Source organism: Galleria mellonella, unplaced genomic scaffold (assembly GCF_026898425.1).
Source record: "Galleria mellonella isolate WM207_F2 unplaced genomic scaffold, CSIRO_AGI_GalMel_v1 utg270, whole genome shotgun sequence".
In the NCBI taxonomy this organism is placed as follows: Eukaryota; Metazoa; Arthropoda; class Insecta; order Lepidoptera; family Pyralidae; genus Galleria; species Galleria mellonella.
This window is the reverse complement of record NW_026442062.1, coordinates 575,044-647,132: the sequence shown is the minus strand read 5'-3', so window position 1 is coordinate 647,132 and position 72,089 is coordinate 575,044. Positions and strand designations below refer to the sequence as shown.

At 35.9% G+C, this 72,089-nt stretch overlaps 2 protein-coding genes across 2 annotated transcripts in view; one reads left to right on the top strand and one right to left on the bottom strand.

The window, feature by feature from the left end:
- Positions 1-11,405, top strand: part of LOC113523390 (tumor suppressor candidate 3) — a 558,159-nt gene extending 546,754 nt beyond the window's left edge. Inside the window, exon 7 of the mRNA XM_052895319.1 lies at positions 11,273-11,405. The gene's annotated coding sequence lies outside the window, so the exon portion shown is untranslated. The remainder of the gene's footprint in view (positions 1-11,272) is intronic.
- Positions 11,406-41,945: 30,540 nt separating this feature from the next.
- On the bottom strand, positions 41,946-56,312 carry LOC113517929 (organic cation transporter protein-like). The gene is made up of 7 exons (XM_031907676.2): positions 55,855-56,312; positions 53,694-53,796; positions 52,215-52,315; positions 46,570-46,721; positions 44,621-45,229; positions 43,865-44,046; positions 41,946-42,203 (listed from the first exon to the last, which is right to left on the bottom strand). Exons 1-7 carry the CDS (start codon positions 56,016-56,018, stop codon positions 42,021-42,023), a joined length of 1,494 nt encoding a protein of 497 aa, XP_031763536.1. The 5' UTR covers positions 56,019-56,312; the 3' UTR covers positions 41,946-42,020.
- Positions 56,313-72,089: the final 15,777 nt, after the last annotated feature.

Genomic DNA, 72,089 nt, shown 5'->3' with positions numbered 1-72,089 from the left:
TAAAATGGCGCCATTCCGATGCCGGTAGCGGTACACTAGCGACCTCTATCCTATAACTGAATATTAAAATACCACGTGACATCCAATATTCACTGCAGCACTACTGCGGGGCGCATAACGTTCATATAAAACTATTGGAAGTAATACTACCGCTATCAGAATGTGTTTATATTCAGGTAGTAATTGTAAATTAAGTTTTTTTTTTTACGTTATTATTTTTATATTTTAATTTTAATATATAGTTTACAGTCTTTATAGTGTCACATTAAGGATTAAACCAAGTTTTAATGTAAGTATTTATAAATAATTTTCACTAACAGAAAGCGTAGGTCAATAGGACCGCAAATGGATCTTTAAAGAAATAGTTTAAATATCCAAATAAATCTACGGCGTAGCTAATTTAAACTATTTTCACTAATATTGTAAACTTTTGGCGTCTCGCGGCTCCGCTCACGTGAAACTGTAGGTCTATAAAATATCCTAAGTACTAATATAAAGTGCTATAATAAAATATTAAAAAAAAAATGCGTAAATCTAAGTTTACTTCAATAAAAATATTTTTATCTTTCTGTCGGTATTACATAAATTTTATAAACTTACTATATTTTGTTTTGTGCATTACAGGTTTTTGTATATTATGCAGCGAAAAATTATTAATTCACTCTTGCGCCACCTGCCCATTTCAATTTGTTCTCCTTTAACCAAAGGTTGTCTGTAAGAGATTGCCCTAGCGATAAGACCGCCTTTTGTACCTTTATGTGTATATTTCAATCTGTATTTATGTTACTGTATTTCAATTTAATTATTCACTTGTCATTGTATATTTTTATTTATGGTGCAATAAAGAGTTAAATACATAAATATATTTGTTGTTTCCAACAATTGTTTCGACATCATCCAAAAGTCTTCTTCAGGTAGCGTTCGACACTTTGGGTCACAGCTTCTCGTCTCGTCTCAATCACAAGAAACATAGTTCATAAAACTCCCGTTATATTTTTATATATTATTTTTTTATTATATTATATTTTACTGTCCACTGCTAAACATTCCTTATACATACAGACAGACAGACGCGACGGGCGACTTTGTTTTTTTTTTCTTTTTATAATACAAAGGACAAACAAGCAAGCGGCTCACCATAATATGAAATGAGTATAATTATTATAAGCATTATTTTTTTAATTTTCGTGTTTAATTACGTATCGTTGGGTTGTGACATTAATTATTTAATAATAATTTAATATAAAGTATTCATTTCACTTGACATGTCAACTAGATCGCTAACGCCCGACAAGCCGTATAAATAATGACACAGACTAGTGATGTCACTCACGGGTTTACCACAAAAAGTTATTCACATTTTAAATTGCCACAATATATTCATGTCACGTGTACAATCCCCTTTAGCTTAAACGTTCGCTAAGTAATTACACGTTAGCCGGTAATTAAAAGAGCACTTGCTTAGCAAAAGCTTAATCGCCCCCTACTAATGGGCGACGGAATGCAACCGTGGAATGTAAACACAACTGAAATTATATTTAACTTACGTAATAACCGACTTAGTTTAATAAGCCAGTGCCTCTCAAAGTTACGGCTTTGATGGTATAGTGTTTAATGCCTTTAAAGGTTGCGGGTTCAATTCTTATACAATATTTGCATTTGTGGATATATTTATAACTTTGTCTGTTTGCATTTTATCTTAGATCTGCCTAATTTCTTATTCTCATAATCATCTATTTATATCAACAACGCCCATGCCTTCTGCTTCCACTGTCACCCTACAATTTGCCAACACATACCAAATGGGGGGGGGGGGCGCCGCGATACTACGGTTGGGGGGAAGGGATTATCAGTAATGGACACTAAGAGCCCCATTGCTAGCAATATGCCCAACCAGGTCGGCCTGGTCCCCCTTGGCATGGGCTAACTGATCTGCTTTCATCCTCACCTATCATCTCACACTGGTGCTCCGCCGGCGTATACTGATAGTGCGGACGTGGTTACCATTCCATTGTCATCCATTAAAAAACAAACACTGCGCTTTCTTACACGGGTTTACCACTCGAAAACCCATTTTTTCCAATCAGTAATGGGTTACTTGATTTTATAGCAAAAATTTCACTGCCCACGCTACTTACACAATGAAAATTTCCTCTTTTTTCAAGTCGGTTAAAGCAATTATCCCCGTATATAAGTAGCCAATGGCGAAATAGACTAACTAATCGTATTAATCTAATTGTGATTCTAAGAAATGGGACATTATTTACGAGTATATCGTAAACTAAGGCGTGGCTTATCTCGGATATGTATCATTATTATTTTTTAAATTTTACAAAATTCTCATCTCCCCTCTTAAGGAGAGAAGATGGCAACTAAGCCCCGGCAGAAGCACAGTCGGCCGGGGTTCAGGGCCCCAGGGAGAGAAACCGGCGTACAATGCGGGCAGAATCTAAGAGCACCGCTTTCTGCATCTTTCCCGGGAGTGAGCCGCCTCGGAATCCCAACCGTCTGAGATGTTGTTCCAGACTGGTTGGGATAAGACCGTTCACCGATTACTATTATTATTGAACTCTTTATTTCACCAAAAAACATAAAAATAAACAATGCCATATATAAACAATTCAACTAAAATACAGTTGCATTAAGTACATATTAAAATATACATATAAAGGTACGAAAGGCGGTCTTATCGCTAGAACAATCTCTTACAGACAACCTTTGCTTAAAGGAACTATCTATGGGCAGGAGCGCCATAGTACCAACTCCTTCCGTTAGACCGCATTCTAAGTCGGGCGGCTCGAATTATTGATAGTCAACGCCTTACTGTCCGACTTGACCCACTGAAACTGCGCAGAGATGTTGCATCTCTGTGCATCTTCTACCAAATTTATCATGGGGAGTGTTCTGAGGAATTTTTCGGATTGATACCTGCTGCTGATTTTCACCACCGTACAACCCGCCACAAACTAAAGTTTCATCCCAATCATCTGGACGAGTGGCGGTCTTCCACCGTGCGTTTTTCAAGGCACTTTCTTCCACACACAACCATTCTTAGGAATCAACTTCCAGCAGCAGTATTTCCGAACCGATACGACAACATAACCTTCAAGAAAAGAGTATATTCCTTTTTAAAAGGCTGGTAACACACCTGCAATGCTGCTGGTGTTGTGGGTGATCATGGGCGGCGGTAGTCACTTACCATCAGGTGAGCCGCATGCTCGTTTGCCCCCTGTGTTGTAAAAAATATATAGAAGTGGGTAGGTGGCGCAAGAGTGAATTAATACATGTCAAATTATTAATGTATGCCAAAGGTCGAACAGCGTATCCCGTAGCCAGCCGGTGTACGCAATGATTCGATTACACAGATGATCGATATCTCGAATATGACGCGGCGTTAATGCACACGACAGGTAATTTTCTACGCGGCTGCTCGCTTTAAATGAATGAAATACAAAATAATGTTTTACATAGCAAGTAAATGAGGCTGCGAAAAGAAAAACGGCAACTTCTGTAGTCGTGGCAGAATTTATATTGACTGATACGCGTCTTTACATGGGGGCGGAAGAGCCCTGCCCTAAATGTTCTAATGCCCACCCAAAGATGGAAACAAAGCTTCACACAGATATGTCTAGGAGTACATATTAAGCCTAGAAATACTTTTTTAAGTGGCTAGCCCCTCCTCCCGTCCTTCTGGAAAATAATTTTAAATATTTCAATGATCACTATTATATTTTTGTTTTAAATATATGTTGTTATTGGAAGGAAAAGGAATTGTTAGCTACCAGGTCGACCTCCACGCGGTTCCTCTGGAAACTATGGTTAATGTTGAAGTTATCACGATGGGCTAACTGACCTGTTTCATCCCTCACAAGTGCTCCTACAGTGTACGCTCATGTCATGTCTATATTTCATTTTCACCCATTTAAAAAAACATATACCTATTGATCCATAAAAAATAATTCCGATTGCAATGGTAGTAAAACCAGTTATTTTTATTTAAAAACTAAAAAGATACTACTATACCATACCGACTTTGATAAAATATCCTATCAAATAAAAAAAAAAAGAATATAAACAGCAAAAGGAATTGTCAAAATTGCTTCAGAATTAGCAATATATATATATATATATATATATATATATATATATATATATATATATATATATATATATATATATATATATATATATATATATATATATATATATATATATATATATATATATTCTATATATATATTCTATATATCTTATAATATCTAGCATATTCCTTTTTAAAAGGCCGGCAGCACACCTGCAATGCCGTAGGTGTTGTGGGTGACCATGAGCGGCGGTAGTCACTTACCATCAGGTGAACCGCATGCTCGTTTGCCGCCTGTGTTGTAAAAAAAAAATCTAGAATTGAGAACGTCTTCCGATAGGAAGTCATTTAAAAACTCGAAAAACACTACGGTCAACATGCTAAGAGACAATTATTGTACGAATAATTAATATACTATATTATAATTGCCTTCTTTTATAGGAGTCATCTATGCCCAACAGTGGGACGTTATTATTACAATAATAAGTTAATATAGCCATGTGGTCCTGACATAGAATAAGCCACGCCTTCGGTGGCCTATTCTGTGCCGAGGTGTCGTAAGAGCCAACTGAGGGAGGGCGAGGGATGGGCAGCTGCGTCCCTCTTTAAACATTACCAAAGCTTAACTGCAGTTGCCAAGCGTGGCACTTACTGGCAAACCCCTCCCCCCAAGGAGAAGACTTATGTCCAGTAGTGGACAGTCAAAGACTGTTATGATAATGATAAACCTAATATTATAATTTTATAAACAAAAGATACAATAAAATACATGCGATTTAAAGGAAAATACACATAACGCACTTATTTTTTCTTAAACAACATGATAGTAACAGTTACTCATCGTGTATAAGAATTTACAATAAATTACCAAATTCACTTACTGATCTGTATTTAAAAAGGTTTAAAGTCATTTTATGTAAATGGTTAATAACAAAATGTTTTTATACACTGAAAGATTATTTTGCAAGTAAAATGGACGACATTATATAATTGAATCTAGAATGTAGAATATTGTATGCAACACATATTTGTAAATGTATGACGGACGTAACCTACTGAAAAATAATGACATGCATGTATAATTTTGCAATAATAATTTGAACTTCAATGTGGCTTTAGTAATATGACTTCTAATTAATAGTTGATTATTAATAATACATATAAAATGTTGCACGCCAAGCTGGCTGAATGTCATGGTTACACAAAATGTATAATGTTATCTAAACTTACCACATTCATCGCAATAAATTTCATTTCATTTCATTTCATTTCATTTCATTTCATTTCATTTCATTTCATTTCATTTCATTAAAATATTATAAGTTTTTGTTAAAAAATCAACATAATTTTATTATGGCACATACACGCCAACGAGAAGTATATTAAAAATATTTGAGAGTTAATTTTTATATGCACATTTTGGTAATGGTAAAATTTATAAGCTTACAGCGAGTGGCAAATTGATAGTTAAATAAAATTATATCAATAATTTTACTCTCTTAGATAATTATAAATAGTAAAGAAAGATTTATGTGAATTTATAATATTAATATGAAAATTGAATTATATAAACTAAATTATATAAAAGCGAGATAAAAAGAAAACAATTGGCGGCGTTATCGTTAAATACTCGTAGCAATCTCTTCCAGGCGATCTTAGGATGGAGAAGAATAATTTAAATTGCGTCTGGTTAAGGCGTAACAGAAAAATAATAAGAATAAAAAAAAAGGGAGATAAAAGGACTAAAGATAATTTTTGAACACAAAGTATTTTAATCACTAATTACATATTAGTGACATTGACATGAAATTCAAATACATTAGTGATTTTATATGGAAACTCAGTGAAATTAGTAAAAACTCAATGTAATTTGTGATATTAATACAAAAACTCAGATCACTTAGGGTGCAGACTAACAGACTACCAACTGTGCGATAGCTGACACGAGACTCGAATAGGTGCCATTCATGGCGATTGATGGCATAACAAATATAATAATCTTACTAAGTACTGTACAAAAGTCGATTGCTTGGATACCTCTATCCCATTCGTATTTCAACCGTGAAGCAGCTGTGTTTGCATGGCTGTGTTTCGGTTTGAAGGGTGGGATATGGCGTGAATTTACTGGGTACAAAGAAATAACACCTAAGTACTCAGGAATGGCAACACATGGGCGAAACAGTATACTTTGTTATGTCCATGGTACTGCTCATGTCTATAGGCGACGGTTACCACTTTTCATCAGGTGGGCCCTCAGCTTGTTTGCCATTCTAAATTGTATAAAAAAAAATTGTAATACTTTTGTAAAAACTGAACGAAATTACAATGAAATTAGTAATATTAACATGGAAACTCAGTGTAATAAGTAATATTTAATACAAAAACTCAGTCCACTCGTGGTGCAGACCACCGGCTATGCGACAGCTGACACGAGACTCCCGGAGGCGCCGTTCACCACGATCGACGACATTTATAGCCGAGCCGCGTCCAGCGTCCCATATATTATTTATTTACTTTGCGCATAGTTATTTAAAAATATAAAAATGATATACGAGTATGGAATAATATATAGGACGATACTCATCTAATTTGATTACACTTATTCTATATTTCAAACAATCTTTAGCTTATAAAATTCCCATTATACATTTTTTTTGCAATTTAGAATGGCAAACAAGCTAACGGTCCACCTGACGGAAAGTGGTAACAGTTGCCTATAAACATAAATAGTACCATGGACATAACAGAGTATACTGTTTTCGCCAATGATACCCCCCATGCCTCAGGTGTTATTCCTCTGTACCCTGTAAATTCAAACACAACTGCTTCACGGTAGAAACACAAATCTGACAGAAGTAGCCAAGCAAACGACTTTTGTACGAAGTCTCCCTCTGGTATATATAATAATTATATATATATATATATATATATATATATATATATATATATATATATATATATATATATATATATATATATATATATATATAAAGTATAACTCGATTATCCATCGTACGAATTTTCCATTTGCTATTATAAATTTACTTACTTAATGTTATTTTAGTTTTGAGTTCAAAACGTTTAAGTATGTTACAATACAAAACCAAATAAAGTTGCAAAGTCCATTACCAGTTCTCATGGTTGAGGAAATGGAGGAAATGAATTTTGTCGCTTAGTGTGGATTTCACCACGTTTTTAGGGTTCCGCCATTCGAATGGCTGGACGGGTTTTGTTGTCTTTGTTCTTATTTTATTTTCGATAGCCTAGTTTGCCCGCTACTTCATCATCATCATCATCATATCAACCTTTAACTGTCCACTGCTGAACATAAAAGGGTTTTTTCCAGTAGTTGCCATGCTTGGCAGGCGGATTGGCAACTGCAGTTAAGACTTTGGAGTTGTTTTAAGAGAAACGCTACTGCCCATCCTTCGCTCTCCTTAGTCGCCTTTTACGACACACACGGGAAAGGAAGGGGTGGCCTATTCTATGCCGGGACCGACACAAAAAAAAATACTGCGCAAACTGATATAAATCAGTAAGATAGGATTATGGATTATAAACTATATTTATTTATTTGCTTTTTTTTATACAACTTAGAATGGCAAACAAGCTGACGGCCCACCTGATGGAAAGTGGTAACCGTCGCCTATAGACATGAACAGTACCATGGACATTTATTTGTTTATTCATTAAAATAATTGTTAAATTTTTCACATGGTACATTCTGTTATGTCCATGCTGCTATCATATCTATAGGCTGCTATATAACGTATACTGTTTCGCCCATGATACCCCCCATGCGTTGCCATTCCTGAGGACTCGGGTGTTATTCCTCTGTACCCTGTAAATTCACTTCGAATTTCATAATTAAGATTTCGGAATCTTAGCTCTGGATCCTATCCCATGTCAATAAAAATTATAATAAATTGCCAAATAATACAAAAACAGAAAATAAAAAGTATAACAAAATCAGGATGTTGAAACAGCTTCTAATTAATAAAACCTATTATTCCATTGACTAATATCTAAAGGATATATTAATAAAATGTCTGCCTCTCTCCGCAGGTTGCTTTACCTAACGAGCTACATGTTGTGTCGTATTTTTGTAATGTTTGTAAAATATTTTATCATAATATGCAATGCAACTATATTAATAAATAAATAAAGGATTCCAAAGAACACTGAGCATTCAGTTCGCCTTTCTTTATCATAACAGAGAGCCCCGTAAGTCATGGATCAAACGGATTCTAGCAATAGGAAATGGGAAGGGAGAGGGGGTCACGCCTTATCGAAAGAATAAATAAAAATTAATTAAACCGATAGTTAAAAAATAGTGGGGAATTTATATTTGTCTAAAAATATTTCTACTGGTATGACCACGGTAGGAAAATTCTAAACATTTTCACCGGAAAGCCGCATTATGTATTTTCCCTTTTACATATAAAAAATTATGTGGAATGTACAATTTTATTGAATATTTATAAAATATATATCTACGCAGAGCATCAAGTAAGGATATTTTTAAAAGAAGACTTTTTAATTATTTGTTGAGTCAACAAAACCAGCTCTAGTTACAGGTTACTCTATAGTTATTATATCTCATAATGCTTATCGTTATTTTTATGCATGTATATGTAAGTATATGTATATTTGTGTATATGTATGTATGTATATATGTATGTGTATGTATATGTGTATGTATGTATGTACATATTTCATATGTATTAGTTTATCCATATATATTAAAAGTCATTTTTATGTATTATATGTGCATTTCTTATGTGTACATTATATTTATATTGTGTATTGCTTTGTATGTGCTACTATAATTGTCACATATTTTTCACCACATCTGCCCTTCATACGCTTTCTGTTTTTACCCAATGGTTAGCTGGTAGAAAATGCCATATGGCATTAAGCTCGCCATTTGTACAAAGTTTTATTGTGCAATAAAGAATAAAATAAATAAATTTTACAAACTTAGAAGTAGAAATAGTTTTAGAAAAATAAGAAATCCCCACTATTTTGTAATATATTATATGTGTATAAAAAACTGCCAGATATTCTCTTTGCAGATCTAACAAATCTGTGTTAAAAAATAGTTTCAGGCATATCTAGATTAAAACTGCGTGTGGTCCCGGCATAGAATATGCCACCACTTCCTTTCCCATGAACGTCGTAAGCTACTAATAGAACGGGAGGGATAGGCAACAGCGTCACTCTTAAAACCTCTCTAAAGTCTAATTACCGTTGCCAATCCGCTTGCCAAGCGTGACTATTCCTGTCAAAACCCCCCAAGAGGGAGTCTTGCATTCAGCAGTGGGCAGCTAAAGGCGTTTTTGTATTGAACGTAACAATTATAAATCACTAACAAAATTGCGTGATTACAATTGCGTCCCTGAACGTTTGCATAATCCAATAAAACGTTCAAAATGTATTATAATATGAATAATCAGAAGATTGCCCGTTTGATTGATTAAGCATTGGGAATTTAATTTAATCGATTAACTTACTCGATTGCTAAATTTCATTCATGATATTCAAAACTTTATGAAGTTGATGTCGGGCTCTTTGGAAGAATTTCAATAAACGTCATCACTCTGATTGCGAAGATTGTTCGGGCGTGAGCTCTAATTGTGAGCGGAGTTAGGATGACGTTTTGTTTTCATAACCAGCACTTACATGTACATTGTACACCTTGTAATGATTAAGCCCTGTCAGTTTGTTAACAGATGATTAAACTACAACAGTCAGTTAATTAACTGACGATTAGGTACCATGGTAAATAATCATCGATGACACCATCCGATCAATATTTAAAAACGATTTACGAAAAGAAATTTTCAATTAAGTTAGTTTCTTCAAGCGATTTCATAATATAGAAGGTTGTATTTATTTGATATTTGTTACCTCATTATTTGGTCAAATGTAAATTAAAGTGAAAAATTAATATTTTTTTGTCTAAAAGGATACACTTACAAAGTAGCCTCATAGAAATTTTGAACACAACATTTGTTGCTTTACAGTCGTCTGGTGGCATCGTCAAAAACCGAGAAACGCTAGCTTTGATTTTATATTGTCTTAAAACGATGCTAATTATTAAAGTACAAACCTTTTAGATTTTTTAAATTCTATCTTTTTATCAATACAAAGTTTATCAAATGCAATAGTCAAATTATCCATTCATATTTTAATTGTTGCAAACTTTTATTTGAAAAAAAGCAAAACAGCCTTGTTACTTATCCGTTCTTGTCAGCTGAAATTGCATTCCGAACTGGGCGATAGATTGACAACAAAAAATACTACTAAAAAATGCTTATTCAGTTTATTTGAATAAAAACTCTTTATTATTATTATTATTTATTATCACTTTATGTGATGGTGAATCTAAAACGGGGATAACCGCAAAAAAAAAAACAAAACAACCAAAATATACCAAAGGATATGCAAGCTGATGTGCCAATAGGGTGGTCACATAGCTCGAAGAACCGACAACCGATGGGGAAGATAGGTTCTTGAGTGGCGACCGCATACGGGAGACTTTGTACAAAAGTTGATTGCTTGGGTACCTTTGTCCCATTCGTGTTTCAACCGTGAAGAAGTTGTGAAACAGTATACTCTGTTATGTCCATAGTACTGCTCATGTCTATAGGCGACGGTTGCCACTTTCCATCAGGTGGGCCGTCAGCTTGTTTGCCATTCTAAGTTGTATAAAAAAAATTCGGGTAAACAATGTGTAGAACGATCACCCCACTAGATGGAGTGACGACCTGAAATGCATTGCAGGGAGTCAGTGGATGCAGGTGGCTCAGGACCGTTCTTTATGGCAGTCTATGAGGGAGGCTTATGTCCAGCAGTGGACGGTTAATGGCTGAAATGACGATGATGATTTTTTTGTATGCAACTTAGAATGGCAAACAAGCTGACGGTCCACCTGATGGAAAGTGGTAACCGTCGCCTATAGACATGAGCAATACCATGGCCATAACAGTATACTGTTTCGCCCATGATACCCCCCATGCGTTGCCATACCTGAAGACTCAGATATTATTCCTTTGTACCCTGTAAATTCACTGCCATATCCCACCCTTCAAACCGAAACACAGCCATGCAAACACAACTGCTTTACGGTTGAAACACGAATGGGACATATTATTATTATTATGTAAACTTATAAGCCAATTTGACATACGAGGTTTGTCCGGAAAGTACGTATAAAAGTTTTTTAAAAATTTTATTTTACAATTATTCAGGTAAATCAATTTTATCCCCTTCAAAGTACTCCCCCTGTGACATAATGCACTTGTGCCAACGCCGTTTCCACTGTGAGAAGGCTCCTTGAAAGTCCTCTGGTTGTAGGTTTCTCAGCTGCCCCGTCGTAGCTTTTTTTATCTCATTTATGTCCCCCAAATGCCGCCCCCGAAGTACCAATTTGGTTTTTGGGAACAAGAAGAAGTCACACGGGGCCAAATCCGGCGAATAGGGGGGTGTTCGGTCACCGTAATGGAATTTTTACTCAAAAACTCACGGACAACAAGAGAGGTGTGGGCAGGGGCATTGTCGTGGTGAAGAATCCAACGCCCCTCTCGCGCCAATTCTGGACGAACTCGTGCCACACGAGCTTTGAGGCGTCTGAGCACATCGACGTAGAATTTTCCATCAACTGTCTGGCCTGGAGGGACGAATTCTTGATGGACAATCCCCCGAACATCGAAAAAAACAATCAACATTGTCTTGACATTTGAGCGGGATTTTCTTGATTTTTTTGTTCGTGGTTCCCCGGATGTCTTCCACTATTTGCTTTGGGATTTTAATTCGACATCAAATTCGTAGAACCAAGACTCATCTCCAGTGATGACTCGGTTCAAAAAGTCACCATTCTCTTCGGCTTCCAACCAGTCCTCACAGCAAGCAACTCTTCGTGATTTTTGATCCGGGGACAAAAGCTTGGGAACGATCTTGGCGCAAATTTTTTTCATTTGAAGTTCGTTTCTTAGAATTTCGTGGACCACGGTTTTGCCCAAATTAAGCTCTTCAGCCACCTGTCTGACCGTTAAACGACGGTCCCCATTAACACAAGTTCGAATTCTTTCCACGTTTTCGTCGGAATGTGAAGTGGAAGGACGTCCTGAACGTGGGTCATCTTGAACGCTTTCTCGGCCCTCTCTGAATCTTTTTAGCCACTTGTGGACGGTTGGTTCCTTCACAGCATCATCCCCATAAACTGTTCTGAGATCGGCAAAAATTTCACGGCCATTCTTGCCGAGTTTCGAGAGAAACTTGATTACGACGCGCTGCTCTTCAACGGAAGCGGGCTCCATGCCGACGGGGTTTCGTTAAGAGGTAACTTCACAGATGGCGTGACAAGCCAGTTCGCACCGCACGGCGGTCAGACCAGAACTGAAGCATTGTTAGGGACATAAGGAAGGGGTCCTGCGCTTACCTGGCCTCCCCACTCCTCTTTCTCGCATTCCAGAACACTTTTATACGAACTTTCCGGACAGACCTCGTATATTCACGCCTCTATAAGACATTATAGGCACCTACTGTAGTTAACAAAAGCAATTCTGGTAATCAGAACGCGGCACGGCGGATTGCGTCGAACACAATTTGCATGACTAATGAATTGCGTTACTTTGAACACGTTTTTCACAAGTTAGCACATTTGTTAAGCTCTATACAAGTTGACGGCTAAGTTACTGGATAACTTGCTTGTTAAGTTATTAACTTTACGTATTTTGGCTGTTTTACAGCGAGTGTGTAATTAGTAATTTATAATTATTATTTTACAGTTTTTGTTCTTTTTTTAATTTATTTTCTACCTCTGAGGCGCCAAAAAAGCATACGGCCCACCTGATCGTAAAGCCTATGAACGCCTACAATACCAGGGAAATTGCAGGCAAAAATATTTTCATACCTGTTACTCGAGTACACTTAAACAACTGGACTGATCTTAATGAAGTTTTTTACACGTTTTTTATACTATGTCCTAGATGAACACACAATTCTTTTATTCTAATTTACACAGGCAAAGACGCGAATTACAACTAGCATTTTTAATATACTTAATAACCTTAACAAGGAGGACTTGGAATCCAACCATCATGTTGGATTCCAAGTGTATTCATCACGATGGGTCAACAGACCTGCATTTTCTTCTTAATTTTTTTTCATTCGATCTATCACCCCTCATTGGTGCCCTGCCAGCGTGTACCATTAGCGTAGGCGGAGTTACCATTCCATTATCATGCATTAAAAAAAATCTGTAACTATTATATGTTTATAACTAACAGAATTATTGAGTAATAAACATAAAATAAATACAAACGAATCGAAAACTTTCCTATTTTTGAAGTCGATGAAAAAATAACGTGTCAACGTAAAATCTCTTTATACAGGAATAATCTCTTTTAACAAGAATATAAACAGTGACCTTAATTGTTATTATATAACTACATACAACATTTTATAGCAAAGTCCGAGTATACGTTTCTTATCTACATACCTATATTATAGCTCCAAATTCCGCCAATTAATTTATTCTCAACCCCTTCTTATAGTTAGCAGGAGTTATTGTAAAATCGCATAAGAATGGATGTACTGCGCCCCTGTCTCGGATAGTTTACATGAATAATGAACCACTCCGCTTCTAAGATGTTTTTCACAGCGACGCAAGATTAAGCCGAGTGCACAAAGAGGCATTTAGATTTTAGACTATTTAAAAAAAGTTCTTAATTTGTCTGATTTTTTAAAATTTTTATATCATCATCATCATCATCATTTCAGCCATTATCCGTCCACTGCTGGACATAAGCCTCCCCCGCAGACTGGCATAAAGAACGGTCCTGAGCCACCTGCATCCACTGACACCCTGCAATGCATTTCAGGTCGTCACTCCATTTAATTGGGGGGTCGTTCTACACTGCGTTTTCCCGTACGTGATCGCCACTCAAGAACCTTTCTTCCCCATCGGTTGTCGCTTCTTCGAGCTATGTGACCAGCCCGTTGCCACTTCAGCTTGCTTAACCTTCGGGCTATGGCGATTACTTGGGTTCTTTTGCGGATATCTTCGTTTCGGATTCTATCACGTAAAGAGACTCCAAGCATAGCCCTCTCCATAGCCAACTGAGTAATTTGACACTTATTAATGTTTGTTACCTCAAAACTCCATCAGTTAGAAATCATGTGAAATTAGAAACTGTATGTACTATATAATTTTTTTTTTCTTAGTCACAGTAATGAAATATTTAATTTTAGTCCATAAAAAGCTATGCTAATCGTTACTATATATATTATTTATACTAGATATATTAGTTAACCAAACAAGTCTAAAACCTCTATCCGAAATTACTAAGCATATAAAGAGAAAGGGATTGTTAATAATGGGATCTAACTATCCCATTGCTAATAATAATAACATACTAATATATATATATATATATATATATGTGGAGCTCTTGCCACTCACTACGATTTTCACCTAGTCCCTTCACCTCTTGATACGACACGACACCAACACCTTCCTTGATCTGCCTGATGTAATTATATAGTATGTTTCGTTATATATATATATATATATATATATATATATATATATATATATATATATATATATGTGGAGCTCTTGAAGAATATGGCAGTGAATTTACTGGGTACAGAAGAATAACACCCGAGTCCTCAGGAATAACAACGCATGGGGGTATCATGGGTGAAACAGTATACTCTGTAATGTCATAGTTTTGTGTACTATGGTTAACAATGGTGAATTGTAAAAAACACATTGAAAACTGTTTATTGGAAAAACAGAGGTGCATTATTCATGCAGATAGTTTGAGACGTCAGTAGACTGTTGCAATCTTAGCAACTGAGTGTATCTAGGAAGAGTATTTAATCTGAAGCATACTGTAGTGCAGGGGTTCCCAAACTTATTTTGTCTACTGCCCACTTTGAGAATAAATTATTTTTAGCGCCCCCATTTTTTCACCTACTTAAAAACCACTATTACTTCAAGATCAACAAATCACCCCCCAAGCCTCTACACAACGCCCTCATTTTTTTTCTGTTTCTCCTACCGCCCTTTAGGCCTGCAGCGCCCACAAGGGGGCGTCATCGCCCACTTTGGGAAAGGCTGCTGTAGTGTAACAACATGGTAAACTGTATTCCTATGTCAATTTTCAAAAAATTGTATTATAATTAAAAATTAATATTATAAATGCAAAAGTTGAAAGTAACAGTGGATGGATGGGTGATAGATAGATAGATAAACTTTTTTTTTTTGCACCGAGAGATTTTTTTTTATACAAATTAGAATGACAAATAAGCTGACGGCCCACCTGATGGAAAGTGGTAACAGTCGCCTATAGACATGAGCAGTACCGTGGACGTAACAGAGTATACTGTTTCGCCCATGATACCCCACACGCGTTGCCATTCCTGAGGGCTCAGATGTTATTCCTCTGTACCCTGTAAATTCACGCCATATCCCATCCTTCCAACCGAAACACAGCCATGCAAACACAACTGCTTCACGGTTGAAACACGAATGGGATAGAGGTAGCCAAGCAATCGACTTTTGTACAAAGCCTCCCTCTGGTAATAAATAGACAAATAAGACAATACAAGACTTGGTACGAGAGTAACAGAAAAGATAAAGTGTTAAACATACACCATTTATATATATATATATATATATATATATATATATATATATATATATATATATATATATATATATATATATATATATATATATATATATATAATTATATATACCAGAGGGAGACTTCGTACAAAAGTCGTTTGCTTGGCTACCTCTATCCCATTCGTGTTTCATTATGTTATATATATAACATAATGTGTAAAAATATAATATGTATACGACAGTGATGCAAAAAGGCAATATCTCAGGGAGTTCTAAAAACACTCATTTTCAGTTACTGCCTGAAAAAGTGCATAGATGTTTGTTACTCTTTTACGCAAAAACTACTAACCGGATTTGAGTAAAATTTGTTACACAGGTAGGTTATATCTTAATTTAGTACATAGGGTACATTATATGTTAGTTACATGGATAAATCCATGGGATACAGCTAGATTTCAATATTATCGAATTAATATATAAAAAGTGCTGTGATAACAATATAAAATTAGTATATCCATATATATTAAGACTAATATTTATGTATTATATGTGTGTATTTCTTATGTATTATGTATTAAATATTTTAGTATGTTGCTATAATTATGTCACATATTTTTCATCATATCTGCCCTTCATATGCTTTCTGTTTTTACCCAATGGTCAGCTGGTAGAGAATGCCATATGGCATTAAGCTCGCCACTAATAGTGCTTTGTTTTATTATTTTATTGTGCAATAAAGGATAAATATAGATATAAATAAATATAGATATAAATATGGACTATGGAACTACATATTCGTGAAAGTCAATCACTAAATTAAAAATAAATATCAAGAGCAGATTAAAAGAGCGTCTACTGACCTCATAAACTTACTATGTCTATGTATATATATGTACATATTTTATATGTGAAGAGATATTTTATGTTTATGAAGATGAATATATATATGTCAACATATTTATTATTTCTTAATAGAAACAACTATACTGTTTCGTTCTGTTATTGTACGCACATTGCCCGCTGGTAATTAATGCTCCTTTCCACTCAAGGTTTGCTGGAAGAGAACTCTTACAGAGTTAAGCTCGCCTGTTGTACATCTTTATTTAATATAAATTATATGTTTGTAATTTTTTGTGTACAATAAAGTATAAATAAATAAAAAAAAATAAGAATTTTTAATATAACGATGTACCAATAAAAATCGAACCGTGTACACCAACCTTTCATTCAGCCCTGGTATTCCGCACTTAATCAAGTACAGTACTAACCAACGCCTGTCTAAGACACGGCAATTATCCCAAATTAGTAATTCAAATTGTTTGCTAAATACTTTTTGATTTACAACTGGGCGGCGAGGCGAGGCGAGGCGAGGCGAGGCGAGGCGCGGCGACACTGCCAGAATCCGTAACTGTTTGCTGTGCCGCTGACGCAACACGGCCTCTTTTTCAAAAGTTCACTCTAACGGATAATTTTGTTTGCATTATTGTTTTGTTTTTAAAGCGCATTAGTTGAATTTTGATTACTACTTGATTTTTCAACAAAAAGAAGGTAAAAAGAAGGAAGTACTCAATTCGATTGGTTTATGTTTGTCACCTCATGACTCTGTCAGTCGTAAATCGATTTGTAAAATTCTTTTTTTTTTTTATCTGAAAGGATATACTTATACTTTTTTTTTCATTTTTTTTTACAACACAGGGGCACACGAGCAGCAGTGACCACCGCCGCCCATGGTCACCCACAACACCTACGGCATTGCAGGTGTGCTCCCGGCCTTAAAATTAATAGTTTAATCGGTTTAATGGTTTTTTTTTTTTTGTTTAATTAAATTAACAAATTTTGCCACAATTGTTTTTTTTTTGTAGGAGGTAATCTTAACCATGTGTTATGATTAATTATTTTTATCATTAAAAGCGCAAAAATTAAATGACGATTCTAACTAGGTATGTATGAGAAACAATTGATCTGATTGGTTACTTGAAAATTTTTAGATATAATATTTTAGTGTTGACAAGCGCTTTTAAAATTAATCTATAAAATAATTCCATTAAAAACATTAAAATTTTTAATTTTTCTCATTAATCAGTGCAATAATCATCGTCATCATATCATATCGTCATACAGAATGGGCTGCGCCTTCCTTTCCCATGAGTGTCGTAGGAGGCGACTAAGGGAACTCTTTAAACATCATCAAAACCTAACTATAGTTGTCAACCTACCTGCCAAGTATGGCAACTACTGATAAACCCCCCAAAGGACTACGTTCAGCATTGGACAGTCAACGATATGATGATGATGATTCAGACTAGAATTTCCTATTTACAAACCAGAAAACCTAAACCCGAACACATTTAGAAAAGTTACAACTTACCATAAGAAGTAAACTTGAACAAATTACACTGATTCATCAAAATTCCATAAGAAACAGTATCCATTTTATAAACAACGCGCTGGCCTGTCCGCAGGCGGATGCTCAACCCATAACTCGACAACTCGGGAACCGAAAACAATGTCTATCAAAAGCAACGTCTGTCGGTCTGTTCAATCAACAAACTCGAGCTGAAGAGGCATCTTATGATTAGCAACTCCAAGATTCGCGCCACGTGTTGATAATCAAGAAAGTTGGCCTGCGAGGCTGCGACGTCAGGCAGACGTGATGCCCATTCCGCCAATATGGCACGTGACGACCGCCAAATACTTAATACAAACAGACAGGAAGGGTATACTTTAATGCCTAATATGAAATATACATTTTTGAATGTATATTTTTACGATAAATATATTGTGCCAATGTTATAGATAGATTACATTGCCAGAATATTGTTTTTAGAGATTTTGATTTATTATGAAGTACAAATATACGCCTTGTAGTCTAAAGCATGCAAATTCAAGGAATAACGACTTAGTCCTCACAAATGGCAACGCATGGGAGAGTATCATGGACGAAATAGTATACTCTATTATGTCCATGGTATTACTCATGTCTATAGACGACGGTTACCACTTTCCATCAGGTGGGCCGTCAGCTTGTTTGTCATTTTAAATTGTATAAAAAATTCATTGATAAGTAGGTAAAAGTTATAATACTTAGTTATTTCAATATTATATTAATTAATCATTAATTTAACAATAATAAATTCATAGTAGTATGTAAAAAAAAACAATGTTTTATTAAACTATTAGCTGACACAGCAAAAGTTGTTTTGCACTATACCGCCATCTACCTAGTCGATTTTTTATCGTGATATAGACTATTCTCTCAAGTTGGAGCAAAAAATACAAATTTACGAAATTTCATTAAAATCATTCGAGTGATTTTGGAGATTAACAAGAATGAACATCGTGACATAGATTTTTTTTATATATTTTAGCTGTATCTCATGCTTTTGCCCAAGTTAATATCATATCTTATCTTACTATCTTACTAATATAATCAAATTGTAACTAGACGATGTCAGTGGGAGATATTTAAGAAGAATTAATATGAGGAGTCTTAATAAAACCAATAAATGACAAAATAATATTTTTTAGACATTTTGTTTGTCTGTCTATCTGTCTCTCAGTCTGTATGTTTCTTACGATATCACACTAAAATTACTACACCAAATTAGATCCGGTTATAACAGCTGTGTTTCTGATCGTCTAACTCAAAAGTCGATTTATTTTCATCTTAATACGCCATCTGAATGTGGTTTATGTCATTTGTGTTCTTACTTTTGAGGTCCACATGTAAAAATTGTCGATTAAAAACTTAATCTGTATTATAAATTTATATATTATACCTATATTGTAAATTTAACAGGTAAAAATAAAATAAAAAAAATTTAAACCCTTCTTCTTTTAGTAATCGTCTAAAATCGCTGGGTTAGTAATATTAATGCGTAAGCATTAATATTATATCGAGTCCTTTTCCCCGTACACTATCTTATCTACCTTGTAATTTTGATTGAATTACAAAACACATGCATATTTTAAAAAAAAAATGAAATTTCTACGTAGGTACCTGTCAAATTTTTTTATAAGCCTACAATTGTTCATTTTCCTACTATATGTGACACCTCTGTTCTTTTGTGTCATTTATCTTTGACAGTCCCGAATTAATGGGAAGGTATTCGCTGCATTATAACCGAGAATTAACGCGTATGTATGTATGATGAATAAGGAAATTACCATGATTCGAAGTTATCTCATCGCTACCATACGTAACTATGCCGGATCCGTTAATCATGTCCAATCTATATGTATAAGTTATTATTATGTATTACCCATTTTACTTTCCGATGTTTCTGTGCCCAATATTGGGTAATCGGGTCAGATTTATTCGAGTGTTAACGTTGATTTCCGTCAAGGACCAATTTAGTTTTTTTTTTCCTCTCCGGGCAAAAATTATTAATCGTTTACCCCAAGTCCAAATACCTTGCCTGGAGAGGAAAAAAAAATTCCAGCATTACCATATCAACCATTGCCTGTCCACTGCTAAATATGGGCTTCTCCCCCATAAAAGAAAGTTTTTTCCAATAGTTGCCATGCTTGGTTCCTTGGTTAGTTGCTTTAAGAGGGACGCTGCTGCCTTACTGCTGCTTAATATGTCGTACATTTTATGGATAATTTTGACAATAAATTATATTTAAAACAAGTACAAAATTAAAATATTAAATATAATAAATTGTATACAAGATAGCTGAAACATAAATGTTTACATACATTTTATTATTTTAAAAAGTTATTTTGTTGAATAAAAATTACTTTTTCTTTTTATTCAACTTAGAATGGCAAACAGGCTGACGGCCCACCTGATGGAAAGTAGTAACCGTCGCCTATAGATTTGAGCAGTACCATGGACGTAATAGAGTATACTGTTTCGCCCATAATACCCCCCATGCGTTGCCATTCCTGAGGACTCAGGTGTTATTCCTCTGTACCCAGTAAATTCACGCCATATCCCACCCTTCAAACCGAAACACAGTCATGCAATCACAGCTGCTTCATGAATTCATGAAACACGAATGGGACAGAGGTACCCAAGCAATCGACTTTTATACAAAGTCTCCCTCTGGTCCCTCTCTCCCTACTTTCCAACAACCATTTTTTTAACTGTAGTTTAAAGTAAATTAATAGCAGTTCTTTTGTTGATTTTGGTATTCTGCTACATACTCTAATCATCATCATCATCTAGGGGAAAGGCATTGTTAGGAATAGGGAGGTTAGTTACCATTGCTATCAATCATCAGGTCGATCTCCACGCGGTTCCCCCTGGAAATCATCGTAACTAATTTATCATTGAATTTGTTACGTTTGGCTAACTGACCTGCCTTTTCATCCTCACCTATCGTCCCTCATTGGTGCCTCGCCAGTGTATACCGATAGTGCAGATGGGGTTACCATTCCATTGTCATCAATAAAAAAAATATCATTATATCATAATTTTATTGATACAGTGTGGTTCTGCAGATAGGCAATTGCATTTTTTTGGGATCTCTTGATGTGAATTTATGCATACTGGAAAGTTTTGTAAAAAGTTCTGAGTTTTTTTGACAAATATTTCTAGTTGGTCACAACAGAATATCAGTGTTTTGCTCTTTTGAGGGCAAAGCAATAAACTGAGTTGTGACCATTATGTGTTACTATGGTACACGAATGAAAAAAGGAAATCGTTGTTTTGTATATTTTGCTTTTTTTTTCGTTACTTTTTGTTTTTCATTCTTTTCTCTTTTACTGTGTATTATGTGTATGTTTGCATTGTAATTTGTGTGCTGTAAGTAATGCAAATAAATTATCTATCTATCTATCGTAAATATACATTGACACAAGAGTTAGTATTTTTAATTTTTTAAATAGTAGTCTACATGTTTCAAATGAGTTTACATCACAAATAGTTCTAACGCATTTTTTCCGTACTATAAAAACATTTATCGAATTTACAGACTTTCCCCAAGCTATAAAAAAATCGATCTATATTTAAGTTCCTTCGAAAAAGACGATTCTCTATTGTACTCCTATATTTACTGGTTTCATCAGTTCTGTGCTGTTTTAATGTTTTTTTTTTTTTTTTCTTTTTACGAGTGTAAATTCTACTGAGTAGTAGAATTTACAGCTGTATTTATTTTATACTAGTTTACCTATCAAACCGAGATATATCGTGTGTAAGGAAGATGTTTTACAACAGAAATAGGTCACACAAATGCATGCATGCAAATTATTTTAGAGCTTTCATGTCGAAGTTTACCATAACGTGACTACGTCGTTATTATCGTAAATTTTTATACCACTGAGGTGGCAAACAAATATACGGCCCACCTGATGACGCCCACGACTTGAAGAGTGACCACCGTCAATACTACTAGTAGTTCTATAACTATCCATACAGCTGCATCCTCGATTGCCATTTCGTCCACGCAAGTTTTACAATAATAATTAATACTTTTGTATGTTAGTTTTGAAGTTCATTCGTGTTTCAACCGTGAAGCAGTTAGGAATGGCAACGCATGGGGGGTATCATGGGCGAAACAGTATACTCTGTTATGTCCATGGTACTGCTTATGTGTATAAGTGACGGTTACCACTTTCTATCAGGTGGGCCGTAAGCTTGTTTGCCATTCTAAGTTGGATATAAAAAAAAATACAAGTGGCAAGCTAATGTATCAATGGAATCGACATCGCTATCGAGTGCCTGATACAGAATGAGATAGCAACGCCGGATGACTCATTCCAACTCTCGGACCCGCTAGCGATGTCGATTCCATCAACGAATTCGTTTGCCACTTGACTAGAGGCCCAGTTTAGGTTTCTACAATGCATTTCATAGATATATTTTTTCTGCACCCAGTCTCTTGGTCTATCATTAGACTTATATACGCTATACTGTAGGTAAGTTCCGCGTATAACAAACTCTGCTACCCAACATATAAGCGATTAGCGATTTTGATATCCAGAACAAAATATTCTCATTTTATAATAAATACTAGCGTCCCGGTACGTGCTTCGATACATATAAAGTGAAATAATGAAAAAAAAATTAACATCAAATTCATTTATTCAAACAAAAATCGCTAAAAAACTGAGAAAAGTACACATATATATATACATTTGAACAATTCAAGACTCACCGTTTGTATGAATGCACTCAATAATATGTTAAAAAATATAAACACAAAGCAATAATTATCGCTGAAAATTTGCTTGAATCGAAGCACGTCCAAAATGAAATGACCGCATGAATGACATAACAACATGCTTGTACGGTCAACACTGAAAAATTTTTTAAGTTTACAGCACAATCCCCATCTTAAAAAAAGTTATAATTTGACACAAAAATCCCCATTAACAAAATGATCCGCCATTTATTGAATTCATTTGTTACAAAAAATGTGATAAATGAAGAACCGTTCGACCGATTTTGTGCAAACTTGACATAAACCATCTACTAAATAGCCCGAACAAAGCCTAAATATTTGGTTTGGATAGGTGAGCCCGTTTTTGTGTTATAAAACTACAACGAAAAGTGAGATATTTTTTTTATACAACGAATATGACAAACAAGCCTGCAGCCCGTTTGATGGTAACGTTCACTATTGCCTATGGACGCCTGCAACACTTTAGTTATCACATGCGCGTTGCCAATCGTGAAGAAACCTTAATACACACTTTTTAATGAACCTCATACTATAGTCTTTAGAGAAAACCTCAGCAGGAAGCTCATGGCACAGCCTAAATGTTAAATTATTGCTAAAATTGTTAAATAATAGAAAATACAAAATTTTTTGTCATTTTCCGTTCACATTACTAACGTTTTTATGGGAAAATTACTCAGTTTCACTAATAAAATAATAATGACTGATAAAAATACCACCCTTGCTAACAAGTTGTTAAAATAATCGCTGTATCTTTTGTTCAAGTGCAACAAAGAATACACAAATATAAAACTCACGAAAAGAAAATATTTTGTTTAGATAGATAGATAATTTATTTACATTACTTACAGCACACAAATTACAATAAACAAAAACATACACATAATACACAGTAAAAGAGATAGAAGAGCGAAAATAGAAAAACACAAAACAAAAAAAAAAACAAAATATATAAACTAACAATCTCCTTTCTTTCCCTTCCTTCATGCGTGTGCCATAGTAACACAAAACGGTCACAACTCAGTTTATTGCTTTGCCCTTAAAAGAGCAAACCACTGATATTCTGCTGTGGCCAAGAGTCAGTCGCGAAACTCCTCATTAAAAATAACAATAAAAAGAAATATAAATAAAATGCATTGTATATTATATTATGCAATTTTATTATTTTATTCTCTCGCAACTCGTGACTTGTGCATTGGCGACATCTGCGGCTGCAATAACACCGGCACATTGACAGAACAAATGCTAAAGAAACTAGATATTACTGGAAACTATCAGCTGCATAGGTTGACTGAACACTGGAAGTAATCATGATGTGAATATAAATGAAATAAATATATGCCATCAACATCATCATCATTTCAGCCATTATCCGTCCACTGCTGGACATAAATCTCCCTCGTAGACTTTTCTTAAATTTTTTATACAACTTACAATGGCAAAAGCTGACGGCCCACCTGATGGAAAGTGGTAACCGTCGCCTATAGACATGAGCAGTACCATGGACATAACAGAGTATACTATTTCGCCCATGATACCCCCCCATGCGTTGCCATTCCTGAGGATACTTAGTATTAGATACTTAATATTAGCATACTTATAAATTTAAAATGTAAAATAAGATACATGCACCAACCTTTATTTTACGGAAAAGAAATAGGTAAGAATGGGTGACGGTTTCAAGTCGCACAATAAAATGCGAGGTCTGAAAACGGAAACTAGATGGATACAGACAGACCGACCGTAATCTACAGGCGAAACTACCCAAACCTAGGTACGAGTATAAATGTTTACTTCCAAAAGATCCCTGCACTTTTATACCTACTGTAATAAAATCGTAAAAGTCGAAAGGTCTAGATTTTATTTTCACGAAAATTTAAACAGAAATGTGGGAAGCGATAGACGTAAAATACAACATTTTTAAAATTATCGTCTAAAAGTAACATTTTTGAAGTCATCTAATTAGAAACAACAACAAAAATATACTTAACAATAATATATATATATATATATATATATATATATATATATATATATATATATATATATATATATATGTAAATATTTATTTTAACTTCTGTTTAGCACTACTACTGCCCACTCACTACTTCCTATGCCACTGCGTTAGGTTGACTGGAAGAAATCTCTTTAAGTTCACCTTTGCTAACATTATTATTAACTTATTGTTGTTAAACAATATATATATATATTATAAAAAACTAACTGCGGTTACCAACCCGCCTACCAAGCGTGGTAACTACTAACAAAACTTGCCAAGGGAAGGCCTACGTTCGGCAGCAGACAGTTACTCGTAATGGTTGACATCATACACAAAAAGTAAATATAAATATAATATAAATTACAGCAATAAATAAAAATAAATTTAGAAAATAAGTATAATTACTCCGTTACATTTTTTTAATGTAAAGATTCTAGTCTAGTTCTAGTAAAGAGTCTAGTTACCAAAAAGAACGTTTTTCAAGGCACTTTCTTCCACGCACATCCATTCTTTGGAATCAACTTCCAGCATCAGTATTTCCGAACCGATACGACAACATAACCTTCAAGAAAAGAGTATATTCCTTTTTAAAAGGCCGGCAGCACACCTGCAGTGCCGCTGGTATTGTGGGTGATCATGGGCGACAGTAGTCACTTACCATCAGGTGAGCCGCATGCTCGTTTGCCCCCTGTGTTGTTAAAAAAAAAAAGAAAAAATAAAATCTTACTAAATATTGGGTATAAATGTGAAAATGAGTTTATCTATATGTTACCTCTTACCGCTTCAATGGCTCAACAAATTTACATAAAAATTATAATACAAGTTTAATTTATATATTTATTTATTCAACATATTATGTGTATGTTTATATTAGTCTAATTATATGTTTATATTATACGAATATATCAGGTATTGCTTTATTTTTCCTCTATTCAATAATGCACCGCCTATGTACTTCTCGGTTTGCCCAATGGTTGACTGGTAGAGTACACCGTCCGGTGTTAAGTCTGCTATATGTACATAAAATTTTACTGTTTATTAAAGTTTAAATAAATAAATAAAATAAATATGCGTACTATTCAGGATGGAGAAGGCCATATCTAAAATAAATAAATAAAAAAATGTAAATAAAAAATAGGTTAATTTTATACTGGGGTAATCGAGATATCCCGGTCATGGGGATAAAGTTACGAGGAAAAACAAGTAATAAAAGAAACATGATAAATATAGCATGGTAAACGATCAAGATAAACATCCATAACGAGATAAGAGAGCAACCCTTAACTTTAAATGAATTAAAAGTTGATTCCATAATGGCGTAATAGGCCAAGCTGTACAGCTGTCGGGGGTGACAATTATCGATGTTACGGCCTCAACTTTTCACCATGGAAATTACAAGAGATGATAAAATTTTGAAGTCAAAACTTTTTACTTAATTCTAATTTGATCCTTCTTATTTTTACTTTTCAATGACTTTTGCATGCGACTTCGTCTGCGTGACCGAGATCCATTGGCTGAGATAAGACGCTTATGTTCTTCTTATATATATATATATATATATATATATATATATATATATATATATATATATATATATATATATATATATATATATATATATATATATATATATATATATATATTTAATATAGAAGTTTACAGAACGATATAACACGACAATTTAAAATAACCGTTTGAAAATCTTTCACTATAGGAATAGACAGAATAAATAATTTATCTTTAAACAACTAGATCCAACTGGAACACACTTAGCCCGAATATGGTAACCGTGGCTTAGAATCCCATCGGATGTCGAAACGTGAATAATTTTCTATTAATATTCTGACAATCAACTAATAGTAAATTAAAAGGAATCACCAAAATTGGTTTCGAATTGGCAATATATTTGCCAATTCATTAACATATAAAACACATCGGCGGTAGTCACTTACCATCAGGTGACCCGCATGCTCGTTTGCCCCCTGTGTTGTCAAAACGGTAACTGTCTCCTTCTAGAATTTGATTGAAAATCATCGTTCCAACCAAATTCACTTCAACATTTACCGGTATCAAGTGTGTATTCTAATTAAGTGTTTTCGATTAATACGTTAATTAGAAACTGAGCCTTGATTACGTGTCATTAAGGGGTCACATTTTACAGTCAATTTGTCGACATACGAGATAACATTCCGTCAAAAACAGCGCTACGAATGCAAAACGCGAAGCGGCGCCTATCGCTGATGTTTGCGTTGGGATAAAATACAAATATTTTTCGTGTTAGTAAATTAACCAGAGGGAGCCGTTGTACAAAAGTCGTACTTATTTACGTATTTATTTATTTATATATTTATTCACAATTTGTATTTGTTGTATTTACATTATTTTCACCGGTACCTTTCCTGCACTGGATTACCCAAATTAAATTATTTTCTCTCTAACTACACTGGGTTGGCTGGAAGAGATCTCTTTCAGAGATAAGTCCTCCCTTGCTAACAAGTTGTTAAACTAATCGTCGCATGTATTGTTTAAGTGCAATAAAGAATATATATAAAAATATTACCAATAAAATAGAAATAACGTTATAAGAAACGTTAACGCTTACATTGGCGTTGCGTTCGTCAATCCCGTATTTTATATTTGAATAGTTCAAGATTATATTATATACAAAACTAAGTTCCCAGTTGATTGATTAATTCATATCAACATGACGCTTATAAAATTTTATGCCGATATTGTACGTATATCGGCATAAAATTTTATTAATTATATACATATCACAGTAACTGTGTTAATAATAATTTATTTGCTCAAATATATATATATATATATATATATATATATTTGTATACATTTAAGCATATATATGGCTGTGTGGTCCCGGCAACACAGCAAACGTGCCAAGCCAAACAACTACTGGCAAAACCCCTCAAGGGCGAGGCTAATAAATATACATATATATGTATGTATAATAATATGTTATAAACATGCGTATTTCGCCAAAACATGCATACATATAAAAAAATTAAATACAGTAATGTTTGTATATACTCATCATGTAATCCGGATGAAAATAGTCATAGGCTACATTTTATTCCAAATCAATCAATATTGTTCCGACTTATTATAATAAAGGTTATTCCCACACACAAAAAAAAAGACTTCAATTTTTACAATTCCGGTTATTTTGATCTATAAACTAAACTGCTGAACGGATTTTGATAAGACATTTATAAAACTTATGGTAACCATTTCACTATCACCCATTAAGCAGACGGTCATCTGATGGAAAATTATAAACAACCCCATGAGCGTTATGCCTCCGTGAATTCACTCCCAATCACAACCCCACTCTTCTAATCGCAACGTTTGCTATATGGCAGAAACAGAAAAAGAGGATAGAGACATCGAAGCCTTACCAGAGGAAGTTTCTGTACAAAACTCAAACAAGTTTACTCGTATCATCATCATCATCATCATTCCAGTCATTATCCGTCCACTGCTGGACATAAGCCTCCCTCATAGACTGCCATAAAGAAAGGTCCTGAGCCACCTGCATCCACTGACTCCCTGCAATGCATTTCAGGTCGTCACTCCATCTAGTGGGGGATCGTCCTACACTGCGTTTACCCGTACGCGGTCGCCACTCAAAAACCTTTCTTCCCCATCGGTTGTCAGTTCTTCGAGCTATGTGACCAGTCCATTGCCACTTCAGCTTGCTAATCCAGCGGGTTATGTCGGTTACTTCGGTTCTTTTGCGGATATCTTCGTTTCGGATTCTATCACGCAAAGAGACTCCGAGCATAGCCCTCTCCATAGCTCGCTGAGTAACTTGTAGCTTTTGCATACGGGCAATCGTGTAGGACCATGTTTCGGTTCCATAAGTCATCACTGGCAACACGCACTGGTTAAAGAGCGTTTAGCATTAAGTCCGCCATGTACACATATATGTACTAATGAATAAATAAATAAATAAATAAATTGGTCCTTAACTAGTTCTTGCATTGCATGGTGCCAGTTTTTTTTTTTAAATATAATAAGAGAGTTTTATAAACGAGTTAATAAAACTCTCTAATTTTTATATTCCCAGCAAACAGGTATAGGTAGATACAAAATAATTAATATAGCAAACAGACTCTTTAGGAAGAGTAGACATCCACTTGGGAAACTGTCTCCAAAATCCCCAAAGCAGCGGGGAACAAAGGGTTCCGCGCGAATAAGTCGAAAACTATATTTAATATCGTGTTTATGAGACAATGACGGAACTTTATGGTACAAACACTTTGATCACGACTCACGAGTCGTTTCACAAGTTCTGCTCGGAAGGCGCATAATATCAGATTCTCGGATGACGGAACTAGACAAATGAATTACTATTTTCCTTTCATGCTGGCAGAGAAGGGTTGTTAGTAATGGGCACGTTAATCCCCATTGCTTGCAATATACCCTGTCAAGTCGACCTCCACGCGGTTACTATAAATAAATATATATCACTATAAATAATTACATATTAAATTTTGTATTTGATTAAGTGAATTCAGTTAAATAAACCTAACTTACAAACTTTTGTAACAAAGTGCTAATCTTCACCATATGACAATCATAAGGCTTGTCATAAACAAAACCTTTTAACTATTTCAACTGTAACTCCGTCACAATGGCGGACATTCCGGAGTGAGGGAGGCGCGGAACATCCGCGAACTCCGGATATGCCCGCTACATCTGCACAAGTGACGTCACACAGCGGAAATGCCGGCACTCCGCGCCCGCTGCGAAATCCGTATTTTTCAGTCCCTAAATTCGTCAAATATTCCTGTGAAAGTTTAAATACGAGTATTTCGTGCCGCGGCCGCTGTTTACTGTACGGAAATTGTTGGGAACCTTTTAAAAGGTATTGCTATGGTTTAAGTTCTTAATATTAAATTTATAAATTACCATCATTATATCAGCCGTTAACTTTCCACTGCTGAGCATAGGCTTCCCCCATAAGGGGGAGGGGGGGAGCGGTTACCAGAAGTTGTCTGTGCTGTCGTGCTTGGCAACTAAGTTGCAGTTGACAACTTGGCTGCCAAGCACGACAGCCAAGTTCACACACACTCACTCTGGGATTCTGTTGCCCATCCTTAAACCAATTAAGTTTCCTTAGTCATCTCTTACGACACTCACGAAAAAGAAAGAGAAAGTAGAAGTAAATAAATATGTACTAGCTTTGTCCTGTGACTTTCTACGCGTGACACATGAAATTTATTAGGTATATAAGATTAAAACTTAACGGTAAAAGGAAGGACAGCTTTCTTAAAACATCGCCAAAGCCTAACTGCGGTTACCAAACGTGGCAACTAATAGCAAAACCACCCTTAAATATGGGGAGGTATATGTTCACCAGTGAAAAGTTAACGCCCGATACGATGATGATGATAAAGAAAACTAATACAAATATCTATTTGAGAGGGGGAAGGGATTGTTAGTAATGAAATCTAACTGACTCATTACTAGCTACATTACTATGCACCCTATCAGGTCGACCTCCATGCGGTTCCTCCTGGAAACCATCGTGGTTAATTCTAGTGGAATTCGCCATTATGGGCTAACTGACATGCTTCATTGTTACCTATTATCCCTCTCTGGTGCCCCGCCAGCGTATACCGATAACGCAGGCAAGGTTACCATTCCATTAAAAAAAATTATTACACCCATTAAAAAAAAATCTATTTGAATTCACTATAGTTGCCTGGAAACCGTTCCATCTTGATAATCATGTTTCCACCAAAAGTATGTCGTGTTTGATTAAATTAAAAATAAATATATCGCTAATCTAAACATGTAGGTACCTATTCATATATCTACATTAAAATTTGAAAGCTAGATCTAGACGGCGTATCATGATAAAACATTTTTAAATATAATTAATAATAATTAGTTTGCATAAATATAGTTTAAAATAGATCTTAATTACTGCCCAAACTACCTACCTACCCAAGCCTGGCTTGAAACCAACGTTCCGGACTTTATAAGAGCTGAAGCCAAGCCAAGCTGGCCCTTGTCTAGCCCAGACCTCAACCCTTTAGACTTCAAATTATTGTCAGTTTTAAAGGAAATATATATGCTCTAAACGACACAGCGACACTGAGTCTCTTAAAAAATCTTTGGAGCAAGCAGTGGCGAAATTTTCCTTGGAGACAGTGCGTAAATCCATAGATTCGTGACAAGACAGATTAAAGGCCAATATAAAAGCCCAAAAGGTGACCATTTCGAATAGAATGTTTTTTTTTTTTTTTTAATTTTTGCTGAGACTTTAATAAATATGTAGATATAAATAAAAAAAATAGACTGACAGATAAATAAATTGTAATAATTTTACTTCCATTGCTTTTATTAAGACATTGTTTTTTCTTAAATGTTTCCTACATACAGTGGACGTTTAGTTACAATTTCATTATATTAGTAAGTACAGACTATTTATCATTATTAGTCTCACCGTGAATATCTGAGGCGTATTGACTTATTCCGTGATATTGCAAGAGAGCCTCGATATGGGCATTATCGGGCAGAAATCACGGCGTTTGATCTCCGAGCCGGCACGTGAGTGGAATCAGCGTATCCTCAGTAATGTTAGCAACTTTCGGAATGAACTAGTCTACTGGTGCGTTTGTTACGCAAGCACGTCGGTGACAGTATGAATTTTCTTTATTTTTTCTTTCCTTTTTATTTCTTTTCTTTACAATTGAAATTAAAATATGGTTGATAAATAAATCATCATCATCATATCAACCGGAAACTATTCATTGCTAACTATAGGCCTTCTGCTACAGGAGGGTTTTGCCAGTAGTTGGCACGCTTGGCAGGCGGGTTGACAGTTAGGCTTTTAGAGACATCTTAAGAGGGACGCTGCTGTCCATCCCTCACCATCCCTCAATCTCGTCTTACGACATCCACACATTAAATATATACTTTCTTCTTTACATTTAAGAGTTTCCTCTTGTCGGTGCAACTAATTCATCTTCTTCCAGCCAGTAGTTATTCCTCGACCTTCCCCTTTCTCTTTTGTCCTCAATTTTTCTTCTACTATGCTCTTTAAAAAATCGTTATGTCGTATAATAATGGCCCAGTATTTTGCCTCTTCTATTCTCTATTGTTTTAATTAATGTTCGTTTCTCATTCACCCTTTTCAGGACTTCCTCATTAGTTTGTTTTTCATTAGTTTAAATATATACATATGTATATATAATATAAATATCTAAGAAAAGTTTGCTAGAAGAAAATTTTTGTATGAAAGTCATCTGTATGTTTAGCCGTGTAGATCCAGCATAGAATGGGCCACCCCTTCCTTTCCCGTAGTGTCGTAAGAGGTAACTAATGAAACTTAACGGCCGAGAGATCGGTAACAAACATTGTCCGTCTTAAAACATCACCGAGGCCTAACTGCGATTGCTAATCCGGTTGCCAAACATGGCAACTATTAGCAAAACCACTTTCCATTAGGCGAGTTGTTAGTTTATTTGTAATACTCAATTGCTAATAACCGACAACCGATAGGGAAGAAAAATTCTTAAGTGACAACCCCGTATGAGTAAATTCTGTGTGAGACGACCTTCCACTAGATGGAACAACGACTTCAAATGCATTGTAGGAAGTTAGTGGATGTGGATGGATCAAGACCGTTCTTTACGGCAGTCTATAGGAGAGGCCTGTTTTTTTTTTGATGGATGAAAATGGAATGGTAACCCCGCCTGCGCTAACGAGATACGCTGGCGCAGCACCAGTGAAGGGTGATCGATGAGAATGAAAACAGGCCAGTTAACCCATCATGATAAATTCATCAGGAATTAACCATGATAGTGAACCACGTGGAGATCGACCTGTTAGGGTATATTGCTAGTAATAAGTCTGTTGGATCTCATTACTAACAATCCCTGTCTCTTCGAGAAGCTTATGTTTAGCAGTGGCCAGGTAATGACTGATAAAGTGGTCATAATGATAAAAAGTGTACTAAGTTTTGAGTTACAAAAATTTTGAATTTGCAGATAATTTATATAAATTTTTTGTTATAGACATTCTAATTATGTATAAGCTTATACCAGTAGCACTGATTCCCCGCCAGCGTACACCAACAGCACAAACGGGCAGCTAAACCAATATTTTCATCTCTAAAAAAAATATTGGCGACACTGCGTATTTTTACTCTGTGACCATACAGACGCCCAATCAAGTGGAATACACTAAATACTCAAAGAAATGTAGACTCACGTACCAAACTTGTTTGCCATACGAACGACAGATTCCAATACCAGGCAAGGTCGGAGACGGTTTAACTTCATTCTATTGCTAAGTCGCTCTCCATAAACTATGTCTCGAGTTAGAAGATTCCAAAATCAAGTTGGTGATCCAAGTTCTATAAGACACCAGTAGCACAATTTGGTCAACGTTCTTCAATTGAGAATTTACTTTCAAACGAATGTAGTTGAATTCAGGATTGCGCCAACTTAAAACAAACAAGATAAAAGAAAAGAAAAGAGCATACTTCTTTTTAAAAGGTTGGCAGTACACCTGCAATGCCTTGTGGTGTTGTGGGTGATCGTGGGTGGCGGTAGTCACTTGCCATCAGGTGAGCTGCATGTTCGTTTGCCCCTGTGTTATAAAAAAAAAAAACAGTTTAAAAAATGTGAAAGTTCTCGATTCAATTGTATTTATTTTTTATGTTTATTACCTCATATCTCCGTCATTTATAAACCGATTTGGAATTATTTTTGACCTGAAAGGACTCCATCTCTATCTATTGATTCTATAGAGATTTTATCGAAATTTGATCAGTAGTTTAGTTTTTAAATGAAAATAACTAGTCTTACCAGAATAAAATATTTTTTTATGAAACATAAATTATTTAAAACTGTCGAAATTATACTGTGGGCGACAAAGAAATCGAGTAAAGGAAATTGGAAATATATACATGTATTATAAGAAGGAAGTTAGAAGATTAGGGCCGCAAAGGAGGAACCAAAAGGGAATAATAGAAAGACGGCTACCAGAGGGAGACTTTGTACAAAAGTCAATTGCTTGGATACCTCTGTCCCATTCGTATTTCAACCGTGAAGCAGTTGTGTTTGCATGGCTGTGCTTCGGTCTGAAGGGTGGGATATGGCGTGAATTTACTGGGTACAGAGGAATAACACCTGAGTTCTCAGGAATGGCAACGCATGGGGGGTATCATGGGCGAAACAGTATATTCTGTTGTGTCCATGGTATTGCTCATTTCTATAGGCGATGGTTACCAGTTTGGAATTTGATAAATAATAATATAGAAACTATAAATAATGCATGTAGCTTGTAGTCCATTTTTGTACTATTTATCTAACGTCTTGTCCCATACAGGTAGTTACTAAAACCCACTATTCTTATATAGGGGGGGGGGATTGTTAGTAACGCGGACTACTAATCCTATTGCTAGTAATATACCCTGTCAGGTCGACCTCCACGTGGTCTCCGCCGGAAACAATCATGCTTAATTCTAGGTGTATTCATCACGATGGACTAACTGACCTACATTTTCATCGTCACCTATCATCCTTCACTGGTGCTCCATCAGCGTATACCGATTACCGATAGCGCAGGCGAGGCCATCATTTCCATAAAAAAAAAACTATTCTTACATACATCTCTAGCCTCATTTGTTTGTATTTGTTTTGTAACAATTTTGTACTAAATAATACGCGTAAATTAGAAAGAAAGAAAGAAAGAAAAGTTATACCGTAATCTATACTTATAATAAATCTGTAAAGAGGTCAATTCTGTACATGAAATATATTTCCAAAATAACTATCAGGCGGTGATTAGTGATCGATACTGATGACAAAAATGCAATCAGTAAAGTTTTTGTCTGTCTGTCTGTATGTTCGTTATAGAAACAGAAACTACTCGACGGATTTTAACAAAACTTGGTACAATTATTCTTCATACTCCTGGGCAGGTTATAGTATAATTTTCATCACGCTACGATCAATAGGAGCAGAGCAGTGAAGGGAAATGTTGGGAAAACGGGAGAAGTTACTCCATTTTTAAGCTTCCGTTGCGTGTGCAGCCTTAATGGTCACTTTTTAAAATGTAAAAATGTCCACCTGTGCGAAGCCGGGACGGGCCGCTAGTATGTTAATAAAAGAACATTTCTGGTAATAAAGTACACTTTTTGTCGCCAAATTGTACCTTATGCTTTTTTAATTACATTTATCTAAAATAGATAGGAATTAACAAATTGTTCCCATCGTTTTACATAATGTATGGGATGGAAAAGGATAGCTACTTGTTATCCTGGGCAGTAAACATATCCCGGTCGCGTAGATCAAGTCGCGATTAAAAGCAAGTACACAAATTTCAAAAGCTGAAAAATATTCAATTTTTTTTTATTTTTAAAAAACACTCCAACTTGCTCAGGATCTATCAAAGACTACCTATTATTATTATATACACGTGAATCCATTTTACGTTTGATATTCCTCGGACAAGATCAACTTTTATTTCGTCTGAGCACGAAGTTGCTAGTCAAAGCTAATTTATACTTAAAAACAGGTAAATTCAAAGTGCGCTGAGCAAGTGGCGACATCTTTAAAACACTCAATCAAAATTCAAACGGAGTTCCCAAAGAATTACACATTCCGAGTGTAGCAGCCGAACTTTCCGGCCGATCTCTGGGATTATTTAAATCTGCAGATTATCGTCTCTCCCCCATTTATTACCCGATCCCTATCTTATCCGGGATCAATGATGGACTCGGTGAAAAGGTGAACTTCCTTCAGAGGCGACAGGATAAAGAGGTGTTAAATGGAAGCAATATTTTTTGATTTATAATTTGCATAAAACGACGCTCAGTTCGCTATAATAGATGCTGGTTACGAGTCAAAAATAAATTGCCAGCGTAAACGAATAAATTGCTTTGCCAAAACAAACCTATTTAGAGCTTGTATACCATACTTTGTTTTTATACACCTCATTTATATAGCTTCAACTTCATAATACTAATATAATTTGAATTTTTCAATTTTTTTTATTAAATACAAAAATTTATGTAATCAACAATTTTATCATTTTATATAATAACACAGTTTTGCCCAGGTGTCTATCTAAATAGAAAGATAAATTTGTGTTTTTTATTAACTTTAATTGGTCGTGCGGTCCCGGCATAGAGTCGACCACCCTTTTCTTTCCCATAGGTGTCGTAAGAAGCAACTAAGGGGACGTATGGTGAAGACATAGCAGTATCCCTCTTAAAATATAACTAAGGTCTGACTGCGGTTATCAACCCGTCTGCTTAGCGTGGCAACTATTGGCAAAACTCCCCTTATGGGAAAGGCAGTTCAGCAGTGGACAGATAAACCCTGGCATGATTAGCTTTAATAGGCCAAATTTTAACACCTTGGGTTACATTATTGCAATTTTCGTAAGTACATCTTAATTATTTTGAAAATAATGTATTACTATCCTATATTATTTGCTGATAATGCACCGTTCTATAGGTGAAAGAATTTTTAAAATCGGTTGAGCAGTTTTTAAGTTTATCTGTAACAAATAAACAATCAAATCAATTTCTCTTTATATTATTAGTATAATATCAGAAAAAGTAATAAAAATAATTTCACTACTATACCCATTCGTCAAAAACAAAAATACAAATTGCTGGATAATGTTGGATAAGTAAATAGAAAAGTGCCAACCCTAAGTACACAGCCGGTTTGCGATCCTGCGCGCATTATCTTAAACAACTAGCCATTATTCTAAAAACTCGACCTGGGAATACATCCCAAGATAATAAAAAGGTGCATTGAAAGTGTGTTTAAATAATATATTAAGTCCGGGGCTAGTGATCCACCGAGAGATTGCATCGTGGCTTACTTATTCATTTTGACGTACTCGTGTACCTTGAAGGAAGTCACGCTCACTATAATGTCAAGACTGATTGTGATGTTCTTGAGTGGCGGAAGAAATGTTCTTAAGTGTCGACCCTGTACAGACAAACGGAGTGTAGGATGACCCCCCACCCCTAGATGGAAATATGAATAAACAGATGGAGTGACGACTTCAAATGCATTGCAGAGAGTTTGCGAATGCAGGTGGCTCAAGCCATTCCTTATGGTTCCTTCCCCAAGGTCCCCAAATAGGACTCGTACTCGACACTATTCAGAAGTGGATAGATATAGATAGTAGCTAATACGATGATCATATATATATATATATATATATATATATATATATATATATATATATATATATATATATATATATATATATATATATATATATACGAGAGAGAGAGAGAGAGCAGACAACCATTAAAATCTGATATAATAAGATAAACCTTATTTTAGTTACTAACTCTACTATATATATATATATATATATATATATATATATATATATATATATATATATATATATATATATATATAGTGCCTCTGATGCAAATTGTTTATAATTTTATAATAATATTATAATTAATCCTCTCCATCCAAAGGTTGCCTGGAAGAGATCGCTTTTAGCGATAAGGTCGCCCATTGTTTTCTCATTGTGATTATCTCTTGTAATTATTTATATTTATAATAAGTTTACTATTGTAATCTTTTGGAGGAAACAATAAAGAGTATTTATCTATCTATCTATCTATACGGAAGGAAGAAAGATTTTAACTACATTTGATCTCTATTAATGAGAACATATTCTGGTTTCGCGGACAAAGTTGCGCGTAAAAGCTAGTATAAAATAATAATCATACCTGCCAACGTAATACTTTAGTAAAAAGAATAAAAAAACATCCCCCTTATAAATAAATCCGTGGCTGTAACTTTTCTAATAAATATTCTCCCCTTTGCAGAAATTGTTCCCAATTGTTGGCCTTGATTGTTTTGCTCTCGGTGCATCCAATGGCCCTCCAGGCGAGGGCCAGATCTTTGTTCGATATTCTTTTATTAACTTTAAGTTTCGCATTACCGCCAGCTCGTCGCATATTACATTGTTGCCAATATAGATTTGTTTTAAACGAACTACGCCCGTGACTTTGTCCGCCTGAGTGGAGCATCGTTTGCTTGGGTACCTCTGTCCCATTCGTGTTTCAACCGTAAAACAGTTGTGTTTGCATGGCTGTTTCGGTTTGAAGGGTAGGATATGGCGTGATATTATATATTTACAGGGTATAGAGGAACAATACCTGAGTCCTCAGGAATGGCAACGCATTGGGGGTATCATGGGCGAAACAGTATACTCTGTCATGTACATGGTACTGCTCATGTCTATAGGCGACGGTTACCACTTTACATCAGGTGGGCTGTCAGCTTGTTAGCCATTCTAAGTTGTATAAAAAAAAACATCATGGAATACTCATTGATAACCATTATGTGTTGCCATCCCTTTAAATTTCCGCAAAATTCTGGAACACATGGAAACCGTATTATAAACGCATTGAAAAAAAAAAACTACACAAAAATAATACAATTTTACGCGTAGTGAAATACACCTATGAATATTCATTTCATACAATCCATACAAATGGAAACTGTATGTAATTATACAACTTCGAAAAAACTGCACAAAAATAATTTATACTTGAATATGCAGAAAAAGCACGCGCAGTAAGAATTCGTCATGCAAATAGCCGAATGCAAATTTTCATGGCGCATTTTCTATATAATTCTCTAGCGTATGGAAATGTTACTATATGGAGCACTACGACACTAGCGTCATGCCACGACTTCGCACAATTTTTAAAAATGAAATACTACCCATGTTTCTCGTTGATAATATAGATTTCTATAGGCGTAATAATTTAAAAAATCATTTATATTTTTTTTTAAATTATCCATAAAGTAAAAATCAAATCTTTATATTGTAAGTTTAGAAAATTAATGACTCGATAGACGTTGTTTATCTCTCCCTAAAAATCTTAATTGAATTAGAATAAATATTAAAAAAGCAAACAAAACTGGTCCAGACGTTCTTAGATAATGCTACAAAAAACAATAGTTACCATATCATGCCATTCTATCATCATCATCATCATTTCCGCCATTATCTGTCCACTGCTGGACATAGGCCTCCCTCATAGACAGCTATTAGAAATGGTCCTGAGCCACCACCATCCACCAGGTACCATTTCATACAAACTAATAATTGTCCAATATTGAACATAGGTCTTTCCCATAATTGGAGGGGAGAGAGGGAGTATTTGCCAGTGGTTGCCACGCTTGGTAGACGGGTTAGCAACCGCAGTTAGGCCTCTGATGATGTTTTAAAAGTTACGTTGCTGCTCTTCCCTTAATTATAAGTTCCCTTAGTCGCCTCTTACGGGAACGGAAGGGGTGGCCCATTTTATGCCATATGCCAGGATCGACGACGACAAAAAGAATATTTATCATCTATTTATGTCAGATTAGAAAAAATGCAATGAAAATTCACAGTGTGTACGCACCCTAAGCGCTGTTATAAAACAGTATTTAACCTAACTTGCTGTAATCATCAAAACCGCACTTAGTACTGTTCTGAAGTCCCTCATAATTTTAATTATCTACCAGAGGGAGACTTTGTACAAAAGTCGATTGCTTGGGTACCTCTGTCCCATTCGTGTTTCAACCGTGAAGCAGTTGTGTTTGCATGGCTGTGTTTCGGTTTAAAGGGTGCGATATGGCGTGAATGTACTGGGTACAGAGGACTAACACCTGAGTTCTCAGGAATGGCAACGCATGGGGGTATCATGGGCGAAACAGTATACTCTGTTATGTCTATGGTACTACTCATGTCTATAGGCGACGGTTACCACTTTACATCAGGTGGGCCGTCAGCTTGTTTACCATTCTAAGTTATATAAAAAAAAAAATTAAACGAATTTTAACTAAAAACTCAAGAACGAAAGAATATAGAGAAAGAAAGAATATGTATGTAAAGAAATTAAATAAATTAAGTACATTGTCATACTTTTAGTAAATTATTCAATATTTTTAATACTAGTAAAAATTTCTGCGCTATTTTTAGTATGTAAAATCATTCAACCATTGAATGTCTGGCCCGCTTCAAAATCTCTGTTAAATCCTATTATCTCGCCCTTTAAGTATGTACTATTTACTCCCGTGCTCTCTCTTCATCTTCCACTTTCACTCTCTCCTGTTGTATGTGTACTTTTAAATTTGTGTATATTTATGTATGTATGGATATATATATATTGATGGATGGATTGGTAGTTAGGTCTTTTCTTATTGTATAATTGTTAGTTAGTGTACATTGACGCTTATCTGTGAGAGCTGTATACACCTTTAATTGATATGTTCATATAGCCTTAAGCTTGGTAGTGAGGAGTAAGATGTTTTTGTTCAAACTTAGATTTAAGCATTTTTGAATAGTAGTTTTTCTCTTTTACTTACTAATAACATTGTATATATACTTAATTATTGTGAGCATATTGTTGGTGTGTCTTTTATAAATAAATAAATAAATAAATATATATATATATATAACACACGTATGTGTGTGAGAGAGAATTGAAAATAAAATAAATAATAATAATATAATTACATTTAAAAAGCAAAAGAAAAGAATAAAGAGAAAAAAGAAAGTTAATTAAAAAAATGTGTTACAATAATTATTCGTATTAAGATTCGTGTGAAGCATGTCTTTACCCCAAATGTAGATACTTTGAGCCAATGAAAAAAAATCCATTAGACTTATTTAAGATATCAAAACGCTCAATACCATTTACAATTTATCCCTCGTCTCCCAAATTGCGGGGCTGCAACGGTTGCGCAGCCAGGAATTAATATTGCAACAGCACCGGCAGCCGGCGGTACGGCACAGTGTTGCCAGATGCAATTTAAAATTTTTACACAGGTTTTAAATATTTATGTTCCAAATTGATATAACTTTCTCCATTTTACCAAATCACAAATTTGTATCACTTCTCATCACCTTTTACCATGTAATCATTAGAATAACGACGAAAAAAATGTCAATACTGACTTCTTTCTTACCTATTATTATCTTCATTAGTATATGCTATGCAACTTTACGAATCTATGTACTTCTATATAAGGTTTACATATACCAAAATTGTCCAAAATACTACGTATTTTTTTCCACACTCATTTCATTTTTCATAAAAATTTGCCTGCAGAAATTTTTTCCCCCACAATTGGGGGAAAATATTCATTATGGCAACACTCGTACGACGGTCGGGCCAAATTGAAAATTGCTTGCGCGACACCGTTTGGCATCGCCACAGCGGCGGTGCCACGCATCGAAATTACTAGTTGCACCCGGGCTCCAGGAGTTCCGTGCTGTATGGAAAATAAGCAGTAAAAATAAATACATGACAGTGTATGTAACATACATTTGCATGGAAATAAACAAGAAGGAAAGTGGTAATTACTACGAATATTATAAATTAATGTAAAAATATTTGTATGTTTTAATGTATATTTGAATGTTTGTTACTTAATCACGCTGAAACAATGGAATCATCATCATCATCATATCAGTATAACTAATGTGCCTCCCCCTTGGGGGGTTTTACCAGTACGCTTGGCAGGCAGGTTGGCAACCGTAGATGGACGCTGCTGCCCATCCCTCGACCATTAATATATACAATAATAACTATCTTATTTAAGAAACACAATAAATACATTTTGTACAAAAGGTAATTTTATCTTAATCCACATACGAATATTTTTAACCCACGAATGCATAAAGGGGTATTATAAATATGGCGTGTCTGTGTGTCCGTATGTCTTTGTATCTGGCTGTGGCATCGTAGCTCCTAAATGAATAGACCGATTACGATGCAGTTTTTTGTTTTTAAACTGACATGATCGAGATTACTCTTAGCTACAATTTATGAAGATCTGTTCAGGCATTTTAAGATTATCAACTATTTTTGTAGATTTATTTGTATCGGAGTTTATTTGTATTTTTAATAAATTTATAGTCATAACTTATACTTTTTTTTATCTAAAGAAAACAAAAACCTATTCATTTTATATACGGTACCCTCGTAACTCACACTTGACCGATTTTATTACTTTTTTGTTTAACCACTTCCCTCTTTGTATGGGCACAGTAAATTATAACACACACACGTGTATGGTAATAACATTTTTATTCAATAATTTAGCATCAAAAATCACATTAGACAAAACCAGCCTTTTAAATACATTATAATTTGAAGGCACCCCTGTCAGTTTTAGGAACAACGCCAGATTTGCCCACCGCCTCTGCTTCACACACTGTATCGGGTAGGGGGTCATCTCCCGTGTCCGGTACTAAGAAGGTGACAAGACCAGCAAACAATGACACGCCACCAAACACCAAGGAAGGCAGCCCGTACCAATAACGCATCTGAAATTAATATATTTTTTTATACAAATTAGAATGACACACAAGCTGACGGCCCACCTGAAGGAACGTGGTAACCGTCGCCTATAGACATGAGCAGTACCATGGCCATAACAGAGTATACTGTTAAAATAATTGCTTTTCTCACTACTAAGGTCGGTTTTACAATGAGAAGAAGAAGAGAATGACAATTACAATGATGAAAGAAAAAAAAAGACAAAAAAATCAAATAAAATCAATACTAAAAAGGTACTTAAGCAACAAATGATTTAGTTCACAAACAGTCCCGCTTGGAGATTTACATACGGAGCTCTAAAAATAACTCATTGATACACTGAGGGGCACCGGCCACTGCTGTTACTTGAACCCAGTTTAAAAAAGGGACATACAGTCCTTGATAGCTCCCGGCCAATCATCTAACTCGTGAAGATGAAGACAAATGTATTTTGAAGAATGATATAGAGCCGCTAAGTCGCTTACTTTTAATTTCTATGTTCGAGAAGTAACTTCTTTATACTATGGATTATTAGGTGAGCCATAGAATGCTGTTTTACGTATAATAAAGTCCATTATCGGAATTAAAAACTATCCTATCTCTCAAATCGGTATAAACAATTCACATTTAGAAAACTGTATATAAAAACAAATATCGTCATACGAATTTTTTGTATATTATGATCTGGTGGCCTATTTAACGAAATTAACAATCTATTAAAGTACTAAGCATGGTTTCACTTCTGCAGAAATCTTCTTTTTATGTTTAAAAGCCTTTTATTACCACGCTGATCAGATGGCTCAGTACAAAGTTTCATTTCGAAGTTACCTCCACTTGCATTTTTTTTATACAACTTAGAATGGCAAACAAGCTGACGGCCCACCTGATGGAAAGTGGTAACCGTCGCCTATAGACATAAGCAGTACCATGTACATAACAGAGTATACTGTTTCGCCCATGATACCCCCCATGCGTTGCCATTTCTGAGGACTCAGGTGTTATTCCTCTGTACCCAGTAAATTCACGCCATATCTCACCCTTCAAACCGAAACACAGCCATGCAAACACAACTGTTTCACAGTTGAAACACGAATGGGACAGAGGTACCCAAGCAATCGATTTTTGTACAAAGTCTACCTCTGGTGATGATACTGATATGTTTATAGATTACTGTTCAGATAAAGATCACGGTACACTTAACGTGTACAGATTATACCCGTGTTTAAGATTAAGAAAAACTAAAGGTTAAGTCTTCGATGATAACAGTATTGATACAAACCATAATGATAACGAAATCTATTGATTTCAAAGATAATCACTACATAGTACAAAACAAAGTCGCTTCCCGTCTATCTGTCTCTATGTATGCTTAAATCTTTAAAACTATGAAACGGATTTTAATGCGGTTTTTTTTAATGGATAGAGTGATTCAAGAGGAAGGTTTATATGTATAATACATGCATAATATAGTAGAGAAACACTGTTAATTTTAGAGGTTTCTAATGTAATCTGATGTAGTGTGTACCCGTGCAAAGCCGCGACGGGTCACTAGTTGTATAATAAACACAAAAAATACAAAAAAAATTAGCTCTTCCTTAAGAAGGTAACGTTCTTGTAACAGGTAAAGAAATATTAATTTACATTCAATTAAAAAATATAAAATACAAACCAACAAAGGCGTTTGCGGTGCAACTATTGAGCCGATTCTTCCAAGCGATGAGCTAAGTGCGTGCATTGAATTCCTGGTGTATGTTGGGAACAATTCTGAGGTGTAGATATACGTGATATTGAAATAGAACGACGACATCAACTTGCCAGCCATAGACAATAGTACAGACAGCCAGTTTAGATCTAAAACAGATTTAGTCGTTAATGCACAAAGCAATATATCGACAATGTTTTTCTCGAAATATCTTTCGTGAGCTTTAAAATTTTTTAAGTATAAATCAGGCAAAAATATTATATTTTTATATGTATTTCCTTTATTATTTATGTTCAATTAATTTACTGCAATATTGAGAGATAGCAGTAAAATTTCTGAATATGGAGACTAAAATCCTTAGTTTTTAGGTATGGTAATGCATTTCATGGGCGTTGTGGGTATTCTATGATGGCGATGGTACTGTTTATGTTCATAAGTGACCATTATCACCTTCCATCAAGTACGCTGTCAGCTTGTTTGTTATTCCAACAAAAACAAAGATTAAACATTTATTTTTTTTATAAGAAAAACTTCGTAACCTGCTTAAAAGTAACTTGCATTTAAACAAAAATTGTTAATTGCTTAATAGATATAGGCATTTTATATATTAATTAATAATTTGACAATAAAGGCAAGATATTTTTTTCATAACAATGGCAGTTACTTGGTAGCAAAGTTAATCTAGACAATGAATGTACCATAAAAAACAGCTCAGTTACTCACTTGTAGGCATAAAAGGTTGCGATACACACAATGCAGCACCGATCAAGAATGACACTATAAGCGAATACTTCTTTTTGAAACGATTCAAAGCTAACAAAATAATAATATTCGCTGGAATATCCATTACACCGACTAGAGCGTAGTTTACATACTTGTTCCCTTGTAAAGACACTGAATTTATGGTCAATCCATAGTTGACAAAAGTAGACGTGGCCCACCAGACCACGCAAATGAAAAATCTCTTCAAAAGTGTCTTAGAATTGAATGTAACTTTTAAGAGTTTCACAAATGCTATATCTTCCTCTTTGTCAGTTTCCAGTTTCTCCAATACTGCTTGATCAAGTTTGATTTTATTACGTTTTGCCGCTTTCTCGAGAACGGCTACGGCTTTCTCTTTTTTCCCCTTAATGAGAAGCCATCTTGGACTCTCGTCCATAACGAATAGATAAGAGAAAAAGAGGAACGCTGGAGCGTAGATCACTCTCAGGAATGTTCTCCAGTATGGAAAAGCGTAGGCCCATACAGATAGTAAAAATGCTCCGAATGCGTAACCAAATGTATTGAGAATGTAAAATAACAATCGATTCTCAGTTGACACTATCTCTACAGCTGAAACAAAACAATAACAGATTAAATAAAAAGAGTAGAATAGAGTATAAGAGTAGAGTAGTTAAATAGCATCTTCTATCTATATTAACATATATATATATATATAAACATAAGTCTGTCTAGTTCTTTTGTTTGAAAATTGTCACAATATTGTACACCGCTCTACCCGCTGACATTGATGCTCCTTTCTACTTCGGGTGTTGCTGGAATAGAACTCTTTTAGAGTTAAGCTCGCCTTTGTATATTTATTAACCTCTGTCATATTTTTATATATAATTAGTGTGTACAATAAGAAACTATTGAACAACTCAAATGTTTACCTAATCATAACATTGATTTACCTAATTTTTTGTCATAATCAACCTTAGAAAAGTAATGGAGTGTGTAAGAGAAGCCTCTCTAATCCAAATGTTGACTACTAGCTAATGCCTATGACGTTAAGTCTGCTATTTATGGCAATTTTTATGAAAGAACCAATAAATTTCTCATAAATGTTTAGATTTTTCCTAATAATAAACGTGAAAGTGAGTTTGTTTGTTTATAACTTCTAGACTTGTATTTATTTTAAATTCTGTTATATATATTAGTGCTTGTCATATATATAGTAATATAGTTATTAGATGGAGAAGGATATAGTCACCATGGTTACTAGGTGAGCCAAATTGACGACAAACTGACAGTCGACAGTGTACAGTGGACTTATTACTAATAATCTTTATCTAAGCTATTTCTCTCTCACTTTTCAATTAAGAGTTTCCCCTTGTCAGTGCAATTAATTCAAAATTCAAAAAAAATTCAAAATTCAAAAATAATTTATTCATGTAGGACATTTTAGCCGCTTATGAACGTCAAATTTTTACATTATAATTTTATATTTACCCTACCGTCCAGTTCGGTATATAGATCCAATTGAGAAGAACTGGCAAGAAACTCAATTGAATTACTTTTTTTTTTAAAGCCAGTTTATTTACAATGTATATTTATATAGGTGTCTATGTCTAACATTAAATGAAAATTCAGTCAGAAAATTCATGTCATTTCTTCCAACTATCTATGTATCCCACGCCACATCTTTGATCTCCCTATACGACATGACACCTAGTGTTTCCTTTATATGTTCCACGTAGTTATTCCTCGGTCTTCCCCTTCCTCTTTCGCCCTTTATTTTTCCTTCTACCATGCTTTTAAAACAATCGTCATGTCATAAAAGGTGGCCCAGCATTTTGCCTCTTCTATTCTTTATTGTTTTTATTATTGTTCTTTTCTCGTTCACCCTTTTGATACAGTAAAATTAAGTAGAAACAGTATGACTATAGTCAAGTTTTGTTAATTATACTTACTCAGTACAAACATAGGCGAGCAGACGTCACCTATTGCTGCTTCCACAAACTCGAGAGCTATAAACAGCCAATAGTTCTTGGCGAAGCTCCTGGCCACCCCGAAGACGCCTCCCATCACGCCTGTGATCACCACTGTCATCTTCCTGCCTAACCTTGGCAAAATCGGGAACAAACACGAGAAATTATTCAGTATTCGATACATGAATTGTTTTAGCACAAAATATCAGTTATATACATAGAGTACACATTTGGGGGGGGGGGGGGGGGAAGAGATTGTTAGTAATGCGGACCGCCAGTCCTATCGCTAGCAATATACCCAGGTAGGTCGACCTCCATGTGGTCCCCCCTGGAAACTATCATGGTTTCATTTAATCCCTTTCCCTCCTCTATCTCTCTACTATTATTAAAATATGTTTAAAATGTAATGCCATTTAATTGGACTGTAACATTCTCTAATTAAGAAATACATTTTTTATTGTACCCATTTAATCAAGATGTTGCACCAAGCAACAAAGTCTCCTACTATGTAACCCCATACGTTGTATTATCTAAAGCATTGTTTCTCAACCATTTTTATGTCGCGACCCACGAAAAAGCCATAAAGTAAAAAGTCTTGCAACCCCATCACTTTAAAATTATTATAATATTTTAATTAATATTATTATTTATACGTTAAATAACTAATTTTTATTATTTTAATTTATTACGTTAAATACAGAGTATAACAAGTGACGACGAAAATAAATAAAAAAAAAACAGAAAAAGGTTAACTACGTTCATTTTTAATATACATAATAATAATTAATTGATAAAAATTAACTTACCTCCTTGATTTACTTATTAATCACACGCTGTCTGTCCGTCCCTATGTATGCTTAAGTCTTTAAAACTACGCAACGGATTTTGAAGCGGATTTTTTTAATAGATAAAGTGATCCAAGAGGAAGGTTTATATGTATAATACATGCATAATATTGTAGAGAAACACTGATAATTTTAGAGGTTTCTAATGTGTGATGTAATGTGCACGAAGCACATTACTGAAGGAAGCTGGGGCGGGTCGCTAGTATTAAATATAATACATTTCAATTATTTGAAAATCATTCGAATAATTCGAATGTATTGCTCAGTCAATAATATAATTAGTAATTGAATTAGTAAAGTCGCACATCCCTACATTAAACGAATCTTTCAAGGTCTTATTATTTTTTAACAGACCCCCTTTAATAACAAAGCGACCCCCCCCCCCCCCTTAAAGAGCTGTGTACTATCTCCGACACTGTTTCTTCTGCATATCAAGGATATGTTACAGATCAGTGATATTCATTGTTATGCGGACGACAGTACAGGAGATGCATTATACACCGGTCATGCAAAGATCTCGCGGGCACATACCGATGAGCTCCGGAACAGACTTGTGTCTGAAATCGAAACTTCACTCGATAAAGTTTCGATCTGGGGTGAACGCAATCTTGTTCACTTTAACCCTAAGAAGACACAAGTCTGCGCGTTCACCGTAAAAAAGACACCGTTTGTCGTATCACCTCACTTTCAGGGCACTTCCCTTGATAATAAGTCGAGTCTGGGGATTCTTGGCGTCGATATATCTAGCGACGTCCAGTTTTGCGGTCATCTGGAGGAAAAAGCTAAGATAGCTTCCAAAAAGTTGGGGGTGCTCAATAGGGTGAGACGGTATTTCACGCCAGAAAACCGCCTGAAACTGTATAAAGCTCAAGTGAGGCCACACATGGAATACTGTTCTCACCTGTGGGCAGGAGCGCCACAGTACCAACTCCTTCCGTTAGACCGCATTCAAAGTCGGGCAGCTCGAATTGTTGACGATCGGCGTCTTACTGTCCGGCTCGACCCACTGAAACTGCGTAGAGATGTTGCATCTCTGTGCATCTTCTACCGAATTTATCATGGGAAGTGCTCTGAAGAATTGTTCGGATTGATACCTGCTGCAGATTTTCACCATCGTACAACCCGCCATAAACTAAAATTTCATCCCAACCATCTGGACGAGTGGCGGTCCTCCACCGTGCGTTTTTCAAGGCACTTTCTTCCACGTACAACCACTCTTTGGAATCAACTTCCAGCAGCAGTATTTCCGAACCGATACGACAACATAACCTTCAAGAAAAGAGCATATTCCTTTTTAAAAGGCCGGCAGCACACCTGCAATGCCGTAGGTGTTGTGGGTGACCATGGGCGGCGGTAGTCACTTACCATCAGGTGAGCCGCATGCTCGTTTGCCCCCTGTGTTGTAAAAAAAAAAAAAGAGTTGCGACCCTTCGATTGAGAAACAATGATCTAGAGATAATTACAACGTATACAAAATACTAGAATATTTTGACACGTTCCAATCATTAAATACATTTTATAGTTGAAACGTGTCATATGCTAGGGGGAATTATATACTAAGTAATCAGTAAGCAAAATAGAGGGAAAAAGACCACGCGGACGATCACCTAGTCGATAGTCGGACCGCCGACTAACCGCTGTTACGGGACTGTCAATTGCAGCTGCCCTGCGAGAGGCTACAGACACCTTTCAAGGACACGACCCTCAGTAATGAAGTGGGCGAATAATGAAGAGTAATGAAATAATGAAGTAATGAAGAGAGAGAGAGAATCCTTATTATTATTTTTTTACAAAAAAAACAACTTCAGACATGTCAGAATATATATATAATATATATATATATATATATATATATATATATATATATATATATATATATATATATATATATATATATATATATATATATATATATATATATATATATATATATATATATATATATATATATATATATATATATATATATATATATATATATACATACAGTCTTCTTAGCCTTCCTTGGAGGGCACAGGTAGGCACCTCGAGGGCGAACCCCTTCGCCTTAGTGAAGGGGGCAGCGATTGTTATTAACGAGGAGGTTAGTCCTAATTCCTATTAACACCTTGTCAGATCAACTTCCACGCGGTTCCCCCTAGAAGCCATCGTCCTGAATTCCTGGTATATTCATCACGATGGGCTAACTGACATGTCTTTTCATCTCGCCTACCATCATTCACTGGTGCCTTGCCAGCGTATACCGTTAGCGCAGGCGAAGTTACCACTCCACAGTCGTCCATTAAAAAAAACCTATGATTACCAACCCGCCTGCCAAGTGTGGTAACTGGCAAAAACTCCCTTATGGAGGAGGCCTGTGTTATAATGATGACGATGATAATAAATCAAAATACAACAAAAATAAAATAATAAAATACATAATAGAATAATAATAATAAACTCTTTATTGCGCACAGTAGAGATGTACACAAGGAGTATTTATACAGAATGTGCATATACAAAAGGCGGCCTTATCGCTAAAAGCAATCTCTTACAGACAACCTGGCATAAAGAATGGATAAGTACAGAGAGAAAGGGAAAGATAGAATTAATACTTATTCACCTAGTTTATATTGATATTTTTTGGTAATATTTCATTTCAAGTATTATCTTTCTCCGCAATGATAATGGTCGTCAGATGCCACTGACTTACCATTGCGGATTACGGTCATGAGCTACGGTCATGATTTTACTGATCTCTGCCGATAATATGATCACGAGATTAGATTTTTCTTCAAAAACTACTTCAGTTGTGATAAAAGTAATTTTCCCACTATTCTTATCGATCCAATACAAACTTCCTACTAATATTATAAATGTGGAAGTTTGTAAACGTATTTGTATGTCTATTAATTACTTTTGAACGGCTGAACGGATTTGAATGAAATTGTAAACGGGGATGTTTTTTTATGAAGAAGAAGAAGAAGAAGAAGAAAAATATTTTATTCAGTGCAATGTAAAAAATACAATATAAACAACAAACGAGAAAAAAAATGAGCAAATAAAATGTACATATAATTAAACTTAATTTACCATAATTAAAAATAAACATAAAATAATCATTTTTACATCCATACAAATGCACTGAAATGGCTCCACTCAGCTTTAATGTATGTCCTAGGTGAACATGCAACTTAGAATGGTAAACAAGCTGGCGGCCCACCTGATAAAAAGTGGTAACCGTCGCCTATAGACATGAGCAGTACCATGGACATAACAGAGTATACTGTTTCGCTTATGATACCTTCGCATGTTCACATATAAAGGCGACAGTTACTACTTTCCATCAGGTGGGTCGTCAGCTTGTTTGCTATTCTAAATTATATAAAAGAAACTATATATTGAGGCTAGTAACAAATCTTATAAAACTGTAATTAGATTATGTCTGTACTGATAGATATTAAGAAAAAAAATATATTTGAAAAAAAATGTAACTTGATAGATAAATAGATACTCTTTATTGTTTCCTCTAAAAGATTACAATAGTAAACTTATTATAGATATAAACTATTACAAGAGATAATCACAATGAGAAAACAATGGGCGACCTTATCGCTAAAAGCGGTCTCCTCCCTGCAACCTTTGGATGGAGAGGAGTAATTATAAACAGTTTGATCGGAGGCACGATGAAATTCTATTATTTCTAAATATGGAGATGTGATACATGTAATAATGTGAATATATATTCCTAGGGGGGAAAGAAATTGTTAGTAATGAAGACTGAGAATCCCATTGCTAACAATATACCCAACCAGGTCGACCTCCTCGCGGTTCCCCCTGGAAACTATCATGGTTAATTCCTGATGAATTCATCATGATGGGCTAACTGGCCTGTTTTCATTCTCATCTATCACCCTTCACTGGTGCTCCGCCAGCGTATCCCGTTAGCGCAGGCGGGGTTACCATTCCATTTTCACCCACCAAATATATATATATATATATATATATATATATATATATATATATATATATATATATATATATATATATATATATATATATATATATATATATATATCTGTGCCTCTAGTGAGAAAGGGTATAACTCAAGTTATAGCCTTTTTCTATTTTAGGCTACTTTAAATAAGCAAATTTTTCTCTTTCGAATGGTATAAGAATCGTAACGATATCTTTAAAAACAATAGAGATAGTAAACATGTAAAAGGCTACAATTAACAAAATATTTGTGGTAAAAAAGTCATAATTAGAAATAAAACTACAATATTTTACAAAAATTATTTTTGTAAAATGAATCAGTTCGATTTGAACCCTTTTACACCATTTAATAGCGATTATTTTTTTTATAGCGTAAAATACACAACATTGTTTTTCTTCAATACTTCAATAAAATAGTTTTAATTCAACTTAAAACTATTTTCACATCATAATTTTAATATTTTTGTTAAGTGTGATTAGGTATAATAGAATTATTTTTAAAACTATAGGTTTTACACAAAAACCGACAATTTCATAAGAAAGAGGAGAAAAAATTACTATAAATGCAATCATTGACTTGTTCAATTAGCAAATAATAAAAGCAGCAGAATTTTTTTTCTTTATTTAAAATAGTTTTTTGGCTCTCCTGAAAAGTGACCATTTTGAATTGAACCCTTTCTCACTAGAGGCACAGATATATCCCTACTCATTATTATATATATATATATATATATATATATATAATATATACTTGATAATAAACGATAGAAGTATAGTTATTTCAAGAAATAGACTGTTTAAAATTACCTGTCGGACATAGGTCCCACTATCAATAGCCCGACCATATATCCGAGACTGTGTATAGTGCCCACTAAGGTTCTTTTCCAATCCTGGCATGCCAATCCAAACTGTAAACAAATACAGATTTTAACTACATAGAATAAGAATAAGATTGTCTAAAACTAATCTCTTCCAGAGGGAGACTTTGTACAAAAGTCGATTGCTTGGGTACCTCTGTCCCATTCGTGTTTCAACCGTGAAGCAGTTGTGTTTGCATGGCTGTGTTTTAGTTTGAAAGGTGGGATATGGTGTGATATTTACTTGATACGGAGGAATAACACCTGAGTCCTCAGGAATGGCAACGCATGGGGGGTATCATGGGCGAAACAGTATACTCTGTTATGTCCATGCTACTGCTTATGTCTATAGGCGACGGTTACCAGTTTCCATCAGGTGGGCCGTCAGCTTGTTTGCCATTCTAAGTTGTATAAAAAAAGTCTTTTCAACTTTTATACCATTCAAAAGATTTTGACACGGATTTCACAATCATTTAAATTGTATGTATATATGTACAATACATACTAATTAAACTTTTCTATGAGCAAATAAATTCAAAGTTTTGTAATAAATTGTGTCCGTGAGAAGTTAAGGCGAGCTGGTAGTTTAAAAATAAAGTGGACAAAAAGTTATAAGATACCGAAATAAATTGATCGTATTCTTCTCGACTTATAAATCTTTGTTTAAATGAACGTTATTTAAATTATATTAGTAAGAAATTGGAACATTCCATCAACTGTTCCATCAACTTCGGACTTGTACTGACAGAAATACCAAGATCAGACAAATATAAAAAAACTGCCTTACTATGTGCGTTCATATATATAATAAAATTCCAAATGAATTTAAAGATTTGAATGTCACTTTATTTGAAAAAAGATTTTATAACTGGCTAAAGGAACAGAATTTTTATGACATAAAACATTTGCTTGGTAGACGTTTTCGACATTTGGTATTACCAAAAACTTTTGTATATCTAACAATGATTGATAATATGAAACTTAATTTGCACGCTATACGATTTTAGCAAGACATGTGCTCTCTTAAATATAATTATAACATCACTGTATACCATGTTTAAAGCAAATAAATATTTATTTTTATTATTATTAAAAGATTTCAGATTTGTCAGCAGACTGTCTTATAGTCGATTTGATTGTTTACATTTTTATTAATTTCATTAAGAATTATAAGTAGTTTAACTGTAAACATTCGTCTCTGCCATGATGCAGTTATGTTTCGGTATAAAGACCCACCTTTCATGGTAATAGAAAACAAACTATAGAGGTATACACACAAATTAGTCCTCGGGAATAGCAACTTATCAAGAGTATCACGGGCGATACTGTATATTCTGCTATGTCCATGTCTATAGGCGACGGTTGTCACTTTCCATCAGATGAACCGTCAGTTTGTTTGTCATTGTAAGTTGGATAAAAAAGTACTTACTTCTGCTACAAAGCTGTCTGGATTGTCGTAAATCCATTCTGAGCACTGTATTGAACCATTTTGACTGCCACACGTGTTGTTACTAAAACTCTCGTCCTTACACCTTGAATGAAAATACATAGTAATTAATTACTAAAACTATAGCTAAACTTACCGAGAATTACATGTTTTCATGAAATATTTATTTATTGGTTACTATAGTCGCTTTGGCTGTGTGATCCCGGTATAGAATAAGCCACCCCTTCCTTTCCCGTGGATATCGTAAGAGACTAAGGGAGGGCGAAGGATGGGCAGCAGCGTCCCTCTTAAAACATCTCTAAAGTCAGACTGCGGTTGCCAATCCGCCTGGCAAACGTGGCAATTATTAGCAAAACCCCCAGGGTAGAAGCCTATGTTCAGCAGTGAACAGTTAAAGGCTGATATGACGATGATGATGATGATATTTGTATTATACATTGTGATATTATATCTTACAGACATAACATACATCTCGTTAGGTATAACAACCTACGGAGAGAGGTAGATGTTATATATAATTTATTCTTTAAATATTCGTCAATGAAATAATAGGTTTTATTAATTAGAAGCTGTTTCAATATGCTGATAAACCACCAGAGGGAGACTTTGTACAAAAGTCGATTGCTTGGGTACCTCTGTCCCATTCGTGTTTCAACCGTGAAGCAGTTGTGTTTGCATGGCTGTGTGTGTTTCGGTTTGAAGGGTGGGATATAGCGTGAATTTACAGGGTACATAGGAACAATACCTGAGTCCTCAGAAATGGCAACGCATGGGAGGTGTCATAGACGCAGCAGTATACTCTGTTATGTCCATGCTACTGATCATGTCTATAGGCGACTGTTACCAATTACCATCAGGTGGGCCGTCAGCTTGTTTACCATTCTAAGTTGCATAAAAAAAAAAACTTATTCACTGTTTTTATGTCATTTGGCAACTTATTAAATTGTCTACAATTTATGGTTCAATAACTTTAAATAACATCATATCATCATATCATATCTGTCACGCCTGTCTCCCATTAGGGTAGGCAGAAACAAATAAATAAACGTTAAAATAACAATAACTAATATTGTTATTATTACATTATTTTTGGACAGCTGCAATGCTATTTATAGAATTTTCGATTGAAAAACATAATAATAAATGCAACAGAGTTACATCAGTCGCTTAGTCTTCAAGGTGCCCGATGTCATGAGAACCAAACAACAAATGTATAAAATTATATTTTTTTTTATTATTATTTTTTAAAGGCTTAATTTGCACATTCCCAAACGCTTAGTTCTTTTTTTATTTTTAACCAACTTCAAAACGAAGGGAGTTCTCAATTGAGTTGTATTTTTGTTAACGTCTGTTATTTCATAACTGCGTTAGTTCTAAACCGATTTAGAATTTTTTTTTTTATTTGAAAGGATATATTAGATAGATAATTTTGTCACAATTGAAGACTGTTTTTTTTTAAACATAACTTTAATTAAAAAATAAAATCATAATAAAAAGTAATTTTGTAATATCGTAATATTTTTTTTTTTATTTTATTACGAATCACATGGATCTTTCCTATAATTTTAAATGTAAATGTGAGTTTGTTTATTACCTATTTGCACTTTAACGGCTAAACAAATTGTCATGAAATTTTGTATGCACATAGTATTTGAGATCTAGAAGGATACAGACTGCCTTTTATCTCGGTTAATCTATTCTTCTTGGTCAAGAGCACAATATCACGAATAAAAATTAGATTATAATAAATACAAATTTTCAAAATATTCCGGTGCAATAAATTGTTTAAAAGTTGTCTGAAAGAAAGACAGCGTCAGCGTTAAAAAAACGTTTATTATTAAAAACTTTTTTTTCCAGTAAGTTTGTTTATTTTATTATTTTTTTTTTTTTGTTGTTGTATGCTATTTTAACCCGAGTATTATTTAATATAACTGGCAGTAACAATAAAATGAAAACAATTAATAAAATAATATTTTTTATTCGATTAAACTTAATTTTGAACTTAGTTTTGAATAATATTTTTTTTTTATAAATCTACCGCTCAATTCCGCATGCAATTGAATGCACCGAGAAATACGAGCAAGTAATACAGCCGTTGTTTTTTTTATAAATAATATATAACAACAATATAACTGAGCCTTACCTATAACCCACTTCTTCTGCAGCAAACACAAAATTACAACAAAACACTGAATTCGATGCGAAAGCCATAAATGAAAAAAACATGAACTGCGCATGATAACGGCCCAAAATATTGAAACGTGAGAGCACTTTGTCCATATCACTTACAGTTTCGGTAGGTTCCATTTTTAAATTGTAAACAATACGTTTTATAATAAAATAATAAACACTCGAGTTTTTTTTTTGGCGCGAATTAACGCGGTGCGTTGACAAACCACAGACTATTAATCTGTATTGTTTTAAAACATTAACATTAGGCTAATACGTTATGGGCAAAAGGTTATATTTTTATCGGCAATAAGCCAAGGCGTCGTCGACGACACCCGTCCGTTGAATAAATGAGATAACTGTTAGGCAACCTATTTCAATAGCCCGTTATTATCAATTACTCAAACTATATTTGCTACATCTGTCATGGAAATAGAAAGTCATCAGGGCGTGTTATGATGATCTTGATAGCGGTTTACATTGCTTCAACTTCCGTTGTTTGCGGGTTCGAGACCCGCTCAATACAAATATCTGCATTTATATATATCTCGCGGTTTCGTCCACGTAAATCAATATATAAAGTATTCTATATGTTTAGGATTTATTCTACCCGTGTTAATTTCATTTAAATCTGTTCAGTAGTTTTTGTTTGAAAGAATAACAAATATATAGGCATAGGTAATATCTGTACAGCTTTAATATCTATATATTGGATTATTTTGGACATTAATGGCGGTAAAAAGGTCATCCCCCATATACATACATACATATCTGTCACGCCTGTCTCCCATTAGGGTAGGCAGAAACAATGGAACGCCAAATGCTTCGATTCAAACAAACCTCTTTCGCTTCTTTATTTAATTTGGCCCTTCTTCAGCACGTCGCCTATTTAGTCAACATACGTCCGTCTAGGGTGGCCCCTACCGACATCTCCATTCATTCTTATATATCTTTATATATGAAAATACATAATTAGTGCGAAATAAATAAATTCCAGTCAATTTCACTAACAGTTGCTTAAACATTAATATTTACAGTGACGTCTATATTATTGTGTATTAAGAAAAACATGTACTAATTTATTATGTGTACAATTTACGTAAATTAGAACAGTAACTAAAAATGTCTGTACTCAGGAGATGTTTGAAGAAAATTAATATGACCACTTATATTAAAAAGGCCAATGGATGCCAAAATAATATTTTTTTGCGAAAATGCGAGTGCAAAAGGAATTATCAAAATCGACTGATAATTTGACGAACATATTTTATAACATGTACACTCAAATTGGCCGTGTGATCCCGGCATAGACAAGCGGTTGCCAACCGTTCTTTATGACACTCTATAAGGGAGGCTTATGTCCAGCAGTGGACGGATAATGGCTGGAATGATGATGATGATTACTTAAAAATATTACTTGAATACATGTATTTTTTTTTTTGATGGGTGAAAAAGGTATGGTAACCCCGCCTACGCTAACGGGATACGCTGGCGGAGCACCAGTGAAGGCTGATAGATGAGAATGAAAACAGGCCAGTTAGCCCATCATGATGAATTCATCAGAAATCAACCATGAAAGTTTCCAGGGAGAACCGCGAGGAGGTCGACCTGGTTGGGTATATTGCTAGCAATGGGATTCTCAGTCTCCATTACTAACAATCCCTTTCCCCCCAACACATGTATATTTGTACAATCATTACCATTATAAAAAACTACTACTTATAAAAACAAAAATACGGCTGTACAAATAGAAATATTATAATAGGATTATAATAAGAGAAATTACGCATCAAAATCGACACCATTGTTTGGTATTAGACCAATGATAGAGTGACCCCGCTACATCTTTACTGAAGCATGTAACTATTGTGTTTTTTTTTTGTTCATACTACAATAGTGTCATTGACGATACTATCGAGTGACCTTGACTAGTGATGTGACGAGACAGGCTGACTCGAGTACTGACTTCAATCTTTAGGTACTAGTGTACTCAGTGTACATAATTCGATTACACGATAATGATTACGCGAAACTGACAGATGTTTCGAGTACTTGCGGCACACGAGCACTAGTCGTGTCTTTGTCATAGACTAGTGATCCGGCCCGACTTCACACAGGTAGACGGAAGTTTTTCAAATAAGCTATGGTCTATATAACTCCTTGATAATTTAACTTTCTATAAAAAAAAAATTAAAATCGGTTGAGTAGTTTTTGAATTTATCTATTACAAACAATCTGAAATTGCATTCCTTAACTGGGCGGTGAATTTATAAAGAAATAACTGTAAAAAATGCTTATCATTTAGTTTGAGTAAAAAAAAATTTTTTAATGCAACTTAGAATGGCAAACAAGGTGGGCACCCTATGGAAAGTGGCAACCGTCGCTCATAAACATGAGCAGCATCATGACACAACAGGGCACACCGTTTCGTCCATGATCATCATCCTACCACGCGTTGCCACTCCTGAGGACCCAGGTGTTACTCCTCTGTACCCTGCAAATTCACTGCCATATCCCATTCTTCAAACCGAAACACAGCCATGCAAATACAACCGCTTTACGGTAGAAACACGAATGGGACAGAGGTACCCAAGCAAACAAGTTTTTGAAAGTCTCCCTCTAGTACTTATTAATTGCATTCCGAACTAGGCGGTAAATTTATAAAGAAATTACTATTGAAAAATGTTATTTATATTAAGTTCATTTATATAAATATGTTCGCGACATTATTTGTATATATGTAATCAAAATTTATAGTTGTTAAGTCCCTAGTTAATCGTTTCTGTATTCTGTTATTTTATATAGATTTACATAGATTTAAGATAGTGTAAGTTAAATAAAGTATTCCTTTGCGTGTTGTCGTTATTACCTACGAATAGAAATTGTAACAATAAATAGAATTAAGAAATTGTAAATTGAAATAAAATAAATAAATAGACGTTATAGAGTACCGATCTGAAGAGACACGCGTCTCGTTCATTTTCGCCCCGTCCCGCTCGCACAGATCGCTATCGCGAGTTGGAAACGTTATCGTGCGAGCGGGCGGGTATAAAGATAGGCCGCCTCCCGTCGAGCGGCATTCGCTTCCGGGCAGCGACGCACTACACTCGAGAAGAAATAGGACAAGAAGAAAAAATACTCTCTTCAGACGGTACCGGAGGCTTCAGAATAGTAATCCCTGTGTTTCACTCCAGCCTGAACCAACGCCCCTACAGTCCACGCTCACCGAACGGCAGTCCACACCGTTCATCGTGGTCCTTCGAGCCGGATTGCTGGAGGAACACCGTTGGTACATCGAGAAGCCGGATCGCTGGAGGAAGACCATTCTGAAGCCGGATCGCTGAAATGCCGACTACGAGAAACATGAAGTCGTCGCAACAAAAAATCGCCGTCACCGAAGCCACAACGTCCGCCGCCACCACGTCGACTACGGCCGCCGGAACGCTGTCCGTCGCTGCCACGCCGTCCGTTGCTGCCACCACGTCGTCTGCGGCTGTCAGAATGCCTTCTGTCGCTGCCACGTCGTCTACCGCCGCCACCACATCGACTACGAACACGTCCGGCGATACGACGACCACAGGAGCCACGGAGACTACCGAAGCCACAGGAACGACAGAGGAGACAGCAAGGAAGAAGGAACCGAAGCACGGCACGGCACGCACGGTTCGCACCACGGCCTCGCAGAAGAAGAAGGCTCTGGCCAAGGCACGGGAGGAGCTACTTCGAAAGGAGGTGGAATTGGCCGCCGCACGTGTCGCCGCCCTGGAAGCCGAATCAGAGGACGACGAGGAAGTAGAAGACGACGACGCTACCGTCAGAAGAGAACGAACGTCGGATTGGGTTCATCGAAGCACGCTGGCACTCACGATGGAGCCGCATGTACCAGAGATAGAAGAAGTCACCGGCAAGCGTCAGGGGTTCGTCCCATCGAGACCCGTTGAAGAGGATTCGAGAGCGCCGCCGCCACAGCCGAGCAGCGACGCACTTCACCGGGACCACGCACGCCACGTTGACCCACATGCCGCCATGCCTACGATAGCAGCAGCGATGCAGTCGATGAAGAAAGAAGAACCGGTGCTGAAGGTGGGCATCGATTGCAATGAGTTTGCGATCGCCATGCAGATGGCCGCTCGCAACATACTGCCCTCCACAGCGTCAAGAGTCACCGAGTTGCCAGTCTTCAATGGATCGTCGAGCGAGTGGTTACCATGGAAGATGGCCTATGAAGAGAGCGCAAGTCAACTCACAGAACAAGAGAACCTAGCAAGACTGCGCAGAAGTTTGAAGGGGGCCGCAAAGGACGCGGCACGCTCCCTATTCGTCGGGTCTACGACCGCAGAAGAAGTGATGAAGATGTTAGCCGCGAGGTTCGGCCGCCCTGGAGCACTCGTCACAGCCGAACTGAACAAACTCCGCGCGCTACCACGACTCTCGGACAACGCAAGAGACGTCTGCCTCTTCGCAAGCAAGGTGCAGAACGTCGTCGCCACGATACGAGCGCTGAACAAGAGTCACTACCTATACAACGAAGAAATAGTGAGAAACGTCACAGAGAAGATGCCGTCGGTACTACGCTTCAAGTACTACGATTTCGCCAACGACCAACCGGAGGGACAACCGGACCTCATAACACTCTCTCAGTTCCTGCAAAGGACCGCCGCACGATGTGGAAACTTCGCCCCCGCCGAGGAGATACCGTCCGAAGACCGGCGGGAGTCCGCTCCTAGGAAGACGGCGAAGACATACGCGACGCAGGAGAAACCCGCTACACCACCGTGCCCGATGTGTCGACGAGAGGGACACGCTCCATCGGACTGCAAGACGATGAAGGAAGCAGACACATCGGCGAGATGGGAGTTAGCGAAGACTCATAGGCTGTGTTTCCGCTGCCTCAAAGTAAGAAGATTTCGCCACGCCTGCAAGAGCAAGAGATGTGGAGTAGATGAGTGCACGCAGACTCATCACCCTCTGCTGCACACCACGCGACAACAGCCGGAGAATGAAGTAACGACACACGTCGTCGAGGACAAGTCCGCCGCAGTCACCGCATCGGCAAGGGAAAACGACAAGATCGCGTTCCTGAAGATCCTGCCGATACGAGTCACCGGTCCCACGGGAACGTGCGACACCTACGCGCTACTGGACGACGGGTCGACTTGCACCATCATCGAGACGACGGTGGCGGAGCGAATCGGTGCTACGGGTCCCCCCGCACCATTCTACATGGAAGGTGTGGCCGGGGCGCGGATCAACGCAGCTCAATCGACGCGTGTTCACTTCAAGATCCGCGGGCGGAATTCACAAGAATACACAGTGGGGGCACGGACGATGGACAGACTGCAGTTATCACCGCAGTCGGTACCACGCAGCGTCATCAAGGGCTGTCCACATCTGCGGGACATAGAGAGGGAATTGGTCTACGAAGAGGGCAAACCGACGGTACTGCTGGGGCAAGACAACTGGCACCTACTGCTGGCCCACGAAGTCAGAAGAGGATCCGACACGCAGCCGGTCGCATCACTCACCGACCTGGGATGGGTACTGCACGGTACGAGTCGCGGCAGGACAAGACAGCAGGTGCACAGAATCAGCCACATAGTGACGACACATGAAGAGGAACAATCGATGGAAGAAATGATGAAGCAACATTTCGCGCTCGAATCGCTGGGAATCGCACCGAAGAGGTCTTACAATGAAGAGGAACGTCGCACCCTACGCATTTTAGAGGAGAAAACTCGTCCGTTACCGGCGGGAGGATACGAGACGGGGTTATTATGGAAGAAGGACGACCCTGTGCCGCCGGACAACTACGAATCGGCAATGCAACGTCTCCAACCGGTCGAAAGGAAATTCGACAAAAACGAAGAACAGTGGCCGCGTGAAGATAGTACGAGCGACGATAGTCAAGCGGAAACGGGAGAAGAACGCGTACACAAGCTACAGAACGCGACGCAGTTATCCATAGCATTACCCGATCCGTCACGTTTTTCTAATTGGTTGAAACTTGTTCGCAGTTCAGCACGAGTGTTGCAGTTCATCGACCTCCTGCGACCGACCAGTCAACGCTGTACCGCCATCCGAAAGAGGAACAAGAAGAAAGAGAGCACCGACCCCACTTGGACCCGCACGAAGAAAGTCGATAGAGAGAAGACGAAGATGAAAATCAAGAACAGCAATAGTCCATCTGTGTGTTTCATCCCCATAGACACACACTACCTAGATCGCGCGCGACGACTATGGATTCGCGCGATACAACAAGAGGCGTTCGGCAACGAAATCGCAGTATTGAAACATGGGAAACAGCTGCCGTCATCCAGTCGACTCATACAGCTGTCGGTCGTCATAGACAACGACGACATTCTGCGACTTCGATCGAGAATAGCGGCCGCCGCCGATTTGTCAGCCGAGCAACGAGAGCCCCCCATCGTCGACGGAAACCACACCTGGGTGTGCCTATACATCTCATGGGTGCATCGGAAACTTCACCACGGCGGCTTCGAGATCACCACGAACGAGGTGCGACAACACTTGTGGGTGTTGCGCCTACGACACGCCGTCCGCAGTGAACTGAAGAGGTGTCAGCTGTGCCGCCTACGAAGAGCAAGACCGGCGCAGCCATCAACGGGCAACCATCCACATAGCAGGCTGGCGCATCATCAACGACCGTTCACGTTCACCGGCCTAGACTACTTCGGGCCTATGACCGTGACAGTGGGCCGCACTCACCAGAAACGATACGGAGTGCTCTTCACCTGCCTAACGACGCGCGCAGTCCACCTAGAAATCGCCGGCAGCCTCAGCACGGACTCCGCCATAATGGCCCTGCGGCGCTTCATAAGCCGCAGAGGGTGTCCCACTGAGCTATGGTCCGACCAAGGCACCAACCTCAAAGGTGCCGACGTCGAACTGAAGAAAGCAGCCGAGGAAGCCATCCAAGAAGAGTCATCAGTTCATTTCATCCGGTGGCGCTACATTTCCCCGAGCGCACCCTTCATGGGAGGTGCGTGGGAACGGCTGGTGCGTAGTGTAAAGACCGCACTAGCCGCTACGTTGAACGAGCGGGCCCCCAAGGAAGAAGTCCTCCACACTCTGCTGGTCGAGGTCGAGCACACCCTCAATAGTCGACCGCTAACCCACGTGTCAACATCGGCAGACGACGACAGCGCCCTAACCCCCAATCACTTCATATTGGGCGGTCCATCGCGCGTCCCACTGCCAGGCAGCTTCACAGAGAGCGACGCGGCGGGACACAAGGAGTGGCGTGCCAGCCAGAGGCTAGCTGACTGCTTCTGGAACCGGTGGGTGAAGGAGTACCTACCCGAGTTGCAACACCGGCGGGAGCCCCGAGCTACACACGGAGCCATCAAAATGGACGACCTGGTCCTGATAGCTGATGGGACCTTGCCTCGCAACACGTGGCCGCGAGGCGTGGTGGTGGCGACCTACCCTGGACCAGACGGCGAGATTCGAGCGGTCGACGTGCGGACGAACAAGGGCATCCTACGGCGACCCACTAAGAAGCTGATCATACTGCCCACATCGACATCGAGCGACGCGAACACGAGTTAACTCCAGCTACGAGAGCTGCGGCGGGAGATTATGTTCGCGACATTATTTGTATATATGTAATCATAATTTATAGTTGTTAAGTCCCTAGTTAATCGTTTCTGTATTCTGTTATTTTATATAGATTTACATAGATTTAAGATAGTGTAAGTTAAATAAAGTATTCCTTTGCGTGTTGTCGTTATTACCTACGAATAGAAATTGTAACAATAAATAGAATTAAGAAATTGTAAATTGAAATAAAATAAATAAATAGACGCTATAGAGTACCGATCTGAAGAGACACGCGTCTCGTTCATTTTCGCCCCGTCCCGCTCGCACAGATCGCTATCGCGAGTTGGAAACGTTATCGTGCGAGCGGGCGGGTATAAAGATAGGCCGCCTCCCGTCGAGCGGCATTCGCTTCCGGGCAGCGACGCACTACACTCGAGAAGAAATAGGACAAGAAGAAAAAATACTCTCTTCAGACGGTACCGGAGGCTTCAGAATAGTAATCCCTGTGTTTCACTCCAGCCTGAACCAACGCCCCTACAGTCCACGCTCACCGAACGGCAGTCCACACCGTTCAAAATAAAATATTTATTATTAAGAAATAAAATCTTTCTCTTTATAATATTAGTAAAAAATTGTATTATATTATATATTGGTATACAACTGACGGAATTATCTGGTAACCAACATAAAAAACATACATAATACAAATATGCATATATATATATATATATATATATATATATATATATATATATATATATATATATATATATATATATATATATATATATATATATATATAGATATATATTCAATGTATTTTAAATTTTGCATGCCAAACCGTGACGAAATTGTATAATATGTAATCTAAAACTAGACCAATTAAATTATAAAATCTATCTTTTAAATTAATTAATTTAATTTCAAACTATTTATAATTACTTCTCTCCATTCAAAGGTTGCCTGGAAGAGATCGCTTTTAACGATAAGGTCACCTATTGTTTTCTCACTGTGACTATTTCTTGTAATTGTTTGTATCTAAAATAAGTTTACTATAGTAATCTTTTGGATGAAACAATAAAGAGTATCTATCTATCTATCTATCATATAACCGCACTGAGAACCTCCTTTTTCTTGAAGTAATTTAAAAGAGTTTACTTTTTTAACCTTGCTCACTACTGCAATAATTGTTCAAACTCTATGCCACGATAAGTAAATTTGGGAACTGGGAATGTTGTAGTTTTTAGGTTCGCTTCATCTGTTTAGAAGGGACATAAACACAATTATCCCGTAGTTTGCGAGTTCCTTATAGTACAGTCTGCAGTTACAATTCAATTGTTGAAACTTATGTTTATCTATATTATTACATATAGGTACATATATATGTGTAACAATATGGATATGTTTAAGTTTATATAATTAATGAAAGAAGATCGAAGTAACTAAATAATGAAGAAGATTTTTTCTATCTCCCTTCCTACATGAAATCTGTACAGAAAATTACCAAATGGCAATTTAATGAAAGACGTCATGGGCACTACTGTCTCACTTCAAATTCAATTCACTGTTCAAATACTTGTACTCGAATAGCTTTATTTCAGCTTCAAAGATGAGATATGGCAATAAAATTACAAGATACGGAAGTGTATACATGAGGGTAGATCCTCAGAAATGTCAGTTGCGGTCAGTATCGTGGGAGCGATCCGCGAGGACGGACGTTTTATCGCGGAGTGTGTGTGCATAATTGGGCTAGTGAAAAATTGAACAATCCTTAGTTTCCCTTTATAAGACATATAATATCTTAGTCTTCAAGATTGGCATTGGGAGTAACTTGTGCGTGTAATGCATACAATGTATTCTATGAATTTCATAATTAATATCTACAGACAACGGTTGCCACATTATTACAAGTGAGTTATCAACTTCTTTCATATTTCCTATATTTCTTGCTGTATAAAAAACCTAAATGAATATAAAGAATTAGGTGGCTAATAGAAATAAAGATCAACATGGAATAGTACATAACTCGTTTAATTCACGTCCGTATCGCTCCAAATATAATAACCGACTGACGACTCGACACATAGTCGTTAAGAATCTTAATTCATATTTTATTTTACAACAAATATTACTTCCGGTAGACTGTACTTAAAACATATTCTTCTAAATATTAAATTATTGATAAAATTTTACAGTTATTACATTTAGGTCATATTAATAAGCGATCAAGTTGTACTGCGCAATTAGTCAATACAATGTTTATTTATAATTTTATTGAATTATATATATAGGTTTTATAAACTATTCCTTGCCTGAATATGAAATATCCCATATGAAATATGTGATCACGTAATTATAAAAAATAAGTTACTTCTCCACAAAATAACAACGACCCGTTAGTAAAATATGAACTATGTAATACTTCTAATAGTTTTAATATACCTAACTAGTGTAGAGTTAAAAAAAAGTTCGAAAAAATGCTATTATATTCTCATTTCGGGAAAAAGTTTAGCATACAAAATGTATTCTAAACAAAACGCATTACACATCTGGGCATAATTTTTCAGCGCAGTTGCAATTCCGTAGTTCGTGGACATTTTTCTTTCATTCCACTGTTTATTTAGTTTTCCAACGAGAATGAAATATGCAATTTTAATGAGTTAACGCAATGATTCTCTATTTAGCTACTAATTAAAAAAGGTAATAAGTTTACGAAAAAGTAATATCATTATTTATACAAATTACAATATTGTATAGTAGGTAGTATTTCTGAGATAGAAAGGGAAAGATAACGTTTGAGAAGTATTAAGGACACACACGTGTTTCTACCGTAAAGCAGTTGTGTTTGCGTGGCTGTATTTCAGTTTGAAGGGTGGGATATGGCATGAATTTACAGGGTACAGAGGAATAACACCTGAGTCCTCAGGAATGGCAACACATGGGGGGGTATCATGGGCGAAACAGTATATTCTGTTATGTCCATGGTACTGCTCGTGTCTAAAGGCGACGGTTACCACTTTCCATCAGGTGGGCTGTCAGCTTGTTTGCCATTCTAAGTCGCATAAAAAAACAATAACACGTGTTAGATAAAAGATCAAAACAAAAAAGAAACGAAAAAAGTATTTAATACCTGATAATACATAAACTTTATATACATATTGATATTATTAGAAGACACTTTACCATGGAAAACTTTTTGTTAAAAATATCTGACTAATTTAGACGTTTAGGGCATTTTCAAAGCTTAATTTTTACATAGGTTTTTTCCATGCACTTAATTGAAAACCACTGAAAATTAATAGAAACAAATTGAAGCTGAAAAGCTGAAAATTAATAGATTAATTGTTTTGTTAGGTAGAATAATTTATTATCAAATTAATTCCATTATTATTATTAATTCTAGATAGAGTTAATTTAATCTTTCTGTATTTTCTAATATTCACGATACTGTTAAAATCTAGGCATTTATATTTTTTTTATGGGTGAAAATGGTATGGTAACCCCGCCTGCGCTAACGGGATACACCGGCGGGGTACCAATGAAGGGTGATAGATGAGAATGAAAACAGGCCAGTTAGCCCATCATGTTGAATTCATCAGGAATTAACCATGATAGTTTCCAGGGAGAACCGCGAGGAGGTCGACCTGGTTGGGTATATTGCTAGCAATGGGATTTTCAGTCTTCATTACTAACAATCCCTTTTCCCCCAGGCATTCATGTAGTCAACAGTTACTATTTTCCATATCCGTAAAGAACAACAAGTGGAGTAGTTTTCACGTATTCGTCGGCTTGTTTAACATTTCAACGTTGCATAAAAATAAAATAAAAAAGTTTTGTAACCTTTTTTCTGAATATGTATACGTTTTAAAAATTGTGTATATATATATATATATATATATATATATATATATATATATATATATATATATATATATATATATATATATATATATATATATATATATATATATATATATATATATAATTATTTATTTATATATATATTATTAAATTTATTAATTATATATAATATAATATTTATATTATATATAATTCATAAATACGTAATAATATAATAAAATTCATCTATTATTTATTTCAGTAGATCTAGATTGAAAACACTTGTTAAATATTTACAAAGTTATTAGCATAAGTCTAAACAAGTCAAGTAACTTAAGTGCCAAAATTTCAAGCGCCTGGATAAATCCATTTAGTGAAGCGTAAACATAATGTAATGGAATAAAATATAGCGTTATTACTGATAACCTTGTTGCGACATGGCATTAGACTGTTGTCTAGTATTCTAATCGCATTATGTAGACTTGTGAAAATATTTAACTATCTGTAAAATTATTTCAAACTGTCACTTCACCTGATAAATATTGTATAACGCTGGGCAAATCGTACGGTGTCGCCTAATCTCAAACCGGTATTAGCAGAGTCTGTACCATGAATACTTGACAACTGATGGTGCTTATATTTTGATATAATTAAGATTGTGTTCTATAAAAAAACTAACTTCAACTGTAGCAAAAGCAGTTAATTTAATTTAAAAACTAAACCACTTAACCGTTTTTGAAAAACATTCTATGGAACTACTCTATATGTATAGCCTTTCAGATAAAAAACGAATTTTCTAATTCGGTTTAGAACTGACGTACTTATGAGGTGAAATATATATATATATATATATATATATATATATATATATATATATATATATATATATATATATATATATATATATATATGCCAGTGTCTTGCTCGAAATTCTTAGTTATAAGATAAGATTAATCAAAGTGAAATAAAAGCAGCAGGAAAGCTAGAAGTTAGAAAGAGTCTAAATTTAAATGCAACTTATTCTTGTTTTAAGGATTTTTTTTCATTGTCATTATCAAAATTAATGTTCTGCTTATAAAATTGGTCAACTATTTCATATTTAGATTCTGAAAATTGTTTGACAGATAGATTTTATTATTTACTAGAACATTGACTTTACAGATCTTATATTAAAAGAGGATGCTGAGTGACTGACTCACTGGCCTGTACATTAACGCATAGCAGAAACCGCTGAATCCAGATTTTTGAAATTTTATAAATAGGTTCTTTGTATAGAACTAGGACATGTAAAATTTTAAATTTAGACACTTGATTCAAAACAAGGAATTTACACCTAAAGGGGTGAAATAAGGATGAAAGTTTCTATGGAAGTTCTGTTATAATAGAAAATAGTAACAAAACTTTGAAATTAATAAAATCATTTTTACCCTTTTTGGAAATTTCACCCTTAAAGTGATGATATCGGTGATGAAAATTTCTATAGGAATTCTGTTATTTCTGAAGTTAAAAGTATGAAAGTTTGTTTTTATACTTTTGATTAAAAACAAAACTTTTTTCGGCAGTATTCGATAATTCTACCCCTAAGGGAGTGAGATGGGGATGATTTGGTTTAGATAAAAAATTATATTTAATTTGTTACCTTTAAGTTTTTTTTTTTTGTTATAAAATTAAGAATTTTATCATTTTTAAAAATGAATACACACGCGAGCGTAACCGCAGGAAAAAACTAGTTCGTATAAAGTACAAATATGTTTATTATTTCAATATTACATCATATTAAATATTTTTTACAAGTTCTAAAAACAGAATTTTACAGTACACAAAAAGGATGAAATAATGATTAAAAATTACCAAAAAATTATAAAATTAACAAACGTTATTTGTAAAGCATAGTATATACAGTATATATTAAAAATACTTTACTATTTATTAATAGTATAATTAACAAGGGAGGGAAACCAAAGGTAGACTTTATACAAAAATCTATTGCTTGGATACCTCTGTCCCATTCGTGTTTCAACCGTGAAGCAGTTGTGTTTGCATGGCTGTGTTTCAGTTTGAAGGATGGGATATGGCATGAATTTACTGGGTACAGAGGAATAAAACCTGAGTCCTCAGGAATGGCAACGCATGGGGGGTATCATGGGCGAAACAGTATACTCTGTTATGTGTGGTACTGCTCATGTCTATAGGCGACGGTTATCACTTTCCATCAGGTGGGCCGTCAGCTTGTTTGCAATTCTAAGTTGTATAAAAAAAATATCCAGAAAAAAATTATTTATTTCTATAAAGCTATAAAGAGTAATTAAAATACACTTTTTGAATTAACATTCTAAAATATTACACTTAATAAATATGGGCGTATGAATAAATAAATATGCGTTCCCCAACCAACGAACTCTCTCAACTATTACGCTTCAAACATTCCCAAAAGAAATCAACAAATAATACTCAGTGGCCTCAAGAACTCCTAACATTTAATACTTCGATCCACCCCCGAAATTATTTCAATAACCCGACTCACTGAAAGGGAAAATATGCAGGCCCGAATTCGAAGAGAACTTTTAAAACTTCCTTACAAATCGCGAATTCTTCACTCAACATTTATAAAGGATTAAATTTTGTTTAATTGAAATTTTTAGGTAGTTAATATTTGAAATGCCAATATTTTTTTTTATTATTTTTTATTTGAAGTATTATTTAACAATGGAATTTAATAAAGGCTCTGTTTATCATTTCTATAGAATTATTAATGCTTAATCTTGTAGAATGTTTTAATCAATTTTATCTCTCGCTCTTGGAATTTGTGATGAAACTCAAGTTATATTTGAAAGTCTATTTATGTAGATATTTTTGGAACTCTTAGAAAATAAACCTATTTAATTTGTACATTATATAATAAATAATATTAAGTAATTATATAAATAATATACAAGATATTCCACCACGGGCCGCCCCTTCCTTTCCCGTGGGTGTCGTATGAGGCGACAAATGGAGGGCGAGAGATAGCCAGCAGCATCCCTCTTAAAACATCTATACAGCTTAACTGTGGTTGTCACGCTTGTGTTTAGTAGTAAAAAGCTAATATGATGATGATAATACGAATTTTTATACTACTGTGGTGGCAAACAAGCATACGGCCCACCTGATGGTAAGTGGTTACCGTAGCCTATGAACACCTGCAATACCAGAGGTACTACGCGCGCATTACCGACCCTTAAGAAACCTCTTTACCCTCCTTTTGAAGAACCCCATACTGTAGTCTCTTGGGAAAACCTCGGCAGGGAGCTCATTCCATAACCTGAGTGTTCGTAAGTGTTCGTTGCATAGACAAAGTATATTTTTATATATGGGACAGAGATACCCAAGCCATCGACTTTTGTACAAAGTCTCCCTCTGGTAATAGATTTATAAATGACAACATTATGACGTAATAAACATAAATATAAATAAAAATACAATCGAAATGAGTACTTCCTTTTTTTAAATCGGTTGATAAATGAATCCCACCTAAGGCTTGATTAAGTCAGGAATTAACTACCGCACTGGTAAGTACATGAGATTTTTACATCTCCCAAATCAAACAACATTATGCGTCGATTTAATGTATTCCGGATACCGCTTTATTTACCCTACAAACGAGTGTAGCACGAAAAACGGCAGGTGGCGCCACTGTGCCAATATTGAATTTCAAATTTTTATTTTTGCATATGTATGTGGGGGGGAGCTGGGCGCGCGTGCTAATTACGTGAACGCGGCAATACCTACTGTAATGTATATTCCATTAATTTTCTATACCAATCGGTTTTTATAAATTATGTATTTCTTTTTATATGACTTAGAATGGCAAACAAGCTGACGGCCCACCTGATGGAAAGTGGTAACAGTCGCCTATAGACATGAGCAGTACCATGGACATAACAGAGTATACTGTTTCGCCCGTGATACCCCCCATGCGTTGCCATTCCTGAGGACTCAGGTGTTATTCCTCTGTACCCTGTAAATTTACGCCATATCCCACCCTTCAAAGCGAAAACACAGCGATGCAATCACAACTGCTTCACGGTAGAAACACGAATGGGACAGAGGTACCCAAGCAAATGACTTTTGTACAAAGTCTCCCTCTGGTAAAACAACATAGATATATGTAGCTATATCTATGTTGTTTCATAATTATCCCCTCACCATATCAGTCTCTAACTATCCACTGTTGGGTGGGTAGGGATTGTTAGTAATGCAGACTTCTAGTCCCATTGCTAGCAATATATCCTGTCAGGTCGACCTCCACGTGGTGCCCCCTGGAAACCATCGTGTTGAATTCCTGGTGTATCCATCACGCAGGCGGGGCACCAGCGGGAAGTGATAGGTGAAATGAAAGGGCAGGTCAGTTAGCCCATCGTGATGAAGACATCAGGAATTCCGAACGAGGGGTTTCCAGGGGGGACTACCTGGAGAGCCACCTGCCAATGTATATTATGTAGTGGAACTTGTAATCCGCATTCCTAACAACTCCTTCTTCCCTGACAACCGCAGTTAGGCTTTGGGAGACACTGTTTTCTATCCTTCAACCGTTAAATTCCCTTAGTCACCTCTTACGACGCCCACGGGAAAAGAAGAAGTAGCCCATTCTGTGCCAGCAGCATACACTATTATTCCATACCTAATTTTAAAAATTTTAACACTACCCAGTTTTGTATATTATCTTATATATATATAAAATTCTCGTGTCACGGTGTTTGTTACCAAACTCCTCCGAAATGGCTTTACCGATTTTTATGAAATTTTGTGTGCATATTGGGTAGGTCTGAG

Excerpts from the sequence above, each read along its gene's own strand:
- LOC113517929 (XM_031907676.2), bottom strand. The coding sequence starts at position 56,018 with ATGGAACCTACCGAAACTGTAAGTGATATGGACAAAGTGCTCTCACGT. Across the intron at positions 53,797-55,854 it reads GCAGAAGAAGTGGGTTATAG|GTGTAAGGACGAGAGTTTTA; the intron begins GTAAGGCTCAGT and ends TTTTCATTCAAG. Across the intron at positions 52,316-53,693 it reads CAGACAGCTTTGTAGCAGAA|TTTGGATTGGCATGCCAGGA; the intron begins GTAAGTACTTTT and ends ATTTGTTTACAG.